General features: G+C 29.3%; 8 protein-coding genes and 1 pseudogene across 13 annotated transcripts; 3 read left to right on the top strand and 6 right to left on the bottom strand.

The window, feature by feature from the left end:
- Positions 1–8,149: 8,149 nt before the first annotated feature.
- Positions 8,150–9,238, bottom strand: LOC111297607 (uncharacterized; annotated as a pseudogene).
- Positions 9,239–11,348: 2,110 nt separating this feature from the next.
- Positions 11,349–13,060, bottom strand: LOC149515742 (uncharacterized). The gene is made up of 2 exons (XM_089741625.1): positions 13,011–13,060; positions 11,349–12,221 (listed from the first exon to the last, which is right to left on the bottom strand). Exon 2 carries the CDS (start codon positions 12,203–12,205, stop codon positions 11,441–11,443), a length of 765 nt encoding a protein of 254 aa, XP_089597751.1. The 5' UTR covers positions 12,206–12,221; positions 13,011–13,060; the 3' UTR covers positions 11,349–11,440.
- Positions 13,061–15,092: 2,032 nt separating this feature from the next.
- LOC111297603 (uncharacterized) lies at positions 15,093–16,245 on the bottom strand. Its single transcript, XM_089741624.1, has 2 exons — positions 16,096–16,245; positions 15,093–15,945 (listed from the first exon to the last, which is right to left on the bottom strand). Exon 2 carries the CDS (start codon positions 15,864–15,866, stop codon positions 15,168–15,170), a length of 699 nt encoding a protein of 232 aa, XP_089597750.1. The 5' UTR covers positions 15,867–15,945; positions 16,096–16,245; the 3' UTR covers positions 15,093–15,167.
- A 3,914-nt stretch (positions 16,246–20,159) lies between these two features.
- Positions 20,160–21,902, top strand: LOC111296339 (KIN17-like protein). Its single transcript, XM_089740657.1, has 2 exons — positions 20,160–20,390; positions 20,466–21,902. The coding sequence occupies exon 2, from the start codon at positions 20,486–20,488 to the stop codon at positions 21,653–21,655; it is 1,170 nt and encodes a 389-aa protein (XP_089596783.1). The 5' UTR covers positions 20,160–20,390; positions 20,466–20,485; the 3' UTR covers positions 21,656–21,902.
- LOC111296266 (very-long-chain enoyl-CoA reductase-like) lies at positions 21,739–27,028 on the top strand. 3 transcript variants are annotated; one of them, XM_089740659.1, is made up of 6 exons: positions 21,739–21,877; positions 23,972–24,076; positions 24,305–24,378; positions 24,510–24,549; positions 25,305–26,059; positions 26,664–27,028. In XM_089740659.1, exons 3-6 carry the CDS (start codon positions 24,310–24,312, stop codon positions 26,730–26,732), a joined length of 933 nt encoding a protein of 310 aa, XP_089596785.1. In that variant the 5' UTR covers positions 21,739–21,877; positions 23,972–24,076; positions 24,305–24,309; the 3' UTR covers positions 26,733–27,028. The 3 variants fall into 3 exon arrangements, with proteins under 3 accessions (XP_089596785.1, XP_089596784.1, XP_022746204.2); XM_089740658.1 differs by lacking the exon at positions 21,739–21,877 and adding an exon at positions 22,621–22,698; XM_022890469.2 differs by lacking the exons at positions 21,739–21,877; positions 23,972–24,076 and having other exon boundaries at positions 24,083–24,378.
- Positions 27,029–28,527: 1,499 nt separating this feature from the next.
- On the top strand, positions 28,528–31,164 carry LOC111296372 (actin-1-like). Its single transcript, XM_089740655.1, has 5 exons — positions 28,528–28,765; positions 29,282–29,351; positions 29,482–29,875; positions 30,199–30,812; positions 30,905–31,164. The coding sequence occupies exons 2-5, from the start codon at positions 29,292–29,294 to the stop codon at positions 30,968–30,970; spliced, it is 1,134 nt and encodes a 377-aa protein (XP_089596781.1). The 5' UTR covers positions 28,528–28,765; positions 29,282–29,291; the 3' UTR covers positions 30,971–31,164.
- On the bottom strand, positions 30,082–35,923 carry LOC111296373 (uncharacterized). Of its 3 annotated transcripts, none has more exons than XM_022890649.2 (11): positions 35,713–35,923; positions 35,570–35,618; positions 34,651–34,757; positions 33,947–33,992; positions 33,598–33,732; positions 33,366–33,455; positions 33,161–33,292; positions 32,978–33,061; positions 32,771–32,835; positions 32,060–32,156; positions 30,082–31,165 (listed from the first exon to the last, which is right to left on the bottom strand). In XM_022890649.2, exons 1-11 carry the CDS (start codon positions 35,823–35,825, stop codon positions 31,136–31,138), a joined length of 948 nt encoding a protein of 315 aa, XP_022746384.2. In that variant the 5' UTR covers positions 35,826–35,923; the 3' UTR covers positions 30,082–31,135. The 3 variants fall into 3 exon arrangements, with proteins under 3 accessions (XP_022746384.2, XP_022746383.2, XP_089596782.1); XM_089740656.1 differs by lacking the exon at positions 30,082–31,165 and adding an exon at positions 32,620–32,667 and having other exon boundaries at positions 32,032–32,156; XM_022890648.2 differs by lacking the exon at positions 30,082–31,165 and having other exon boundaries at positions 31,759–32,156.
- Positions 35,924–40,054: 4,131 nt separating this feature from the next.
- On the bottom strand, positions 40,055–41,168 carry LOC111297078 (uncharacterized). Its single transcript, XM_022891673.2, has one exon. It carries the CDS (start codon positions 40,983–40,985, stop codon positions 40,305–40,307), a length of 681 nt encoding a protein of 226 aa, XP_022747408.2. The 5' UTR covers positions 40,986–41,168; the 3' UTR covers positions 40,055–40,304.
- Positions 41,169–46,808: 5,640 nt separating this feature from the next.
- On the bottom strand, positions 46,809–49,599 carry LOC111296545 (uncharacterized). Of its 2 annotated transcripts, XR_016325933.1 has the most exons (4): positions 49,138–49,599; positions 48,343–48,559; positions 47,023–47,785; positions 46,809–46,876 (listed from the first exon to the last, which is right to left on the bottom strand). XR_016325933.1 is itself a non-coding variant. In XM_022890914.2 (3 exons), the coding sequence occupies exons 1-3, from the start codon at positions 49,354–49,356 to the stop codon at positions 47,298–47,300; spliced, it is 924 nt and encodes a 307-aa protein (XP_022746649.2). In that variant the 5' UTR covers positions 49,357–49,599; the 3' UTR covers positions 46,809–47,297. The 2 variants fall into 2 exon arrangements, 1 of the variants encoding a protein (XP_022746649.2); XM_022890914.2 differs by having other exon boundaries at positions 46,809–47,785.
- Between the last annotated feature and the right edge of the window lie 901 nt (positions 49,600–50,500).

The raw sequence follows: 50,500 nt of genomic DNA, 5'->3' as shown, positions 1-50,500 counted from the left end.
TTATTTTTGCCACTAATATTTTTTAAAATATATATATTTCAAAAAAAAATCTTTTTGAAAAAAAAAATCTTTGTAAATAATGTTTCCAAAAAATAAATAAATAAACAAAAAATTGAAAGGTTTTATTGCTCTAATAAAATTAATAAATTATTTAGTAAAGCAAAAAAAATGATGATGATCAAGACTTGGATAATTAGAAATCAAACTGGTACCATCTCTTATATTGGCGTTTTAGGGGTGTTACAACATTTTCTATGCGCAATCAACTTTCAAACCTAACCTCTATTTTGCAGATCAACTTCAATTAGGTGGCCAATCACACCTAACCAAAAAAGATTAGTGGTGACTCTCTTTCATCCATGTCTAGCGGTAGGTCTACGGATCGATACATTATGACAGTTTGACAACTCTACTGTGGACATTGAGATTCAAGCTAGTAAATAATTTCTTATTATTCAAGCCTTGCTTAATAAGTTTGAAATTATTTTATTCCCTTTTATTGCTTATATTTGCATTATTATTTATTTTCTTTTTCATTGTGCATACTTGTTTATTTTTCATTGCTTATATTTGCCTAATTATCTATTTATATATCTGTCATTCATCTGAATGTGCATAACATAAGTCCTCCACTCGGGCTCTACCTTTAGAAGGGAATGAATTACCTATGCTCTTGTGAGATTTCATGTCTCCGTATAGGCCTACAAAATACTCCCATTCAAATTGGACCCTTTTCGCTTATAGCCTATGATGGGTAAGGATTATGGTGCCTTACTAATCTGTGATGGACCATGATGTAAGGAGCAATTTGGGAACCTTTTATAATTGACCCAAACCACATATAGTTAACTCAAATATAGGGTCATGTTGTTATTTTGATTGCTTTATAGTGTTTATTTTTTTATTAAGGTGACTAACCAATTTTTTTATCTTCTTTTATTTCTTTTATTGTACATATTCATACACATACATGCAAGTTAAATATTATGCTTACTAACTCTTTTTCTTATTGTATATGCTTGCATTCATGCATCATTACATTCATTCTCATACATAATCTCATAGATCCATAAACATCATTCTAAATTTGCACCATAATTATGAAAAATTAAGGTTCAAGGATAGACCAACACCAGTATTGCACTCGAGCTAGAGCCAAAAGAATGGAGCAAGATAGTATAGATTGACTTGAAAGAATAAAAAAGCTAAGGAGATACTAAAAGAAAAATTGAGTAAAATCTTGAAGGTTTAAAAAAAAAGAAATAAAGGAAAGCTAACAGAAAAAGACATCTTACATAAAGATACTGAGCCACTATATCCTTCAGGTTTCAATCCACATCAAACTCAGACCACCCTAAGCTTTCAACCATAACAGGCTACATGTCTGAATTACAACTACCCAGGAATGACTTATAGACCTGGTCATGGGAATGTCTAGAGTTGTAATAATCACATTTTCACTGAAAAGGTAACCAAGCCTAGTCAACCCCCTATTTTGGATGAAACAAAAGAGAAAGAAAAGTTGTAGATAGTTATACCACTAAAATATTCAATGATTGATCAGGCCATGAGCATGATTGAAGAAAGGTTGCAAGGTATGAAAGGCATTGATTTCTATGGCTCCATGGATGTTGCCAACCTTTATCTAGTTCCTGATGTTGTAATTCCCTCAAAATTCAAAATGTCAAAATTTGAGAAGTATGATGGTACCAAGTGCCCCATTATGCATATCACAATGTACTATCATAAAATGGTAACATATACTAGCAATGAAAAGCTACTCATGCTTATGTTTCAAGATAGCTTGACCAGGTCTACTGCAAGGTTGTATGTTCAGTTGGATAGGACTCATATTAAGTCATGAAAGGATTTGACTTGATCCTTCATCAACCAATACCATCACATCATAAATATGACCCCTGATCGCCTTTCATTACAAGGCATGGAAAATAAAGTATCTGAGTCTTTCAAGAAATATGCTTAAAGATGACGGAATGTTGCTGCTCAGTACAACCACCCTTGACTAAAAAAGAAACAATGATTTTGTTTGGAAAAATTCTAAAGTCACCATATTATGAAAAGATGATAGGGAATGCAATCAAAAATTTTATTAATATGGTAATCTCAAGAAAAATTATTAAAAATACCATTAAAAGTGGTAAGCTTAAGAAAGAAAAAATCGACGATGCCAAAAAAGGTGGGATGCTTAAGAGAGAAGAGGATTAAGCCCAAGCAGTGAGTTTTAAAGGGCTACAATCCAGAAGTTATGCTTCATATCCATCATATGTCCATCTTGCTTACTATCCAGCAGCCAATAATGTTGCATGAGTTTCGTACCAGCTTTATATCCCAACCATGAATAATATCGCTCTAAGTTCTCCTCAACTAGCTTTTCAAGCACCTATATATGTGCCTCATCGTATTACAAAACCAATTTCAAGGCTTAATAATCAAGCAAGTGGTTTAAGAAGATCCAGGGGTAATCAAGAGAGGGCTCATATTGATCTTATCCTGATAACTTATAATGAGTTTTTTCAGAACTGATTACAAATGACCTAGCATCCTCGATCTTTTTAGAATCATTGAAGCCACTCTATCCTAAATGGTACAATGTTAATGCCACATATGACTATCATAATGGAAATGTGGGTCACTCCATAAAAATTTGCCCTACTTTCAAGCATAAGATGCAAAGTTTGATTCAAGTAGGCTCGATAAGCTTCAAGGAATCAGGAGAGCTGAATATCCACAAAGACTCTTTGCCCAATCATCTAGGGGTTTGACTTTGGAAAAGCTGATTGAAACTTATTATCATCTTAAGATTTCTTGAGAATATGGATATTTTTTATGAACTTGGATTTCAGTTTATTTTCATCATTTTAATAAATTGACAGATATGATGCATTCTTATGACATTGTTCTTTTGTGTGAGTCACCATTATTTACTTTTACCTTCTCATTTCTTTTTTCATATCCATTCTTTAATTCCAAATAAGGAATGTTCAGATGATCAGAATGATAATTTAAGATTTGATTTTAAAAATATCGTTCATAATTATTTGATTGATAGATGAAGATTGTTAATTCATTGAGATTATTAAATAAAAAAAAAAAGATAAATCTGGTGAAAAATTTTAGAAATGATGTGACACATGATCTTTGTGATTGTTCACTCACAAGCTTGCTCCTAGTCGATGAATGTTCTTCATTGAGAGTATTCATGTTCAAAATGGTGTCGTGTTGGGGAAGTATAAAAGCCACACCACTAAGCTTTTCTTTAGAATTATTTGAGTATGCCTCTCTTTTTAAAATGGTTATTTTTCTGTCTTCTCTCTAACTAATTTCCAAAAATTAACGAATAAATCCCAAATGCTGACAGAGAATTTTTGAAAACTCAACAAATTGTCTAAAAAGTAAAACCCAGAAATCCTTGGAATGCAAAATTCTACAGAAATTCAAACCCAAAAACACCAAATCTCAATCATAGAAAATCTAAACAAATCAAACCCAAGACCTAGAACTTCTTGGTTGCTAAACAAACTTTTTTTTTCTCTCCAAAGTTTCTACATAATCTCTTTTTTTTTTCTCAAGAGTTTTTTTTTGCCTTTTTTTTTCTCTTTTAAGAGTTTTTTTTTTTTTGTATAATCTTCTTTTTTTCTCTTGCTTTGATCACAGGTTTATATAGAGGTTCATGCTCAATCAATTCTCCTTAAATCCATGATTTTGTTTGATTTTCGTCTTAATGAGAATTAATTTTGAAATTAAATCCCAAAAATCTCTCCATATCATTTTAATGTGAATTGATTATGGAATTAAATCCCGACAATCTCTCCACATCAAATGTCAACTGATTCTGGAATTAAATCCCAAAAATCTATTTCTATCATTTTAATGTGAATTGATTATGGAATTAAATCTTGACAATCTCTCAACATCAAATGTCAATTGATTTTGAAATTGAATCTCAAAAATCTCTCAACTACAATTAAATTCCGAAAAAATGTTCTCGAACAAAATGGGGTGTCTTCATTATTTAACATACATTGTCATTATTTTATTTTTGGATATATATAAATCAATGATAATATCATAATGAATAATTTTTACCTTAGTAATTAATCATTGAAAACTTAAATGTAATTAATACAACTTAGTCGTAATCATTGATAATTTAGTAATAAATTAATAATAATTTAATAGTAAATGAATAATAATTTAGTAGTTAATACTTGATAACTTTTTAGTAAATCAATAATAATATAATAATAAATACATAATTAAATCAATTATAATATAATTATAAATGTATAACAATACTAAAGTAAGAATAACTTAACAAAAAATAAGTGACAAATTAATAGTTAATTCTTGATAATTTAGTAATAAATAAATGATAATTTAATAGTAAATTAGTGATAATTTAATAGTAAATCAGTTTCAGTTTAATAGTAATTAATTAATAGTAGTTATTAATTGAAAACTTAAAACTAAATCAGTATAACTTAGTAGTAAATTATCAATAACATAATAACTAATCAATGATAACTTAATAGTAAATTATACATATCTTGAGTTATAAACGAATACCAATACTTTAAAGTGGTTATTTCTTGTTTTGCACTCTACTCACTAATTTGATCATATTTTGAGTTATATAAATCTAAATTATAAACCGTTTGAAGATTTAGAAACTAGACTTAAAGGGCTTTCTATCTATATAAAATTCATCACCTAATTCATTAATTACAAATTATATTGAATTTTCAAAATTACACATTGTGTAGTTTTCTGACAACTACTGAGTGTCTAGTAAAAATTCAAAATCTTTTCTTAGAAAATTTGGATTTTGATTTTGTTTCATCCATTAGAAAGTAGACTCAAAGAGCTTTCCAACCATATAAATTTTAAATATTAAGACTTTGTGAATTAATACAGAAAAATAAAACAAATTCAATGTTGGAAAACTTTATTCTTGTAAAACAGCTTCCTTAAGTTAATTAATTTCTCAAAATCAATATTATTAAAATTGTATTAAGTCCAAAATGAATAAGTTCACTTTAAAAATAACAATTGGACTTTCATTTAAGCTCCAATAAATAATCTTTAAAGATAGATTTGGTTTGAGATATATGACACCAAGAAAGGTTTGTTTAAACTTTGAAAATCATATTATTTATTTAGTACCAAAATATAAAACTTAAGAACATGTGCTAAATAAATCTTTTTTCAAAATCTTGATCAACTTTATTTAGCTTTAATGTTTTGTCATTTCAAAATAATGATCAATTCAAGGCTAACATACAATATAGTTAATATATTAAAACAAAAAATTGAAAAGCAAAAAATAGAGAAAAAATGCTTAAATGACTTAATTATAATTATTTTTAATAAATTTATTTATCAACATAAATTATATATACAATTATTTTTACAACAACCAAAAAAACAAACTTCATATAATTGTTTTATTCCTATGCACATTAAGCTTTTATATAATTCTATTTGTATTTTCATTTAATGTAAAAAATCATTTTACTTATGAAAAAGAGTTTAATAATAAAAATAAAATCTTTTAAATTAAAATTTATGAAAAATTACTAATGGTATTGTCAAAATTAAAATTTTATTAAGAGTTTAGTTAATCACTTTTAATACTTTTTTAGTCTAATTATAAAAAAAAGTCTAATAATAAAAAATTCATTTAAATTAAAATTTATAAAAAAATTTACTAAAGATATTTTAGTCAATTACTCTTAACATTTAAAATTAAAATTTTAAGAAGTTTTATTTCTCATAAGCTTTATTTTTAATTACATTTGATTTAAATTAAAGTTAAATAAATTAATAAAAGTTATATATTTAAAGATGAATTTGTTAATTTAAAAATTTATAAAAATATTTAAGTCGATCATTATTAATGATTTTAAAGTTCACATTTTTATATATAGATATAAATAAATAGAGAGATAAATATAAATGATATATATATATATATATATATATATATATATATACATATCAGTTAATGATAGCAAAGTACATAGTTCAATCCTTGCTTAACAATCACATTGAAACACACAAAGACAAATAACAAAAATAAAGTATAAATTGCACCCAAACATTTAATTCAATGATTGATGTGTGATTTCTTATACCTTGAACAGGATTTTTATCCACTTTCCCGAAGTTAAAAAGAAGTACAAATTGATTGAAAAGAAACACAAACAAACAAATATATACTAGCGAGTTCTGATAAATTTGAAATAAGGTAGAAATTAAAGTCAATTGCTCTCCACATATAGCTGAAACGACCAATTTTAGATTTGATACCCTTAATTGCTTTGGAACTTTGTCCCCTCTCCTCGGATAGCTACTTCTTTCGGAACAAGATTTTGCAATGCAAGGCTTTTATTCTCATCATGAGCAGCAGTAACATCATGTTGAAAATAACCCTTTTTCCAATTCTCAAACAAGGCTTGTTTCAAACAGGCCACATGGTAACAGAACTTGCCATCCGAATTAAAAAACACAGGACTTTGCGTGGTGATCTTTTCCTGCTTTGGCATTTAAGGAAATTTTCAATTTAATCTCATTGCAAAGGTATATTTCCATGTTCGTGGAAGGTTTGTGCAACAGGGATGTAAATCATGGGGATATTCATGGGAACATTGTTACACGAAGCCTTGAAATTATTAAGAATTGAATCCGAGAACTAAGTGTCTAGTACGCCACAAACAAAGCCATCCTCAAAGTGAAAATAAAAAACAAGCTTTCATTTTGATCATTTCCTGGACCTTTCATACATGTTAGATTTAGCATAAACTTGGCTATAATCAACAATTAAAACTATTGTTACAAGATACATATAAATATATATAGGTAATATAAATGGAACCAATTAAAATCAGGATATAATTAACCTTCTATAAGCAGACCAACAAAGTTGGATATGATTTTATCCAAAGGAAAATCTTTTATACACAAGAGATATAATTAAAGCTAGAGTTTCAAACTCTTAGTTTTAATGGCCGAATTCAATTCTTGACAGCCTCAAACTCAAAATAAAAAATTGGAGTCTTATGCTGGAATGTAGATGAAAGAGCCCTTAATGAGAGTATTTATATACAAAGCTCTACATCAAGACCGGACTTCTCAAGCAATCCTAGCCTTTTTCATCTGTTATTTCTTTCCCCGTTCCACGTTAATTTTTTCTCATTAAGTCCACGTAACAAAGATTAACAACCATATCTAGAAATTTCCCTGTTACCTTGATTTAGTTTTCAATTAGAACATAATAAACGATTCTGCTAGGTCTGTTCCAGCTTAATTAATGGATCGAGGTTTCCTTTGCTTGTTTTTTATAATCCAAAAAGACATTAGATTAACAAGTTATGGGAAAGTGAAAGAGGGGATATATTGAGAAAAATCCGAGAACTTTTTGTCGCTTAAAAAACATTAAATTAATAAGCTAGTAGTATTAAAATTGATCAAGTCAACAATTTAATCATTTTAAAACTTAATTTCAATTTAAAATTTTCAAGTTGATCCGTTTTATCAAGGAATATGTAGGGTTCTTCCTTTTTTCCATGTACAGATTAGAAAAGACCGTAAACGACATGCTTTCAAGATTAAAAGAACAATATACATGGTTACCATTTCCTTCGTCGGTAAGAGAGAAATAAGAAGGAAGAAGGAAAATAAGTGAATTTGCGCTTTTTTTTTCTTTCAAAATTTAATTTTTCTAAATGTAAGAGCAAAACACTCGTTAAACTTAAATTAACAACAAAGAAAAAAATAATTTTCTTTCCTCTTTTCTTTCATCAAAATTTTTTTCCTTTTTATTTTCTTTCATTCCTATCAAACTATAAATGAAATAGAAATGCCAAAATACCTGGAAAGGAGCAAAGTGATGATCAAGCTTTTTTAAAAAAAAAAATTTTCCGGAAAGGCCAAAAAAAAGCAACATATTCATTTTAATTGTTGGTTCAAATTACAAAAAATATTTATTAATAATAATAAAGCTTTATTGTCACACTGACAACACACTAAGAAAAAAAAAAGAACAAGAACAAATTCTACTCAGCATTTGGCTTAATTATTGGTGCATGAGCAGGATTCTAATCCTTGCACTTAAATTTTTTTTAAAAAAAAGGTACCCAAATCGATAAGAGCCCACGCACAAACAAATATAAAATAACTAGTTCTGATAAATTTGTAACAAAGTAGAAAATAGAGTAAATGGCTCTCCAAATATAGCTGAAACGACCAGCTTGAGAAATATGATCAACCATTTGATACCCTTCATAGCATTCGAGCTTTGGCCCCCATCTCGGACGAGAGCTACTTCTTTTGGAGCAAGATTTTGTAATGCAAGGCTTTTATTCTTATCATCAGCAATAGCATCAGGTTGAAAATAACCCTTTTTCCAATTCTCAAGGCAGGCTTCTTTCAAGCAGGCTACATGGTAACAGAACTTACCATCCCGAGAAGCATAGGACAAACCCTGGACTTTGCCTGCTGATCTTTTCTTGCTTTGGCATTTTAAGCATTTCGATTTAATCTGTTTGCATAGGTAGATTTCCATGTCGGTATCCGGGAGGGAGAAGAACAGTGGAAGGTTTGCGCAACAGGGATGTAAATCATGGGGATTTTTAACGCGGGAGAATTGGTACAAGAAGCCTTGTATATCCAAGGCACAGGCGTCGTAGGATCTGTCTCCTCCTAGTGGATTTTCCTTGTGAAATTTGAAGTCGCATCCTTTGAAAAATTTCTGGCACGCTGGAGGCCGACGAATCCCACCTCACGAAAAATGAAATCACAATCCTTGTTGGGACATTGGTAGCAAACTCCAAACCCTAGCTCTTTGCAACCATCGCAAAAGAAAGGAACTTGGCTCCTTTTCAACACAAGCTGATGTGGGTGGTCATCTCCATCGTATAGTGTTAGCAGTGATGGCATCTTTTTTCCAATTGATTCTTGCTGGCGTTTCTGCAAAGACAAAGATTGAATTGGATATAATATCATGTATACTTTTATACGTTATATGAATATTTTTTATTTGATCAACTTGATACAAGGAAATAACTTTACACAAGGAAATATATGAAAGAGTGCTATGTTTTCTACAGTCCTAAAGTATTTTTTTTCGGTATTTAAAACGGTCGTGAATTGAGGCACCCGAAGAAGAGTCTAGTTCAATACTAACAGATCACGTAACTGGTGGCAATCTTAAACTCAAGCAAAACTCAAATTGAAAACAAACAACAAGCTGTCATTTTAATCATTCTTACACCTTTCATATATGTTAGATTTAGCATAAACTTGGCTTTAATCAATAACTAAAACCATTGTCACAAGATATAAATATATATATATGGAAAATCATTTATACACGAGATAGAATTAAAGCTAGAATCTTGCCATGGTGTGGTAAAGTGTTGAACTCTGGAATGCTTCAAATAAAAAGGAAGTTGGAGTCTTGATGTAGGAATGGTGATGAAAGAACCCTAAATGAGAGTATTTATACACAAATCTCTGCGTTACTGCCTGACTTCCCAAGCAATCCTAGCCTCTTTCATTTGTTAGATCTTCCCCAATTCCGCGTTAATTTTTCTCATTAAGTCTACGTAACAAAGATTAACAAACATAACTAGAAATTTCCCTGTTGAATAGTTTTCTAAGTAATGCTGTTAAGCCTTGATTTAGTTTTCGATTAGAATATAATAAACTAGTCCGCTAGGTTTGTTCCAGCTCAATTGGATCGCGGTTTCCTTTGGTTTGCCTTTTATAATCTAAAAAGACATTAAATTAATAAGTTATGGAAAAATAATTTTTTATGACTTCATTAAACCTATTTAGACTTTGATTGATCCAAATATAGACCAAACAATATGAAATATGATACAGTTATACGATACAAAAATGATATGAATAAAAAATAGGAGATAACACAACTTGAAATTTTAAAAAAATCATAAATAAGTTTAATAAAATCAAAAAATTATATTTTATATTTTCATATCGACATGAATTGTGACACGCGATTTTCATGTAAAACATAATAATAATAATATAGTATTTTACACGAAATGGTAACACGAATTAACAGATCTATCCGAGTAGAGAATATATTGAGCAAGTCTTTGTCGCTTAACAAAGAAGAAGACATTAAATTAATAAGCTAGTAGTATGAAAATTGATCAAGTCAACAATTTAATCATTTTAAAACTAAATTTCAATTTAAAAATTTCAAGTTCATGCGTTACATCAAGGAATGTGTAGGGTTCTTTCTTATTTCTATGTACAGTTTAGAAAAAACCGTAAATGACATGCTTTCAAAATTAAAAGAAGACTATGTCAAAAGGTGAGACCACATCGTTGACTCACTCCCACAAAAAAAAACATATATTTAGCGAGACCTGTTTACAATAAAAGTATTCTTTTTGTCAATATCATATTTGATGGAATTAGATTGATATACATAGTTACCATTTTTTTGGATATCAATTTTATCTAAATTCGACTGGAAATCCGATTTTCTATCTTAATGGGAATGGATATAAATATTAAATTTTGGAGATAAAGTTGGAGATAAGTATGGTTTGAACTATTTTATCAGATATAAGTATGGGGATGAGTAATATAGCATTTATCTCATGCTTGTACCATATATATTTAATAAAATAAATTTTATTTTTTATTAGGACTAATATATTTGTATTTAAAAATACATATTTAAAAAAATTTTATTTTAATGTGTAAGACAAAAATAAAAATTTTTTTTTTTTTTTTAAAAAAGCTATATATACAGATATTACTTATAGTCATTAAATACCATGGAAATAAGAGTGAGAATGAATTTAAAATACACATTGAGTGTAGATACAATGATAGACATAATAAAAAAAAAAAATTAAGGATGATTAAGAATGCTCTACCCACCCCATATTCTTCCTATTGACATTTCTAACTATTTTTTCATCCTTAAGAGAGAAATAAGGAGGAAGAAGTAAAATGAGTGAATTTCGTGTTTCTCTTCTCTTAAAATTCTTTTTTTTTTTTTTTCTCAAATGGAAGAGTAAAACACTCATTCAATTTAAATTAACAACAAAGAAAAAAATATTTTTCTTTCCTCTCCTTCCTCTTTTCTTTCATATTTTTTTTCTTTCTTTTAATTTTCCTCCTTCCTATCAAACATATATAATATAAATGAAATAGAAATACCCAAATACATGGAAAAAATTTAATTTTTTGGAACGTCCAAAAAAGCAACATATTCATTTTAATTCTTGAGTCAAATTACAAAACTATTTAATAAAGCACAAAGTTCAAGCGCAAAGCTTTATTGCCGATCCTTGTTCTTAAATTAAAAAAAAAAAAGTACCCAATTTAATAGGAAAGATAACAGGGAAGAGCCTACAAACAAACAAATATATGATTACTAGTTCTGATCATAAATTTGAAACAAAGTAGAAATTAAAGTCAATGGCTCTCCAAATATAGCTGAAACGACCAGCTTGAGAAATATGATCAACCATTTGATACCCTTCATTGCATTCGAGCTTTGGCCCCCATCTCGGACGACAGCTACTTCTTTTGGAGCAAGATTTTGCAATGCAAGGCTTTTGTTCTCATCATCAGCAATAACATCAGGTTGAAAATAACCCTTTTTCCAATTCTCCAGACAGGCTTCTTTCAAGCAGGCTACATGGTAACAGAACTTACCATCCCGAGAAGCATAGGACAAACCCTGGACTTTGCCTGCTGATCTTTTCTTGCTTTGGCATTTTAAGCATTTCGATTTAATCTCTTCGCATAGGTAGATTTCCATGTCGGTATCCGGAAGGGAGAAGAACAGTGGAAGGTTTGCGCAACAGGGATGTAAATCATGGGGATTTTTAACACGGGAGCATTGGTACAAGAAGCCTTGTATATCCAAGGCACAGGCGTCGCAGGATCTGTCTCCTTCTAGTGGATTTTCCCTGTGAAATTTGAAGTCGCATCCTTTGAAAAATTTCTGGCATGGCGGAGGTCGGCGAATCCCACATTCCTCATGAAGAATGAAATTGCAATCGCTGTTGGGACATTGGTAGCAAAGTCCAAATCCTAGCTCTTTGCAACCGTCGCAAAAGAAAGGAACTTCGCTTTTTTTCCACTCAAGCTGATGTGGGTGACCATCATCGTTCAGTTTTAGCAACGTTGGCATCTTCTTGTTGGCTTTTCTGCAAAGACAAATATTCACTTGAATAATTTATTAAAAAAATAAGTTTGAATTGATTATAATTTGTACGTTTATATGCTATACGAATACATTAATTTGATCAACTAGATGCGAAGATATATATGTAAATAATATTATTTGCATTCATGGTGTATAAAATTCAAATTTTAAATTTGTAATCAATAAAAAATGCTTCAAATTCATCTATTCTGTCATTTGTAATAATGATAATGGGTCAAGTCATGACAAGTTTTTAGTTGCCACAATTCTGACTTGATTTAAAAAATATATACTTTAATTCAATATTAAAATATTATTTTTTCATATTCAATTTAACGTAATCCGTATGTGTATAAAATAACTAACAATTCAAAATTAATAAAATATTTTTTTAATATAAAATATTATTTTTAATATAAATATAAATATATATAAATTTAAATTTAAATAATTAATAAAAATATTATATATACAAAGTCGAGCTAAATTGGGTTTGCTTACAATCCAACACTGACCCAATTTCAAATTTTTTTTTAATTCAAACTTAACCTAAAATCTAATTTTTAAAAAAAAATCAATTTTGTAGGGTCGAATCCAATCAAAACCCACGAACAACATAAATTCAAGTCAACAACATAAATTCGGATCAAAAAAGTATCGACCACATGGACACTCAAGTATCCGAATCCACTTATTTTTGCCACACATAACATTGAAGTGGATTTCATTTAGTTGAATTAAAGATCAATAATGAAAATAAAATATTACACAAAAATCATAAATATATTACCTTGATTAATTAGATACAAAGAAATATAAATGTTTATCTGATCGGTGAAGACTCAAAGACGCAAGAGATATAATGAAAGCTAGAGTGGAAGGAATATTTGAGGAATGGAGAAAAAAGAGGCCTAAGTATTTATAGCAAAAATTCTTTGCATAACCGCGTGATTGCTACCCATATAACTTGCAATTCTCTTCCATTTGTTTATTCTAATTCTACCATTCCGCGTCATTTTTTTCTCATTATTCTAGAAACAGGTTAAATCAACTAACACAATTAAAGGTTTATTATTGTTGTATGTGTGAAATCGTAATAAAATTATTCAATTTAAAATTAATTGATTGGTATATAACATTATAGTAAATCAAAGATTTAATCAGGTCAAGAATTTTTCTTTTAAGCCGTCCACATATAATATATATAAAAAATTATCAACTTAGTTACTATTTGTTAACGAAAAGGGTATCCATGAAAAAGTTTTGAGGTGTTAAAGGAAAATTTTTTCTTTTAAATTTATTTTTATTTTTCAATTTTTTAGATTGTCCATACTAAAGGTAAATCCGCTTCTAGAATTAATAAATCTGAAATAATATTATCTTAATAGACTCTATCACAAATAAACATAATATTATGTGACAAACTCAGAAATGGTACAAGGTACGAATTAGTAAACAAAAACCCGATTATTAAAGCATTCAATTTGATTAAAATCAATTGATTATAAATAAAATAACCCAATTTAAATATAAAATGATAAAAAATTGAAAATCTAATAGACGTGGGATAATATTAAGCTAACAACTAAATTAAGTTTTTAATTAGAATATGATAAATTATTCTTCTAGAATTATTCCATTTAATTATATGGAGGTTTCCTTGGCTCTATTTTTTCTAATAAAAAAGGAATTAAATAATTATATTCAGTTTACTATTAAAATTTAAGTCAACAATGTTATTTAAAACTTTCTGTTTAAATTTTCCAATTTGAGAAGTTACATGGTAAAGAATATATGTATGGTGTCTCTGTTTTTTTTTTTTTTTCTAAATTACAGCAAAAGAAAAACATTTAAAAATAAAAGTAATTAAATTAGTTGCTTTAATTTCAAAACCTTAGACGACTATGTCAAATTTTTTGGACCCAATTGTCCTAGCAAAAGTTGAAGAACATTCATATGTTTTGTTGACTTGGGAGACTCTAATACACGCAAATTTTCTTCAGTCAATGGCCAATGAAATAAATGCTCAAGCTATTGAATTTGTCAAATGCATTTTTTTTTTTTAAAGGGTCAACAAAATGTTGGTTGGAGTATTATCGATAATGTTGGCTCAACTGGTAAATTTGTTCGCTTCAACATCCACGTAAGTAACATTGAATTTGAATCCGATAATCAATTAAGAGATAATATTTAATAGATTCTTATATCCATTTTAGAATTTTTTATAGATAAAAAAAGTTATCCCCCTTCGTTAATTTTAAGCTTTACCCATTAATGATCAAGATAAAAAAAAAAAAGTAAATTAATAATAAGTAAACTTTGTTTAATAGTTTGATTGATTATCCATCTAAACTTAAAAGTTCGTCCAAGTTTTGATAGAATTTAAATAAAAAAATTAAAATCATTTAAACAAGCTTAGACACAATTTTTAAATTCGTTTAAATTTTAGACCTAATCTTAAACAAAAAATTTAAAGTTTGAACTTAACCCAACCTTATTCGGATTCATATATATACATATATATATATGAATTATATATAAATTAATTCTCATATATAAAAAATAAAAAATATATATTTTATTAAACTTGATTTTTATTTTTATATAATTTTTATTTTTTATTTATATATATAATTTTTATTTTTAATTATTTTATATATATGCAAATTGAACATAATTCTATTAAACTTAATTTAATCATATTTTTTTAAAAAAATTTTGTTATATAATTAAATTTAATGAGTGGGTGTTGATTTATTTTTCTAGTTGGGTTGGACTTGGGAATATTTTGAAACCCAAAATTTTAAATTAGGTCGGATCTAAACAAATATATAATAACAAGCATAAACCCATCCCGGCCGGCCATGAACACTTCTAATAACAATTAAAATCTTACAATTTAATAATTGACAAGGCTGTCCAGATTTACAAGCAATAAAAATCTTTGCTAGGAAAGACCCAACACACAACCAGCAGCCAACTGCAAAGCACTCCCCAAAATGGCATTGACTATTAGGTCTAGAGCACATCCCACACAACAGCCTCTTTTCTTCTTTCTCCCACTTTCTTGTTTGATGAATACTAAGCTAATATTCCCACCATTTTGTTGACTATTGAAACAACCCCAATTCTCAAAATTCATGTGATTTACACAACCAACATGGTAACAATGTTTGCCACAAGTTGAAACATAAGCCCAACCTTTTACTTTACCCGAGATTTTTTTGTGTCGACATATCCAACACTTGGACGAGGCCTTGTCTTTAAGATTAAGAATCAACCCTCCTTCACCATTCAATGTGTTTGGGAGCTTCAAACAGCAAGGGTGCAAATATGCTTTCTTTGATTTGTACATGAAACCTCGAATATCTTTCCCACATGCTTTACAACGCTTACCATGTTTTCTTTTCTTCCGAAACTCGAAGATGCAGTTGTTGAAGAACGGATGCGTGGCCAAAGGATCAGCCATAGCACATTTCTCATGAAGATGAAAGTCACACTTGGTTTTCTTGTTACATTGATAGCATGAACCAAATCCTTCTTGTTTGCATCCATCACAACGATAAGGCGTTTGGCTGTAACTCAGCTCTAGCTTGTGGCGATGACTAAAATGCTCTATCTCGGTAACTTTCATGTCTTCGCACATGGAATTTTTTAATTTCTTTTCGAAATCTCAAGCTTGTTTTCACGGCTTCTCTTTTATTATTTTTTCACAAATTCAATACCTGTTTCAAAGATGAAACAATTTTTGTTTTGGAAAATTAGAGCACTATATGATACAATCAGAGTTACATGATTTAACTAAAGCAGACAAGAAGAAAACTCATTAATGATCAAAACAAAAATTGTAAATCAATTAACAAGTAAAATCTTACATTTTAAAACTCGAAACCTAACTCAATTGGTTAATACAACCAATATCACCAGTGACGTCCGGCTGCAACCTCCGGCTGAGATTTTAAGTAATTAAAAAGTATAGTAAATGCTTTTGAGCTCGGCAATTCACCTGGTTTCATGGCAGATTTATAGCTCTATAAGCAGCCAACAGGCAAAAAAGGAAACCTGAGTTTAGTTAACTAACTGAAGTTTGATTTCCTTCATTGCCAGGAAAGTTCAAATTGTCAATTAAAGATTGTTGAATTGTGAGAATTTTCTCCATGGCCAATTTTTCCAACACAAGCTGGCTTGAGTGGTCATTTCCATCGTTTAGCGTTAACAGTGATGGGCGACTTTTCTAGTATGTTTCTTGTTGGCGGTTCAGCAAAAGACAATGATTAAATTGAATATGATATCTTATATGTATGTTATATGAATCTATTTAATTTGATCAACTTGATACAAAGAAATATATAATATCAATTCATGTTTTTTTTTACTAAAATAACAAAAAGTTCTTTAATTTTATTATTTTATTTAAATAAGTTTTTATATTTTTATTACATCCAAATAAACTTTTAAATTTTATTTAATTTGTATCCAAATAAACTCTAAACCTTTATTTTGTACCTAAACAAGCCCTTAATAAAAATTAATCTTTTATTTGAAATAAGAGTTTATTTGAATATAAATAAAAAATAAAAAATTATTTTGATACAATAAAAAAATATATATAGATATATAACTTATTTAGAAAAAGTAAAATAGTTTAGGAATTTTTTAGAATTTTAGCCTTTTCCATAAATCTAGTGTTTTTTTTTAATTTTATTTTCAATTATCAAAGTTATGATACAGTCCAATCATTTACAAATGGGTCGCATAACTATTGGTCGTCCTAAACTATTTCAGACCAAATCAAATTAAAAATGAACAACAAGCTTTCATTTTAATAATTTACGGGACCTTTCATATATATATATATATATATATATATTAGATTTAGCATAAATAAACAAGCTTTCATTTCAATAATTTACTGGATCTTTCATATATGTTAGATTTAGCATAAACTTGCTATAATCAACAATTAAAACTGTTGTTACAAGAACTATATATATATATATATATATATATAAATGGAAACCATTAAAATCAATATATAATTAACCTTCTATGAGCATACCAACAAAGTTGGACATGAGCTTGGCAATTCACCTGGTTTTATGGCAGATTTACAGCTCTATAAGTAAGCAACAGAAGAAAGGAAACATGAGCTTAGTTAATTAACTGAAGTTTGGTTTCCTTTATTGCCAAAAAATGTTTGTCATATTATGATCTTTGTGAGAATTTTCTCTATTGCCGTTTTACCAAGACATGTGTATCAATTTGATTCCAACTTTCATGTGGAGTGAGTAACCAATTAGCCACTCAATTACTTGCCCTTTTCCTATTTTGCTTTGATTTTTTTGGTCTTTTGAGAGCTTCCTTTTTCAACTTGTTCTAGATTGGATTGGCATAGCTTTCTATGATGTTGATTTACAAAGATGTGTGGATGGATTTAGGTCTGCTAGCACCATTTCTCAGAAATTTACAAGGATTAAGCTCTGGGTGTTTTCTGCATCAAAAGAAAACAATTGTGTTTGATTTAATTCGTAATTTGAGGATAAAAAAAAATTATAAATATTACAATTCAAATTATAAACTTGTTGAATATCATCTTGTATAGTTGAATGCGTGAGTCAATTGAATTAAGTTATTGGTTCATTAGTGACGTTAATTAAATTATTAATAAATTTCATTTTGAACTATACCTATCAAAATCATATATTATAATATGAATTTATTGATTACATTATATAAACACAATATTGGCTACCAATTAAAAAAATGCTAAATACCCAAATAAACTTTAGATTTTACTCCAAATGCAAACAAGCCCTTAGTCTTTTATTGCATTAAACTAAGACTATATATAAATTTTTATTTTTATTGTAATTATACATATTAATTCTTTAAATGGATAATAATATCCCATTGACATAAGTTTTAAAGTAACATTTGTTCCCTCAAATATTTGTTGTTCAACTCATTCAAATAAATTTAAATATGCATTTTTTACAAATTAAATCACCTAACTAAAAAAGTTTAAACAAAAGTGAATATTTTATACGTTAAGGATCTAACTACAATAAAATAAAAATTTCTATCATTAATTTCATGCAATAACAAATCAAGAACTTATTTCTAATTTTTAATAAAGTTTAAGAACTTATTTGAGTATTATCCCTTAAAAAAACTATTAAGCACCTTCATATATATTATGTTAGCAACGAGCATAAGAAGCAAGTACTAACAAAAATCCCAAACATATGAATTTCTTTATCAATTACTATACTTTTTTTAAAACAAAATTCAGAGATATTGAACCAATTCTTTTTTTCTATTTTCTCTTTTTTTTTTTTATAAAAGTTATAAATAAAATTATAGATTCCCTTGGTGCAATGAAATTTTTTATTTATTTTTTTATCGACACAAATTATAATATAATAATTTTTATATTTTACATATATTTAATTCAAAATAATCACCGTATGGATATATGAGTTACAAGGATCATTAAAGTATTGGAAATTCAAAATTACTAAATTGCCCTCAAAGAAAAAGTTTAAAAACTTGAACGTTAATAGAGCAAGCCATCAGGTTTTCAAGAAAAAGAGGCACCATGAACCAAAAATTTGGGGCAGCAAAACAGCCCACTGGGACTCCATCTCTGGCCTGGTCGTGCGTCGTCGTCATCGCTTCACTCCTTGCCGGCGCCTCCGTCGTCCACAACATTTACAAGCCTGATCTCGTAATCACTTCTCTATTTACTTTTCTTCCTTTCTTTTTAATGTATTTGTTTCTTGGATGATATTGAACACCCTTAAAATGTTCGACGAAATGTCCCAAACACCTTGTTGGCTACTGAAGTCTTGAAACTTGAAATGGCTAATAACCCAGTATCATCTAAATTGCAGTAGTCTTTTGTATATTTTTCTTATAAATAATTTTCAGTCTATTCTTTGTTAATGGCTTTTGTGACTTTGGTTATGCAGACACTACCAATGGTTGAAAATGTGGATGAGGTTAAGAAGAAACAACCTGACAATAAAGTATGAGCATATTTCTTTTCTAGCTATTGTTAGTGTTTCAAAGGACATTAATTTCCCCTAAATGCTTGCAACTGCTTCTAATTTTCTAGAATGTTTGGTTTGTATTATTGTATGAATTCTTCTTTTCTAGATATTGTCTGAAGCTAAATATTTTGTTTTATACTGTTCCATCGTGTTTTATATATATATATATATATATATATATATGTCCCTTTTGATTTTAATAGTGTTTGTGAAAATTTTGATTTTAGTGTAATTATGTGAAAATTTTTAAATTTTATTTATAAGATTGATGTTCCTTGATTTTTAATGCTGAAAAATATATTTGAAAATATAAAAAATGTAAAAGTTTTAAGTGTTTAAAAAATTGCAAGCAAAAGATCATAGAATTTTGAGATTCTAGTGCGTTAGGATGTTTAATTATGTTTTAATTTATTAGTACGTCGATTATTCAATTTATCATAGAATACTTTATTATAATTGTACTTTAAAAAAATCAATTTGAAACATTAAAAAAGACAAAAAAAATATGAAAATTAAGTTAAAAATAACTAAACCAAAATTTAAAATAATTTGAAAAGAAAATTACATCTAAATCTGATAATATATATATTCGAATCATATTCGTATTATGTCAAATATATATAAAATATAAAAATTTATTATGTCAAATATATATTAATATGTTAAATATAAAATATTTTTATTTTTATCAAATTTATATATAAATTTTATTAAAATTTTAAACTTTTTATTTTAAATTGTTTTGATTTTTTATATTATTTTTGTATATTATTACCGTTTCGTATTTAAAATTTTAAAATCTAATTACATCCAAATAAATTCGAAAAAATTTCTACCATCTTATGGAATGAAAAACTTATTAAAAGTTGGATTTTATTCGGTATTGGACTTTGTTTACATTGAAAAGTGGGCCTTGTATTGGGTTTTTATCTAAGGAAAAAAGAAATCCTAATGCCTATTAATAAAAGGAAAAAAAAAACTCGATTTATTTGCAAATTACATTCTCTCTCCTTCTTCTATCTTGCTTTTTACATCACCACCCTCTTTCGCCGCCGGTTCAACTCACGCCCCACCGCCGCCGATCCATCTCTCAAGTTTAATTGAGTCTTAATTTTCAGGTTTGCATCCTTTAAAGACAAAAATCCAATCTTTTCCCTTTTTCTTTTTTTTTAATCTTAATTTCTTTTTTCTAGGGTTTCCGATTTGCCACCCAATGGGAAAAAACGATTTCCTAACCCCCAAAGCAATCGCGAACCGAATCAAAGCCAAAGGTCTCCAGAAGCTTCGATGGTACTGTCAAATGTGCCAAAAGCAATGCCGAGACGAAAACGGATTCAAATGCCATTGCATGAGCGAATCTCACCAGCGCCAAATGCAAATCTTCGGGCAAAACCCGGACCGGATCTTATCCGGATACTCCGAAGAGTTCGAACAAAACTTCCTCGAACTCATGAAACGCAGCCACCGGTTCAGTCGCGTCGCCGCCACGGTCGTTTACAATGAGTTCATTCATGATCGACATCACGTTCATATGAATTCGACCCAGTGGGCTACTTTAACGGAGTTCGTCAAGTATTTGGGACGGACTGGGAAGTGTAAGGTCGAAGAAACACCCAAAGGTTGGTTTATTACTTATATTGATAGAGATTCAGAGACTATTTTTAAGGAAAAAATGAAGAATAAAAGGATTAAATTGGATATGGTAGAGGAAGAGAAACAAGAGAAGGAAATTCAAAAGCAAATTGAAAAAGCTGAGCAGCTGAAAATGCCTTTGGAATCTGAGGAGAATTCAAAACAGCCTGTCACCAAAGAGCTGAATTTGGAGAGTGGAGTGAAAATTGGGTTTACTTTAGGAGGGGGAAATGTCGCGAAAGGGGAGAGTTCGAATAATGCGAGGTTGGTTTTTGAAGAGGAAGAGAATGAAAACAAGAAGAAGAATGAGGAGAAAGAGAACAGTGGTAGAAAAAATGCGTTGGAAGAGTTGATGAGGGAAGAGGAGAAGATAAAGGAGAGAAGCAATAGGAAAGATTATTGGCTTGGTGAGGGTATCATTGTGAAGGTGATGAGTAAAGCATTGGCTCAAAGAGGGTACTATAAGCAGAAAGGAATTGTGAGGAAAGTGATCGATAGGTATGTAGGGGAGATTGAAATGCTTGACAGTAAGCATGTGTTGAGAGTTGATCAGGAAGAGCTTGAGACTGTGATTCCGCAAATTGGGGGAGTGGTAAGGATAGTAAATGGGGCATATCGTGGGTCAAACGCTAGGTTGTTGGGTGTGGATACAGAGAAGTTTTGTGCAAAGGTGCAGATAGAGAAGGGAGTGTATGATGGGAGAGTGCTTAAGGCTATCGAGTATGAGGATATATGCAAAGTTGCTCAGTGAGTTCTGCCTAGAATTTTGGCTTATAGTGATGAATTTGATATTTTTGCTCTTTATCAGTTGTTCCTCGAAAACAATCTATAGCTTTGCAATGCATGGTTCTTGTTTGGTAATGTATCATTTGCTTGATAAATGCTAAGAAACTGTGTATAAAACTTTCACTGTCCTGAAGTCTTCTGGAACATTTCAGCATTCTGAATTGGTAAAATTTTCAGGGATCTAATGGTGAGTAAAGTAGTTTATTTATCAATTTTTATGCTACTATGCAAATTTTATTGTTTCTTGTCCTTTTGTTTTCTCGTTAGCTTAAGTGAATGGAGCTTATGTACCTAGACATTCAATTGCAAATATATTGCCTTAAACTTGACCATATAAGAAACTAAGTACTCCTCTGATTCAAATCTTCCATGGAATGCCTTAATGTGCTGACAAATATTTTCTAAAGTGGGTTCTTGTGGCCCTAACTTACATTGGCGGGATAGCTAATACTACAAAATTAAGATTCTTTATTTTCTACTTCTACATTTGGTTACTTGTGGTGGCTTGTGGAATGGCTTTGTAGCTTGAGAATTATTAGATCGCTGAAATACTGGAAAACTTACTTTTTATTTTAGTTAGAGATCGAACCTTAATGCATTGGTTCATCACAAGGTTGATATTAGTTAGGTTACAAAGCCAACTGATGAGCTAGGCTTTAAATATATGGATGATGAAGAGTGCTGAAGGCTAGAGTTTGAGGCTATATGGATAGCTTCACAGTGAGATCCAGGTAGAATATCAGCTTAGTTTTATGGAATTTTATCTATTTGTATCAATGGTTCCTCATAGAATTCAGTAGCTTGTGCAATGCATGGTTCTTCCGGTTTATTCATGTATTATTTTTGTGATATGTTCAAAACCTCTGTTAATGATGAAAGAAAAATGTGTTTCGAAGTCTATAAAATTTTCTACTTATTTTATTTATTTAGGTAGCTGAAGTGTGCACTCAGAAGTGAAGGGAGCCATCTTACTTCAAAATTCAAATGCAAATATATTGCCTATATCATGTAAAAAGCTGGAAATTTTCTGCTGTTAAAGATCATTCAAATTGTTATGGAATGCCTTTATGCACTGATATGTTTTCGCTGGAGTTGGTTCAAGGGGAACTAATTTACATACACAAGATGGCTTTGCACTATAATGTTATGAATATCCACCATGTTTATATTCAGTGTTTTCGAGTCATAGAGCTTGTTAGAACATGAATATATCACACAGCATTCTTTCATTTTCTAACTCAAACTGATACGAGCATATCTCTTATGAGCTTTATGATAGCAGAGTCTTGTTTGATTCCAATGTTATCACTTGTCATGCTGTTATTGAGTGTGATGTAGTGTTTTGGCAGAAAATTAGTTGAAGAAAACAAAGGAAAAGACAATGGTGGATTTCCATTGCTATTGTTTTGGACATTAATCATGCAATCTGTTATAACATGTATTCTTTGTCTATTCTCCTGTTATGGAATGCCATGTCCACAGCATCATCGACTATGTTGATTCTAAACTGTTTATCATCTAAAACAACAATGATCAGCTTAACAGGGGCGGAGACAGCGGTGAGGGGTGGCTCCATGGTGGCGGCGGCTGGCGGCCACCTCTACTTAAGAAAAGGCTAAGGGTTGAGCCTACACTTATATTATCCGATAATCATAACGATATGAGAATGGTGGCCAGTGAGAGTACTAATCTACTACAATGAATTGATGGGTACATAAATTTCTTGGTTGGGGAAGTAGTGATCTGCTTTTGGCTCTTCTATTTAGTTATGGACCAACGATCAACCACTCACATGAATATATATTAAGTTGGTGATAAATTGAATAAATTATGTATGTCCAAAGCAAAAGGAGTGTGTGTGCCAATCCCTTCATTTTGCTCAAGTGGTGGGATGAAGCAAAATTTTAAGTACCTACTTGAAATTCAACCGTTAGAATTTAGTTAAATAAATATTAAATTGGTAATTTTAAATATGATACAAATAATATAATAAAAATTTTAACAAAAAAATTTTATGAATTTAAAAAAAAATAAAAAACTGTATTTGAATTTAACATATATCAGGAATTTGTAATAATAAATTTGATACAATAACTTTCATGTTTTAAATTTGTTTAATATTGTTTAACATGAATGTGATAAACATATAAAGAATAGGATAATGCATATTGGTAAAAAAATTGAGGTTATGTGATGAAAAATAATCTATGATATTGTAATTATTATAGATTAATTGTAATGCTATCCTTATAAATACTATGTTCTCTTTCTGGCAAGATAGATGACGTGTTCAGATCATCACCGTTCAAAGCAAGATCTCATAAGTGGATCACACAAATCAAGTCATATATGTTGAGCAATTAAAGATGGGGTGTCATCGGCCTAGGTAGTTTTCTCTCCCACGCCAACCATAGGCCTTTAATGTATACAATCTCAATGCCAGCGCTCCCATTTCCTAAACTATAAACCTGACAGACAGCTTCTCACTTTTTTTCACCAAAAAGCTATAAATTTTGAGATCTCCAAACTCGAAAAATCCAACTTTTCCAAGCTTGAAGCTTCAAAGGGTTTGTTCCTTTAGCCATAACAAAAATTGGGTATCTTTTGTTTTCAGAAAGGATGAAGGTCACTGTAGTTTCACGCAGTGGAAGAGAGTTTATCAAAGGAGGCCTTGAGCTTCATGACTTAGTAAGTCTTTTCTTTTTCTTTCTTGGGTTTTACTTCCTTTTGTGTTTTATAGTGTTAGGCTGATTGCTTGTCTGGAAAAATGAAGGGAAAGAAAGGAAATTTATTATGTTTCTTCTTTCTTTTTTTTGCAGGCTACTGTGGCTGATTTGCAGGAGGCAATTCACAAGAGAAGTAAGTGATTTGCTTTCTTGTTTGTTGATTAAGTGTTACTTAACAAAACAAGGAGGAAATAATAGTCTTGTAACTCTAGATTGGGCAAAATAATTGCATGTTTGTGGGAATTTCCTGTAATTCTTTTTATTTGCATATTGTATTGCATGGATGTTCTAATCTAGTTGACTCTTGAGTGATGAAGTAACTAGACACATTCGATAAAATTATATTTACTTATGGATACTTAACAGATATCACTAAGGTTGATTTTTTTTTGTTCCTTGAAATGTATTCTTCAGATGTCATGTACCAGCAGTAAATTCCTCATGCAAGTAGGGCACTTTTTTGTGCTATGTGTATTATCTTAGGGTTATTAGTTACTCCATTTCCAGTCAGTGAAACGTTTTTATTTTTCACTCAAATATTTGGTAGATTTTATGTTTCAATTCTTCCTCCTATTTGAGTTTCAGATGCTTTGGTAAAATAGATATGTTTATTTCATATTGATGGGAAAGAAATTCTTGCCAATTGCAGTGTGCATTACTGTGCTGCCCGCTTTCTTATGCCAAAAGGGGTTTTATGGGTTTGTTTTTAATTTGGCATCGGAGCACTTACGAATTCCAACATTTTGATAAACTTTTATGCCTTTTTATTGTCATCTTGAGTCTTTCCCCCCAATTTCTCAAGGGATGTGTCTCTGATTGCATGCGTGTGGGCAGCTTCATTGATCATTGGATTCTTATTAACTGAGTTCTCATGTGTGGTACTAGCAGCTAAAAAGTTCTATCCTTCAAGACAAAGACTCACGCTTCCAGTGCCATCAGGTTCAAAGGTGCGGCCTGTTGTTCTTAGCTACAAGAAGAGTCTCAAAGACTACTGTGATGAAAACCAAAACAACATAACTGTAGTGTTCAAGGACCTGGGTCCACAAGTATCTTATCGTACACTTTTCTTCTTTGAATACTTGGGTCCTTTGATCCTCTATCCCATCTTCTACTACTTCCCTGTGTACAAGTTCTTTGGCTATGAAGGGGAGCGTGTCATCCACCCTGTTCAAATATATGCTTTATATTACTGGTGTTTCCACTACTTCAAACGTATTATGGAAACATTCTTCGTCCACCGCTTCAGTCATGCAACATCTCCACTATCAAATGTCTTCAGAAACTGTGCTTATTACTGGACCTTTGGATCTTACATTGCTTACTATGTAAATCACCCACTTTACACACCTGTTAGTGATCTTCAGATGAAGATTGGTTTTGGGTTTGGGTTGGTTTGTCAACTTGCAAACTTCTATTGTCATATCATTCTGAAGAATCTACGCAGCCCTGATGGTAGTGGAGGGTATCAAATTCCTCGTGGGTTTCTGTTCAACATTGTGACATGCGCAAATTACACAACAGAGATTTACCAATGGCTGGGTTTCAATATTGCTACACAGAGTGTTGCAGGTTATGTATTTCTTGTGGTTGCTACTTCTATTATGACAAATTGGGCCCTTGCAAAGCACCGCCATTTGAAAAAGGTATTTACCTTAGCTTTTGTGGCTGAACGACTAAACCAAATAACCTTTGTGCATGCCATTAGAGTTGCCTTCATTTTCAACACCAAGTGAAATCTCTTACTTCTGCCGCCCTGCCTTTCCTTTCTGCCTAAAACTGAAAGTAAATTAGATCAAGATATGTTGGTTTTTTATTTAATTTGCAAAGTACATACAGGATTAGAATTTCTTTGAGTAACATTGAGTGATTTGCTTCATTATGCTAAATGCTAGTCAAATGTATCGCAAAAGCCTATGTAGAATTCTAGAAGTTCATGTATGATGCATGTCAGCACACTTGTTCATATCACTTATATTGAACTCGGATCAAATTTAAGACAAGGAATTCATATCCAAGTAAAAAAACTGTTTAGCACTCTGCTTACCATTTTGGATCAAGTTCTTTAAAAACCAAAATTGCCACCACAATTGCTCGAAAGACTGCCTCCTTATGGTTGCGTGTTTTGCTTTATATCATTTTGTCTTTGATTTGTTAATAGAAACATCTCCATTCTGTAAATCTTTAGTTTTTATTGTGTTTTACTTTTAATAAACTTTCCCCTTACCTTTGACTTCTTATTACTCGCAGCTATTTGACGGTAAGGAAGGAAGGCCGAAGTATCAGCACAGATGGGTAATTCTCCCTCCATTCCTGTAGAATTGATGGGTGAGCCTCCTATTCATTGGTCTTTTTGATATAAGTTTCTGTTCTAAAAGCATGGTTTCAAGTTCATGGAAGATCAATTCTTGCCATATATGAACTTAAGATCACTCCTCACAAAATTGTTTGGATTGATTTTAGGTTTCTGTTTAGACAATGTACTGCATCTGGAATGCATTAGAATGGTTTTTTTATCTCTCATATTTATTCCTCAAATCAGATCAACTTGCTCTTCTGTGTAAAAGAAAAACAATTTTTCTATTTATAGATAATCATTAGTGTTGTTGTTTGAATTGATTATCTCTATTCTATCAATATTCAATTGCACAAGTAGCTAAAGTAATGATAGTTAAATGGTGACGGCAAAATCAAACCCCAAAAGTAAGTCTTTGGAGTTACTTGACAGACGTGTTCTGATTTGAGTTCTTTAAGTATGATTTCAAGTTTCAAAATTTAATGCGGAAATTATGATCATGAAACTTGTCCAATCATCACATTACAACACAACAATATCCCAACTGACCAAGTATTTGCTTTTCATTTTTCAATGGCCGCAAAACGTAATATACTTTTGAAAAGGAATGGAAAATGGAAAAATACACCAAAGAATCTTATCATATTCATAATGTTTTAGAACTAATTCAGTTTGGTAACAACTTTTGACCCAAAATATATGATTTTTAGAGCTGAATTCAACATCATATAATATATTTTTTTAATTGAAAAAATGGTCCATTGGGCTTTTGGGTTGGAAGAGTTGCCCCCACAAAGCTTTGAAGTACATACATATTTGTTTGAAAGTAACCTAACAGAAAGAACTCCATTAAATGCCGTAGATCTTATCATTTATATATTCATACAACGTTAAATATTAATAATTTATGTATTTATATTATATTTTATATAAAAATTATATGTTATAATTTATATTGATATAAAAATAAAAAATATAATTTTTTATTTTATTAAATTTATATATAATTTTTGTTAAAATTTTAAGTCATTTAACATTCATATATTTTTTTATATAATTTTTGTATCATAGTTTAGATTATCAAATTTTTAAATCATTCAAAGTTGTCAATTTTTTTTATAAATCATTCAAATTGATATTGAAAACTATGAGATCAGAGCCGACATGAAGAAAAGATGAAAATCCCATCAAAATTGATGCAAAAAAGAATTATATTCTTAGAAAATTTAGTGGAAATAGCCTAAGTTTTTTCTTTTCTTTTTTTTTTCTTAATGCCAAGAAGAGGTTTTATAGTAATCCATTACTTTTGTGAATTCTTACCAAATCAACATGCAAAAATTTGAGGTAGTTTATTAAAGTTTGAATCAAATCTTTTTTTCTTATTGGTGATTAGAGGAAGAAGAAAAAAACAGTGTGCACATAGTGGAGGACAATTTTTTTGGAGAAAAAAAATAGAAAAATGCATAAAAAAAAAAACTAATACTTAAATGAAGATTTTTTCTTGGCATGAATTTTATTTTTTATTAAAAATTATATAAACAATAAAAAAATTCTAAAAAATTTCGAAAAAATTCGATTTCAAGCTAGATTAGGATTTAAAATAAATACACTATTAATTACGTAAATTAGTAAACTCCATAATTTTTGTATTTTGAACAACATAATGTATTTTTATTTTTAAAAAATTAAAATATAATTGTTATAAACTCTTAAATTTGATTTATTATTTGTATAACCCAACTAATTTTTTTATTAGTAAAAAAAAAAGCGCAAAATCAAAGGTTGGGAAAAGGTTGGGAAATTAGCGGTAACCAGTCCAAGCCAAATGGCAAAAGACAGTGAAAACAATGAATGGAAAAGCGTTGAGAATGAGAGCCCAATGTCGCGTTCTCTACAAATAAGCAAGCACATAAATTCAACGGCCCATATTCACTCTCTTCCCCTTCTTACACTTCGCTTTCATTTGATTTTCTTCTTCAAAGCATTTCCTCACTCTCTCGTTTCTCTCTTTGATCCTCGCATTCTCACCCATCAGACACACCCTCGTATTCTCAAGGTCGTTATATTCTCCTCATTTCCCCTTAGATTAGATCTGTTGGTCTTTGTTTTCTTTTCTTTTCTTTTCTTTTCAACCCTTTTTGCTGTTTTCTTTTCTGGTTTGTTCTTTTTTTCTTTTTTTTTGTTTTTTGGGTTTGTTTTGATTTGTTTTATGAATTGGGTTTTCTTTGTTTTGAACCAAAAGACAGGAAAAAAATCCCATTTCTGGAAATGGGTTGATTTTATTTTTGTGTTTGCTTAGATCTGTTTCCTTTTTTTTTTTCTGCTGTTTCTTATTTGATTTATTTGTTTCTTTGGCTGATTTGCTTTGATGGTCTTTTAGATTTCAGATTGTTAATGGGATCTGAGGATGCTTGAATTTTGATCTTGTAAACCCAAGATTGGATATTTAGAATTCATGGGAAATTAAATTGGTGGAATTCAAGTGAAAATTTTTTTGAAAAAATTATTTATTATGCTTTTAAGTGGTATATTTGTTCCAAAATATTACATTTTTGTTTTGTTATTATGGCAGGTTGTAGAAGATGGCAGAAGCTGAGGATGTTCAGCCACTTGTTTGTGACAATGGAACAGGAATGGTGAAGGTAAATCATTGAAAGCTTTTGTCTTATGAGCGAAACATTGTGTTTTTTGCCTTGATGTTATGTAATGTTAAGGTTAATGTTTCTGCCCTTTTTATCTGATATAAGTTCAATGTAAAATGTATTGTCTTAGGCTGGATTTGCTGGAGATGACGCTCCCCGAGCTGTCTTCCCTAGCATTGTTGGTCGGCCACGTCACACTGGTGTGATGGTTGGCATGGGCCAGAAAGATGCATATGTTGGTGATGAAGCTCAATCTAAGAGAGGTATTTTGACCTTGAAATACCCTATTGAGCATGGTATTGTGAGCAACTGGGATGATATGGAAAAGATCTGGCATCATACCTTTTACAATGAGCTTCGTGTTGCCCCTGAAGAGCACCCGATTCTCCTTACCGAGGCTCCTCTCAATCCTAAAGCTAATCGTGAGAAGATGACCCAAATTATGTTTGAGACCTTCAACGCTCCGGCTATGTATGTCGCCATTCAGGCTGTGCTTTCTCTTTATGCCAGTGGTCGAACAACCGGTAAGCATCATTTAATAAATAAATGATTGACCTGTTGAGTTTTAAGTTTGTTGGAACTGCACCTAACTGAAACTGAGATGTTAAGTTCCTAAATATCATGAGCTGTGTCTGCTGAGTACCATTGGTATAAATGGCATGAGTTTGGTTCTCATTATCACATGTTATGAGCACTTGTCAAAACTTTTCCAATTTGATTCTGCTTGAATGGCTGGTGAAATCTCTGAATTGTTTCGGTTATAGTTGAATTGAATTTAATATGTTGAACATGTTTTTGCTATACAAGAGACAAGCGATGTAACAATGTTGTGTCTTTTTCTATGTAGGTATTGTGTTGGACTCTGGAGATGGTGTAAGCCACACGGTCCCCATTTACGAGGGTTATGCTCTCCCACATGCCATTCTTCGTCTTGACTTGGCTGGCCGTGACCTCACCGATTACTTGATGAAAATTCTGACCGAGCGTGGATATTCCTTCACCACCACAGCCGAGCGGGAAATTGTGAGGGACATGAAGGAAAAGCTGGCATACATTGCTCTTGACTACGAACAGGAGCTAGAGACCTCCAAAACAAGCACAGCCGTAGAGAAGAGCTACGAGTTACCTGATGGTCAGGTTATTACCATTGGTGCTGAGCGATTCAGATGCCCTGAAGTGCTTTTCCAACCATCCTTGATTGGTATGGAAGCTGCAGGCATCCACGAAACCACATACAACTCCATAATGAAGTGCGATGTGGATATCAGGAAAGACTTGTACGGTAACATTGTCCTCAGCGGTGGTTCAACGATGTTCTCTGGTATCGCTGACAGAATGAGCAAGGAGATCTCTGCACTAGCTCCTAGCAGCATGAAGATCAAGGTTGTTGCGCCACCTGAGAGGAAGTACAGTGTCTGGATTGGAGGCTCAATCTTGGCTTCCCTCAGCACCTTCCAACAAGTAAGTTGATTTACCATTGATTTGCATTTACAGTGGTCTGGTTGCTTGTTCAATGTCTTACATTAGCGGATTCGCATGCTATTTGGTTGCAGATGTGGATCGCAAAGGCAGAGTACGATGAGTCAGGTCCATCAATCGTCCACAGGAAATGCTTCTAAATGTTTTGATACGAGAATAGGGTCAAAGAAGGTACTGCTACACCAATTCTTGGTGCAGCTTGAAACGTTGCTTTGTTCTAGCTTTGTTATTCATCAATGTTTATTCTCATGTTGGAGTGAACGATGAACTTTCAGAGAGGGGGGTTTCATTGTGGTCCAATTCTTTTAATTCCTATTTAATGTTGAGAAGCAAATCTGGCAATATGAAACAAAACACAAAACACGATACGATGAAAGACGATATGAAAATGAAACGACATAAACAAAATATGAAAATTAAATGGTTAAAAATTTTAATAATAATTATATATCAATTTATCAAAATAAAAAAATTATATTTTATATTTTTATATTCAAATAAATTATAATATATAATTTTTTATATAGAAACACATCATAAATATATAAATTTTAATTTTTTACACAATACATAGGTATATTGAGAAGCTTTTCACTATTTTTATCTCATTTCTGTTACACTCAATCTGTTAGCCACTACTATTAGTCTATTATTTATGTTTTGAGCTTTTGAAGATTGCATGAAATATCTAATTTAAATCGATAATTTTAAACATGACATGAAATGATACTATTATTAGTCTATTATTTATGTTTTGGGTTTTATAACTTTTGAAGATTACATGAAATATTCAATTAAAACCAATAATTTTAATCATAATATGAAATGATATGATATGAAAATAATATAAAAAATATAAAAGTTTTTTATTTAAAATTTTAATTTTTAATGGTATGAAAGATTTCAATGGCTAGAATAAAAGAAGATAAAAGAACAAAAAGCGTTACCTCAACTTAATATTACTACTGAAAAAACTGCATGTTCTGTATGTGGCATTGCATAAACAAAAGTCTTGGATAAACTGATTTCATCTAACTAAAGTTTTCCTAAAGAAGGTATCAAACCTAAGGTTATCAAATCAGGTTGCATCGTTTCTCTTTGTTTTTTCATCGCTCACCGGATTCGAGAAAATCAAAACATCACTAGTTAATTTTCCACATTCGAGTTCTGTATCCGACGGACATTAGGGCAAGTTCCCAAAGCATGTTTGGTATGCTCAATGGATTTACCTTGGATCCAGGAATTTCAGACCAGTTTACAGATATCTCGAGCATTGGAATACCGAACCATTTGCAAAGGAAAACTAGTTCGACATCGAAACACCATCTGCACAATATAGTCCATCATGCTAAGTCAATCACAGAAAATTTCAAAAGGATTCATCAAAGCAGTGAACAATAGATTGGAAATCTTCTCTTACTACAACCTAATTGCTAGACCTTGGAGAAGTTCATCTAAAACAAAGTCAGAAGTGTGTTCAAATTAAGAATTCTTCTGGTTTTGGTAGAAAGAGAAAGTCCAAAGAATTATAAATGATAATGACAATTTCTATCCTAAATTACTTGGCAAATCTTATCAAAACCGTGGATGTTTGGAATGATGAACCTAACATGAATAAGAATATCTATTACAAAAAAAATTACTTGATTCCTGTCCTTATTATTTCTTTCCATTCTCAACAATTGAAAGAAACAGAATATCACATAAGACTTCACCTCCATCCACTATTTTGTATTATTTCTCCTTTTCAGACACTTGTATCCGTAAATGGGAAGCAGTAGAAAAGTACCATTAGAGTATTCAATGAGCAAACGAGCATGTGTCTGATGACGCAAATCTAGACATATAATATAGATTTGTTTTGGTTTTCAACGACAGGATATGCAAGTAATAACACCAAAGGATGGGGTGATCAAGAGTGTCACTGAGAACAGAATCACCTTTTCAAACGGATGTTTGTGAAAAGCTTCCTTGCTGCAGACCTAGTAAACATCTTAAAACCACACTGCATTGCATGAAGAAATCCAAATCACGAAAATGCTTGTAGAAAATTCACTATGTAATTCAATTATGTTAGCAATATAAAACCTATATACTGGTTCATAGACTTTAGACACAAAAATTAGAAATCTATGCAATGAACACACCTGCGTATCACGAATTCCAGGACCAGCGGTCAGGACAACCACAAGATGGAAACCCTTCATCAAAAAATTGCGATACCACTTCCTCTGAAACATAGATTGAGCAAATTCAACAAGAAGAAATGTGCAACTTAGACAAGAAATTCAAACTATGGCTAACATGTAAGCACCATTACAAGACTTAACTGTAGCAAGAGCTTTCTCCTCAAGATGAGCACGAGAACCAAATGCAACTATTGGGATATCAGATATTCTAAAACTTGTGTCACCGGTCTCTGAATCCCCACAATGATAACCTTTCCTGGCAACCGCATGGATCTAAAGCACAAAACATCAGATACACTGTACCACAAAGAATATCCCCAACAAAGGTAGTCAATCTTTTACAAACCTGATTTTCAAGTTTTTCTAGGTCAGTAACCTTGGTGGCCCCATCAGCATCTAGCATTAGAAGTAATTCACCACGTGAATGTAGGATACCCTGTTTTACAATGCTTTCGCAGAACAAAGTGCTTCAATCAATTATTGTCATGCAGGATGGCAAGAGCAGGAAGGCATAATATTCACACTAGCATTAGAATATGTTTGTGAATATCCAAATGAATAGTTTAGGTTAGACTCACTTTTCTTATAGCTTCTCCTTTTCCGTGGTTTCTACCAAGAAGGATAGCCCTGACATTGTCTACACCATACTTCTTTACAAAGCCAAAAGCTACTCTCTTTGTTCCATCCCTACTTCCATCATCAACAATTAACACCTGCTCATAACTCATTCACATAAGAGACATGCAGACATGCAAAACATGTTTAAATGGTACATTTAAAAAAAAAAATGGCCATTCTACCCTAAGGCTATGAGGCATAAACATACTTTACCTATCTAAATCAAAATTTCATGATAGACTGCTGAATAAAGTAGGCATCACAAAACCAATTTAGATGATCAAGTTAATAGAAGGAACAAAATGGTACCTCATAAGAAAATGACTTATCCTTTGCTGCCCGTTGTTGAAGATAACTGCAAAGTAACAACATCACATCATTACTATTTAATATCATAGTCTTTTAAGTGACAGCCATGGTTAAGTTTTAAATTACTTCAACAAAACATATCTAGGGGAACATATTTTCAATCCTAAAAATAACAAGACAAGGATTAATCAAGCTACAAATGGAGAATGGAAAGTTAAACCATCACTTGTGAAACACAACTGCATCATGCAGTAAAAGCTCCATCTATTACTTAAGAAATAATGTTCTGATGTTCTAACCAGTATAAGCTCAAATATTAACAAAATAGCAAAAACATTTAGTGGGCTATTACATGATAAACGGTAATGATGGCCCACTGTACCAACATTTTTTTTGGAAAGTGAATTTCATGAACTTCATTGTTATCATGTGAGAAATTACAATCTCTCAATGAAATAACCTTGCTTCTTGGTGTCTACTTTTCTTGTTTCTTTTTTTATTTTGGTCAGGAACTCAGATTGACATGTTAGCATTTCGAGATATTAGTGACTATTAAAAATATACATCCTGCATTATGATGAAGCATCAAAACTAGGACCTAGCATAATTCTTTTTTTTGGTCTTTCACACAGCCGACCCCAAAGTTATGAAATATAAGGTTTAATTTGTTGTTGTTGTTGTATTATGATGAAGCACTAACTTACTTCATGGTTTCATCAAGTGCACCAGGAAGCCTATGTTCTTCATTGAAAGCCGGAATTATCAAGGACAAATATTTCTCGGCTGGATCAAAAATATAAGGACAAGGAACCTGGAAAAAAATTTGAATCCAGCAAATTCTTAGCATCCATACCCACTTCATAAATATCATTATCTCATAAATAAATTAATTAAAATAGATAAATCATTTTAAACAAAAAGAATACAAATATGGTGTTAGAAAATTCCAATTCTTATCATTAGTTCTTGCATATATTTATAACAAAGTAGACTTCTTTACGTAAAAAGAAACTATCAATTAAAAGTTGTCTTTTTTGTTCACTTATTTGTTTCAAATGAAAGAAATTAGGTATAATACCTAAATTATCTCTAAAACTTTCCTCTAAAATGCAAATAAGCCCTCAATCTTTTATTGCATGAAATTAAGGTTATGAACTTTTATTTTATTGTAATTAGAACCTTGACGGTATAAATTATACAATTTTTTGTTTAAATTTTTTAATTGGATGATTTAATTTATAGAAAATGCTTACATAGATTCATTTGGATGAGTTAAATGATAAATATTTAAGAGAATACTATTTTAAAAATTCTATCAATTGGACATTATTCATCCAATTTTAAGATTTAATGAGTATAATTACAATAAAATAAAAGTTTATAGTCTTAATTTCAAGCAATAAAAGATCGAGGGCTTGTTTGAATTTTGAAGTAAAGTTCGAGGGTTTATTTGAGTATTAAGCCAAGAAATTATAAAACAAGTTGCAATTTAATAACTTAATTTCCTAACCAAAATCAAAGGAAAACCAAAAAAGAAAAAGAAAAACGAAATTTGACTCATTTTCTCTGCAGCCAAACAAACGATAACATGTTTAATCCAAAAAAAGAAAGAAATGTGATTACCTGTTTCAATGATTTCGGATCCTCAAAGATCGCCGGCGCTTCAACATGACTAATTTCAAAAAAATAAATTAAAATTAATAAAAATCAAATAATTATACAAAATAAAAACGGAAAAAGAGGAAATTAGGGTTAGCGAAATCTACGCGTTATTGTGACGTCTTCTATAAGCTTTGAAAACGGTTACAGAAACTAAACCAAATAGAACGATCAAAACCAAAGCAGCCAAAAACTCCACCATCATCAACAAAAACCCCATTTTTCCTTTGACTTCCAACCTTTAGCCGTTGCTGCCGAGAGCTGAGATTTAACAGTGTTTTTTTCTTCAACGAGGATTGGATTTCATTTCAGTTTCACGTTATTAAAATTCTTTAATTTTATTTTTAAAAAAATCCTTGGTCCATCCAAGCCCGTCTAGCTCAGTTTGGGCCCAATGGGATTATTTAAAAAATTGGTCTCCGTTTCAGCCCACTTTTCCAATGTCCAAGGTAGGGATGAGAAGAAAAAATTGAAAAAAGTTAAAAACTGATTGGAAATCGTGATATTTGATTAGATAATTCGATTTTTTTTTATTTAGTTCGAATTAAGTTTAAATGTTAAATATATATATATGTATTAGATTTAGGTTGAAAAAGTGAAAGATAAAAAAAATTAAATTGAATTATATATTTTTATTATTTATTATATATTTTTTAAATTTTTATAAAATAAAATAATTATTTTATATTTAAATTTATTTAAATAAATTAAATTTTATATTAAAATAATATAAAAAATTTTTAAATTTAAAAATCAATTAATAAAATTAAACTAATAAAATTTAATTTAAATCAAATCATATAAAAAAATTAATTTAGATTCAAATCAAATTTTAAAAATTTATAAATTTATGTATTATTTAAAAAAAATTAAAATAAATCCGATTCGAATTATGTCACCCCTAATCCAAAAAACATTAACATTTTTCAATGAAGCCCAATGGCCCAATTTTTCCATTTCAATTCAAAATTCCCTGTTGGGCTTTTTTTTTTTTTTGGAGACTATCCATTTTTCAAACCCAAAATCTTATCATTTTCAAGAAATGAATTCTGTAGATTTGAAGGGTAAAATTATCACGAAATTTTAACATAATTGTATTAAAATTTTTGTTGTGAACATATTGTTATACATTATAGCTAATAATTTATAGTGCTAATTTTATGGACTTGAATTTATGACTTTTTTTAACTGTATTTTCCTTTTTCATTGATTCAAATTAGTTGATTTTGATTTTAATGTTTTCCATGTTGCATTTGATTGACAAAGTCGAGTACATAAAATTAAAGTCAATCCTTTAATTGAATTAAGAACATGTTGAAAAATTCAATCATAAAAATAATATTCACGAAGTGATTGAAATAATATCTCCAAATTCAACTCCCTTTGTACCGAACCTCTGATAACTCTCACCCTCAAATTTGCTTTGGAAATAATAACAGTGTTTCTTACAATTCTAAATCTCTTTTAATTTTTTAATAATTTGAGTAATTTTGAATTAAACTCTTTAAACAAAAAAGAAACAACATCAATCATTAATTCAAATGCTTTATGCAACTTCTTTTTGAATTCGAAACTTTTATGTCATTGAATCTTACGTGAAAACAATGATTTTAATACTTTTTGGATTGCGAAGGACATAAATACAAGTTTTTTTTTAATAAAAAAATTTGTAATTTTGGAATAAGAAAAAGAGTTACCATAATTTGAACAGTTAATGTTCTCGACAGGGACAGAATTGAACAGTTAAAAAAATTATCTTTTTTATTTTACAATAATCAAACTCATCTAATTACTATTTTGATTTTCTTTTTCTTTTAAAATTATTGTTTGACGTTTCTTTAATCAATATTTGTTTTTGCTTTTGGTTCTGGATACAACTTCTTAAAAACGACTGCAAAAATTAATTCAGCAAATCTTCGGATTCAAGTTTTTGTTTTTTTAACGTATTGGAAGATGATAAATTCTAAATACTAAAGCCAACAGATTGTCGGCAATGCAACCAATTTTTCCTAAGCAGAACTTTCTTTAAATAACAATCAGAAAAAGAGGATTGGTGGGTTCTACCTTTTATAGATAACATGTAACACCCCCATGAATATTGTGATATATCACCCAATACAACACTATTAATTCTGAGTTGAGCAAAATTTCAGCAATGCACATTTTCACTTTCCATTATTCAAACAAACAAATTTGATAATTTATATATTCGTGTTATATAAAATATTAAAAATTTATAAATTTATGATATATGTTACATAAAAATTATATATCATAATTTATATTGATGTAAAAATAAAAAATATATTTTTTATTTTGTTAAATTTATTTATATTTTTTGTTAAAATTTTAAATTATATTATTTTTATACATTTATTCATATCATTTTTATATTATATTACTATATTATTATATTTAAAATTATCAAACCTACCGACAAAAACTTTCATATATTCTTTGAAAGAGATTTTGCAGTTTTAGCTTCAGCAATAAGGAGAGGTTTGTACATTATTTATGTGAAAAAAAGGCAGTTGGGATTTCGCAATGTGGACAAATGGGTCCTTCTCTTCGAATGATTAAACCCACTAGAGCGAATTACGAGTAAGAAAAGATTTCCTTTTGCTTTTCTTTTATTTTTTTTGTTAACCGTTACGGAATTTTTTAATTTTATCTAATATTTTTTAGGTCAATTTAAATAGATTTATTTATATCAAATTTAATAAATTTATAAAATATTAAACTTAATAAATTAAAATATAATATAATAATATGATACAAATATAATATAAAAATAAGATATAAAAATAATATGATTTAAAATTTTAATAATAACTATATATAAATTTAATAAAATATATATTTTATATTGTTGTATCGATACAAATTATGACACGTAATTTTTATATAAAATATAATACAAATATTTAATTTTTAATATCTTATATGATACAAATATATAAATTATTAAATTTATAAAACATTACCTTCTTATAACCTATCAAAAAATTTAAAATTTAAATCTAATAACAAAAAAAAAAATTTTACCACTTAAACCAATTGTTTTTTATTTTTTTTCCTTACACTTTTTTTCACCATAAAGCCTTGGCTTGGGTGGAGAGAATGGTCCTTCATCCTACCCCATTTTTGCTTTTCATCATTTCATTACAAAATAGCTCTAAATTTTCCTCTTTTTTTTTAAATAAAATTTTTTTATCATTATGCTAAAGCAATTTGCAAACCAATTTGCAGAACCTTTTTTTTTTTCTCAAAAATCGCGCATCAGAATTGGATTTTGCAAACCAATTTGCAGGCTGAGGGATTGGGGGCAGGAGGCCAGCAGCTTGGTTCACGAGTTAGAGAGCACAACTTACAAAAAAACACCATCGTAAATGAGAGAAAATTTGGACGGATTGAGTCATGAAATTGGGAGGCTTTCAGAAATCAGTTTTCAATCAAAGGAGGAACTTCAAAAAAGTTTGGGATGAACAATTGTTTTTTAATTAAAAATTAATTTAAAATTATAGTATTTGATTTAGTTTAGATTAATTTTTTTATTTCATTCAAATTAAATTTAAATATTAAATAAATATTTTAGGTTCGGATTGAAAAATAAAAAATAAAATTAAAAAATTTGAGTTGAATCAAATTACATATTTTTATTAATGTTTATATATATTTTAAATTTTTATCAAATAAAAATAATATTTTTATATCAAAATCTATTTAAATATATAAATATTTTATATTAAATTAATATATGAAAAACAAAATATTAAATTTAAAAAACCAATAAATTCAATCAAATTGAATTAATAAAATCCGATTCAATCTAAATAAAATCATATAAAAATTCGATTTAAATTCATATTATATTTTAAAATTTTATAATATTATATAATATTTAAAAAAATCGAATCTAATCTAAACCGCTATTATCTCATAAAAAACATTGAGAAACCAAAACAATAATTCTTTTTTTCTGTTTATCGAGTGTATCCTATCTCGTTCTTCCTTTATATTATCAGACAAGTCAAAGAGTCGAATTGAAATTTTCTATACCCTAAACAAAAATTTTTTAAAAAAATTATCAGACTGAAATTAACAGGATTGAATCGTATTGATGTAAACTGTGTAAATAACAATATTTGTATATTGCTTGAGGCTTAAGGGATTTTTTTTTTTGTATGATCTTTTGTTGCCAAATTATATTGAATAAAACGATTTTGACCTACCAGTATTTTAATTTCTTAGTTATGGCAGAAATTAATTATAATTAATGTTTAGCAACAACCTAATCATTAAATTATGGTTGCTTAAATCATGCTTTAAGTGGTAGAGTAAAATTGAAGGAATAAGAAATAAACTGTTATATTATATTTTTTTTAAATCTAGTTTTGATGATAAGAAAATAATTTTTACAGAGACTTCTGATCATTAAACTGTGAAGAGAAAAAAAAAAAAGACTCCAAATTTATTCATACTACAAATCTGTTCGAGGAAAAATGGAAAAAGATTAAGGAATTTTATAACATGAACAAGATCTTCCAACAAATAAACCAATCCCCTCATGAAGAAAAATATTTCAAAATTGAAGAAAAAATAAGAAGAATATGAAACTTTTTTTTTTTTACAATGGAGATTGCTCAATATATGACTGCATCGGCCAACTGAGGTAAGTTTCTGTTCGAAGAACATGAAATTAGTGAGCCATGGCAACTGGAGGGCAGTAGCTGATGCTTCTCTGGTTAGGCATGGCAAGCATAGCAGTGTGATCCAAGAAATCCTTGAGTGCTACAACAGATTGTAAAATTGATCTGAGATCATCAGCACAAGAAAATCCCATGTTTCCAATACCCCTCACTGCATAAACATAGAAAGTGATGCACCCTTTTCTGAACTTGAACCTGGCCATTTCACAGCCTGTTAGACCCCTTATCAGCTTCTTGTTCACTTCTCCAAGAGGAATCTCTGGTGGCCAAATCCTATCCACTGCCAGCTTCATGGTTTCTGACTCAAAAACAAATAAAACAACTTTGGATTTCTTTGTTCCAAGCCCCAGGGTAAGTGTATGCCAGGCATGGTGAGCCAAAATTGTGAAGTTTGTAGGCAAGAAAGCTGTGGCTGAAGGGAAAGGGAGTTTGCTGTTGTTGGGTTTGTTTAACAATGGTGGGAAATCAAGTAGTTTCAGCAGCTCAAGAGGCCTTGCTCTTCTGATTGTGAATGATTTTACAATGAACTGTCCACCAAATCTTAGACCCTTTACTTCAGTGCTTGGCTTGAATGAAAAATCTGATGCAGCTGCTGGTTTGCTGGTCTGATCATTGGGGTGTTGATGTTTTTGCTTCTTGTTCTTGTTCTTCTTCTTTTCCTTCTCTTCCATTTGTATTGTAAGCTTTTTTGGAGGGTATAGGTTTTGTTTTGTGATAACAAATCCAATCTAAAGCTTTTGGTGGTGTGAAGTTGTTTGTTGGCTTCTTTGTCACTAGCCTTTTCCTTTTTCTTTAAGAGATTTGGAGTAAAAAAGATTGGTATTCCCATGCCACTTTGCTTAACTATGAAAATTCTTATATTTATATTATATAAAATATTAAAATTAATATATTTATATTATATTTTATATAAAAATTATATATTATAATTTATATCAACACGAAAATATAAAATATATATTTTTAAAATTTATTAAACTCATAATGTAATAATTGTTAAAATTTTAAATTATATTATTTTTGTATTCTATATTAATATCATATTTATATCATATCATTTTATCGTATTTTAAATTATCATATCATATCTATGATCATCTTCAATTTATTTTATATATTATCATTTTTTCAAAAAAGCTTTCATTTAATAATAAAAAAATTACATTGATATTAAAATTAAAATTTTTAATTTATTAAATATTATTTTTTAAAAAATATTTATATTAATCGATTAAGTTAAATTTGATATTCATATATTATCACTTTCGATCGATGTTCGTTATGTATGGCATAAATTTAATTAATATTTTAATTTTGTTTTGTCATTTTTATAATCTGTTAACTCATCATGTCAATCTATTATTAAAAGTGGGATTTTGAGATGGAGTAGGTGGGAGTTATCGAGTGCTTCCATGTACTAACTCATGATGCGGCCATTTCTTTTTCTTCTTATAATGATGCCCTTTATCAATTCACATGATACTCTTTGCTTAGTTATGACATATAATCAATTCATTAATAGAATATTTATGATTATTTATTAATGAGATTAAAGCTAAAATTATCATTATATTATACATCGGTAATATTGAATTTTGTCGTTATATTTTAATTTTATTAATTTTTGAAAAAATAATAAATTTAACGTAAATTTATCACTTGCATTAATAAAATATTTTTTTAAAATATATTTATTTTAATTTTATTATTTTTAATCTAAAAATCAATAAAATTAAAAATATATTAATTAAATTCAATGAAATTGAAATGCAAGAATCATATAACATGTTGCTTCTTGGAAATAGGCCTATCAATTCATAAGCTCACAAATTGAGGATTAGGACCACATTAAGGTTATTAGTTGTGATTACCAAAATAACCCATGGCATGGAGAAGTTGATTTGCTAGTTTGCATGAATAATAATAGTAATAAATAAATAAATAAATAATATTCATTTGTTTATTACTTCCAATGAATTATTGCTAATTAAAAATATATATGTGTATATATATATATATATATGTATTTCATGTGATAATTCAATGCTCAAGCAAGCAAGATGATGGTTTCATTTATATTATTATTATATATTTTTTAAGAACATTAATATTTTTTCTATTTCATTTTTAATGTTCACTTTTCTTTTTTTTCTTGGATATTTCAAAATGAAATTCTTATTTATTTTTTTAAACACCTATAATCTTACTTTTTCTACTTAAATTTTTTTTCAATTTTTTAACTTTTTAATAATAAAAATATGATACATCAATATTATAAAAAATTAAAATGAGGAAAAAAAAAAGACACTTGAAACGAGATGAATTTTTTTTTTAATTATGAAACAAAATAAAAACAAGTGGTTAAATTTGAATCTCAATTGCAGAGATAAGGCTGGCTCACCTCATTTGACGAGCAATAAATCATCCCTTTAAAGTTGTTTCCTTCCAAAGGCACCATTGCCTTTAATCATTCAAAGGAAAGAAATGTCAGTGGTCTTGAGAATGACCCAGTGAAAGCAAAACTCTTGCAGTAATGACTAAGGAGGGGCCACCACCAATCGAGCCTTAATTAAAGTATCCTTCCAGCCAGGTTTCTTGTCTTCTCCAATTTATTTATTTTTGTATAAAACAAATATTGCTGCTCAAATTTAAAATTTATTTTAATTAGATTTGATAATTTGTATAATATAAAATATTATATTTATGTCATATTATATATAAATATCATATGTAACAGTTTGTGTTAATATAAAAATATAAAATATAATTTTTTAATTTTATTAAATTTATTTATAATTTTTTAAAGATTTTAAATGATATTATCTATACATTTTTTATTCATTTTATTTTTATATCATATTATTATATTATATTTTAAATTATCAAATTTAATTTTAATTTATGAATCTTCTCAAACTATTCCAAGTATGTGTAGTTTTTACTTTTTTTGAATAAATTTTAATTTATAAATTTAAATTTAACTAATTTATGTAATTAATTTCAAAAAATAATATTCAATATATTTGATATTCAAATCTCGGATATAAGAAATTACTTTTGATTATGTCTACATCTGCTTAATAGACAAGGAGTCTACCAAATAATTATCAGTGATTAATCATGTCTTTAGACTAAGCATTGAAAGGGACATACCCAGATTTTGCATTAAAACCACCGACACTATTCCATGGGAAGGCATTAAAATCAACAATATATATTTTAAGACCTTTCAGATTTTGTTTTATAGAAATTAAGGAATTTTGGACTTATTTGTGACCTTTAATTTTAAAATTTTAAATAGAGATATAAGTGAGAATTTTTGATGAATTATTCATAAATATATTTGATTTTTGATCGTTTGTTAAATTTAATAAAAAATTATTTATTTATTAAATAAATCGAATACAAATAATTATTTATTTATTCATTTATATTTATAAATAAACTTGTTTACAATTCATTTAAAACCTATTCGTTTACTGTTTATTTATAATAATATTAATAAAATTATATTTTTATCATTTACTCTAATCATATTTTAAGATTCGTTTATATTTGTTTGAGGTCGTTTATATTCGTTTAAGGTTTGTTTATTTAAATTTATTTAGTTATGATTTATTTATTATTTATAAAATATTCATTTATATATGTTCGTAAACATATTTATTTAATATTTACGAATGAACTTGTTTAATTTAATTGAACAAACAATAATAAAAAACGAATAACATATTATTTAAACTAATGAATATGGACGAATAAAATAAATTTCTTAATAAACACGAATCAAATAGGAATACCTTTAAAAACAAACGAACAAGCATAAACATACATTCATTTATTTATGTTCAATTTATTTACAGTCATAATTTTAAGTTATTTAAAAAAATAAATAGTCTTGATTTCTTTTTTTCTTTTCAAAACAAAAAGAAATTATAATTAAAAAATAAAAAAAATTATAAAATATTAAAATTTGATTTCAACCTACTGAAGGTATTTTCAATCTTCTATTAACTCCCCGACTCCATGTGTCCTAAGATTTAAACTTGCGACCTAGAGAGATGAAGTTTTAAGTTTTAACCATTGAGATATCTCCATGATGCTACAAATATTTGATTATAAACAAATATCATATTAAATTTTAAGTGAAAAATATTTTTAGATTAGTTAATATATTCGTCCTAAAAATCAGATAAGAAAAGATTTATATAAACTGAGAGAAAACTTTGATCTCTCGTCTCATTAATTTCATCTAGTCTATTTTAAGATGACATCTTAAATTTTAATAATTGAATATTCATTTTGAGATGGTGTTGTAATTATTTATTTACGCACAAATATTTTCAAATTGGCTAATTACGTTGGACCTAGAAAATTATATATATATATATATAATGAGTTAAAATAAGAGTAAATTTTGTAATTCATATAATTGCATTGTGTAAAATATTATATTCATATCGTATTTTATATAAAAATCATATATTATAGTTCGTGTGAATATAAAAATATAAAATATATTTTTTAAATTTTGTTAAACTTATTTATAATTTTTTAAAAAATTTTAAATTGTGTTATTTTTATATTTTTTATTTGTATTATTTTTATATTTTATCATTATATCATATTTTAAATTTTTATATCTAAATAAGAGAAATTAATGATAAAATATAGAAAAAGGTCATGTCATTATTAAAGGTATCCACAAAAGACACATTGACCACCAAACCAAATTAAAGGAAATTTGAAAAAGGAAGCAAGAGGTTGGCTCTGGTTGTCCAAATATATGTATGTTAGGCTTTGCATGATTATCATTTGCCCATCTTTGCTTCAAAACTTTTCTTGCATTTTAATTCTTCAAAACTAAAATTTACAGCTGTTTGTGGTATTGATTTGATGCAGCTGTTTGATGATTCCAATTTATGCAATCAATTTATTTTAATATTTTTCTAAATAAATTTGACGATTTATGTATTCATATTATATAAAATGTTAAAATTTATGTATTTATATTTTGTTTTACACGAAAAATACATATCACAATTTATATAGACATAAAAATATAAAATATATTTTTTAATTTTATTAAATTTATATATAATTATTACTAAAATTTTAAGTTATGTGATTTTCATATCTTATTTTTATATCGTATTCATATCATGTCATTGTATTATATTTTAAGTTTTTAGATTTACTTAAAAACATCTTTCATGATAAATTTAATAATTTGGAGGAAAGTTAAGTGAAAAGAAAAGAATTTATTAATTTAGTTAAATGAAAATAAATTGATTTACATTTTTTTCCATCCAAATTTAATCATTTGTAATAAAGAGGAAAACATTTTTTTACTTAATTAATCTCTTTCTTTCCTTCTATTTTCTTCTTTCCTACACAACATAAAGAAGAAACAAAAACAACCTTTCTTCTTATCATTCATTTTTTCTTTCTTTTCAACCAAACAGTGTTAGGTTTTGGATTTCCAATTTCCATTATATATACAACTAAAATTATTCTACATTTAACAGTCAAATTACTTAAATTAGAATGATGAAACTATAAGTAATTACATTTATATATTTTATTCGTATTATATAAAACATTAATAATTCATGTCTTATATAAGGTTTTACCTGCAAATAGTATGTCAATTCACTCTAAGAGTCGAACACAATATATATATATATATATATATATATATATTATTTTTGGGGCATTTGAAAATCCTAAGGGCAAACCGATCTTTTTACTATAAAGAGTCAATAAGGTTAAAGAGACTTTTTCGACATTTGATCCGAGTTAAGGTGATACGCCAATCTTATTTCTCGGAGCTAACATCCCACCTATCAAAGTGCGTGATCATGCTGACATGTTCTAGAAGCAGTGAGAGAATGCCAGCCACATCAGCATGGGTCGTTCCACGTCAGACCAACCATCGGTCCACCCAACTAGGTTCTTTCAACCCGAACGCTTCCTCCTACAGGTATAAATACCTCTTTCTCTTCCAGGAAGGAGACCGAATTCTAAGAAATTCTCACCTAGCATTCCTTGTTTTCCTATCTTATCTCTCTCTTTCTCTTCCTCTTCTGAGCACTAACTCGAGCATTGGAGCAGAATGCCAAAGGTCCCTTCGACCTTTGCTTCTAACCAACCTCCATCCTTCTGATTTCAGATTACCACCCCTCATATCAAGCTCAGCACAAACATCATATATCGTTTTTACTAAAATTTTAATTCATATCATATCATCGTATCGTATTTTAAATTGTGAAATCTAACATTAGCATTAGAAACCACAATTCCTTATTCTATTGAGCTAGAACATGTCTAGGTGTCAAACCAAAAGCATGGTGTAGATAGAAACACATAGTAGGCATTTACTGCATGCTTTAAGAATTGAAATGTTTCTTTGGATTCACATCAAAGAAACATGGACTAGGGTTTCTGCTTTTTCTATGGAGACAACAACAAAACAGTAACATAGACTGGAAAAGTAACAAAAGCAACTAATTACTATTCATTTTGTTTGTATATTTGTAATCCAAGCATATGTTCTTGACTGCTGCAAAAGATAAGCAACCACATTTTCAACAACGAAATCAGATATCGAAGCCTAATTTTAAGAAAAATTTTCTAAACCCCAAAAGAAGAGAAAACGGAAAACAAATAAGAATCTATAATATGATGCACAAAGTGTAGTAGACTTACAAACTGTTTCGAACCAAACAATATGCAGCAGTTTTCGGAACCCAATACTGCCATTCACCTCGTGCATAAAAAATCGAAGAGAAATGAAGATGCCTGATCGACAAAATATGGTGTGTCGTAGTCTTTGTTGTCATCAGCTATGCAAACCTGCCCTTCATCCTTAAGTCCGGCGCTTATTCAATATCAAGGAAAATAAATTACTAAAAGAAAAGCCGCAATACAATTCATCTCTCACAAGAAAGAACTTGCATCTTCCATATCAAAATCTATACATGTCAAATAGCCCTGAATGAAGGGTGCCTCCGCCTCTCAAGCTTCAATCTTTGGTTACTGTCAATGTTTATGGGTTTCAACAGTCGCTCTGCTTCTAATTCAGATTGAAGCAAAGACTGCAGCCTCTTTAAATGCCCGTTGCACTGTTTATGGTCAGAAGAACCATTGCCACTAATATTGTGTTCATCGGGAATAAATTGTCGCTGGTAGGGTGAGTGCCACTTTGCTCGCAAGTAAGCAAGCGATCTCCATGGAGGAAAAGGCATCGAGTTTTGCTTGAGAGACGACCTAGCAGCTTCAACCATAAGCTGAAGCAATTGTTTCAAACTAGTCAAGGAGCCCACATAAACAACGGGAAGTGAATTCAATATTCTATCATAAGAATCAACTGCTCTAGCTATCTCAAAGTGGCTTCGGAAGTCAATATCAATAATCAAACGTTCAGAACTCCCATTGTCATAATTGATCACATCAATATACTCATGATCACCTGAATATATGCCACAAATGGTGTTGTCAAAATTACAGTAGTTTTACTAATATAGGTGTAAAATTAAAAGAGATGGGGGAGGGGGAGCAAACCTAAAAACCGACATGCAAAATTTTGCCATAGTTTTACTGCCCTGATACTTTTAGAGCAATGAATTTATCATGAATACATATTTTTAGCTAATCGAACAGAATCAAAGGGGGGAAGTTGATTTTCATCATGAATGGTAGGGATGAACTCTCTGTTACATGCAACATACATAAAAGATGCGGCAGAACATAGATTCTCCACAACACAATCACATGCAGGCACAGAAACATACGCAGAGAAACAGAGAAAGGGAGAAAGTGAGAGTGAGAGATGAAAGAAACATTTAGGCAGTTCAAAACATCAAATTAATACTTCAGCACATCTAGAAAGAATAAGCTCAAAAAAGATCCCTTTTTTTACCATCAACGCAACAGCAATCTCTACTATAAAAGAGATCCAGGAACAGGAAAAAATTCAAGAAGCTAAAGGAGCTTGCAAAAATTAGAATTCAGAGACTCTTGGCATACCTCCAGGAACTTTGCCAGTACCCTGCCACCTTGACGCACAAACAGCAGCATCATAGCCAGAAAGTCTCAACAGCTTTACCAGAGAATACCTTATGCAGCTGGCATTACATGGACCCGACTTTACAAAGTGTAGGTCCATCTCACTGATCGATAATATTCGTGAATGAACGACTGACAACAAGTCAATCTCATACTGACCCACCAAGTGCTTATGGTACTGCAACATGACAGCAAAATGAAAGAGAATTAGGTTGAAATTAAGTAAATGCTTTCGGTAGGAAAACAAGAGGGTAAAAGTACAAATAATCACCAAAAGTAGCATGCTTATAGATTCAAAACCAAATAGAATTGAACTTGATCAAAGAAACAAATAATTTTTTCACTTATTTTTATTTTAATTCATAATCAATATCTTATAAAATTGTTAAATATATATATATTAGAAAAAGGGTATGGCCGCAATTTTCTGTTAGATCATATTTAAAGACGGGATTTACCGTTATTTGTGCGAATGACAATTCAGACCTCCGTTACAATAACAGTGGCCCCGCCACCGCTACTCGGACAAAAAAAATCAAACAGTCTCAAATTAAATGAGCAGTCATATAAATTAAAACCCAACAAAAACAACCCAAAGAAAAAAAAAAACAATAAAACCCCAAAGAGGATAAATTTAAAATTAAAAAATACTCAATTAAAGAAAACCAAGAAAACCCTCAAAATTCTTCAACTAATCAAATTAAACAGAATTAAAAAGACTGAATTTTTTTTTAAAGGGAAAGAGTTAATACTAACAGAGATTTTATCAACGAGGTGGATAAGATCGGAGAACCCAGACTCGCTATCGCTACTGCACCAAGAATCGCCACCGGCGCTTCCACCGTTACTTTCCAAAAAATCGCTTACCATTAAAGCCAAATCATGCTCGCTTTCATGGCTAAAACCCCACAAATTTTTATTGTTATTGCTATTATTTTGATGATCCTCTGCGGCCACCCATACGCTGCACTCCATCAACGTCACAACACACTGCCGTCCGATCACAATTTCCCCCGTCCCTCCTTACAATTCACACCAACCAATAACCATAAAAAAGGGGCGTTCCCGTAATTTAATTGAAGCTGAGGGTGCTTTTTTTGTGGCGGGCAAGAGGGATAGAGAGGGAAGGGGAAAAAGCTGGGAAGGAAATGAAGGAAAAAATAAGAGGTAAGGAGCAAGACGAAAGCAGATGGGAGGAGAAGAGACAAAGAGGAAGACTTCTTATTATTAAAAAAAAAAAATCTGCTAAATTCACCCGGTCTTTTTTCTTCGTATCTAACTTTTTTTTATTATTTTTTAAGCGAAATTATTTAATTTTTTTCATAAATTTTTAAAAATAAAGTTTTTGAAAATTATAAAATTTTTCAAAATTTTAATTATATAAATTTCAATAAATAAATTTTCAAAAAATTATAAATTTTTCTAAAAATAAATTTATGAAAATCTTTCAAAAATATATTTACAGAAAATTTTATAATTTTTAGAAAATAAAATTTTAAAATTTTAAAGCATTATAAAAAATAATTAAATAATTTTACTTATAAATTTTTTTTTTAATTATACGATGAAAAAAAATAAGAATGCACTTCGCAGCCTTCGTTAAAAAAATTGAAAATTTTGGAGAAATTATTAAATGACGAAAATGGGGGCTTTTCTTTTACAACTTACGACACCTTTTTTTTTTTTTTTATAGGGATGTAAATGAGTTCAGATTCACTTGACATTTTTTGGATGAATTTTAACAAAAAGAATGACATCGTTGTATGTTGTAACTAGACGCAAATAAGGAGTGGATGGTTTTTTTTTTTTTTTTAATATAGAGAAAAAAATTTAATTTTCTTATGTTTTTAAAATAATTTTTTTTTTTAATTTTCTTTTATAAATCATGTTAGATAAACAATTATCGGATCTTTGCAAAGAGAAAAAACAGAAATAAAATATACAAGAGCCTTTACGCCTAACTTTAAGCAGCCGTAAGTCAAGCGGACATAATTACGAAAATTTGATATTTTAAATATAATAAAAATTAATAAAAATAACAAATAATATAATTTAGAATTTTAATAAATATCATAAATGAATTTAATAAAATTCAAATATATGTTGTATATATAATTTA

Source organism: Durio zibethinus, chromosome 12 (assembly GCF_047325235.1).
Source record: "Durio zibethinus cultivar Kanyao isolate XHJ-2024 chromosome 12, ASM4732523v1, whole genome shotgun sequence".
In the NCBI taxonomy this organism is placed as follows: Eukaryota; Viridiplantae; Streptophyta; class Magnoliopsida; order Malvales; family Malvaceae; genus Durio; species Durio zibethinus.
This window is presented reverse-complemented; position numbering and strand designations above follow the sequence as displayed.

What these genes read in the sequence shown, in the direction of transcription:
- LOC149515742 (XM_089741625.1), bottom strand. Translation starts at nt 12,205, where the DNA reads ATGCCAACGTTGCTAAAACTGAACGATGATGGTCACCCACATCAGCTT.
- LOC111297603 (XM_089741624.1), bottom strand. Translation starts at nt 15,866, where the DNA reads ATGTGCGAAGACATGAAAGTTACCGAGATAGAGCATTTTAGTCATCGC.
- LOC111296339 (XM_089740657.1), top strand. Translation starts at nt 20,486, where the DNA reads ATGGGAAAAAACGATTTCCTAACCCCCAAAGCAATCGCGAACCGAATC.
- LOC111296266 (XM_089740659.1), top strand. Translation starts at nt 24,310, where the DNA reads ATGAAGGTCACTGTAGTTTCACGCAGTGGAAGAGAGTTTATCAAAGGA. An exon ending in GCCTTGAGCTTCATGACTTA is followed by an intron (nt 24,379 to 24,509) that starts GTAAGTCTTTTC and finishes TTTTTTTTGCAG; the next exon opens with GCTACTGTGGCTGATTTGCA. An exon ending in AGCACCGCCATTTGAAAAAG is followed by an intron (nt 26,060 to 26,663) that starts GTATTTACCTTA and finishes TATTACTCGCAG; the next exon opens with CTATTTGACGGTAAGGAAGG.
- LOC111296372 (XM_089740655.1), top strand. Translation starts at nt 29,292, where the DNA reads ATGGCAGAAGCTGAGGATGTTCAGCCACTTGTTTGTGACAATGGAACA. An exon ending in ATGGAACAGGAATGGTGAAG is followed by an intron (nt 29,352 to 29,481) that starts GTAAATCATTGA and finishes GTATTGTCTTAG; the next exon opens with GCTGGATTTGCTGGAGATGA. An exon ending in CCCTCAGCACCTTCCAACAA is followed by an intron (nt 30,813 to 30,904) that starts GTAAGTTGATTT and finishes ATTTGGTTGCAG; the next exon opens with ATGTGGATCGCAAAGGCAGA.
- LOC111296373 (XM_022890648.2), bottom strand. Translation starts at nt 35,825, where the DNA reads ATGGGGTTTTTGTTGATGATGGTGGAGTTTTTGGCTGCTTTGGTTTTG. An exon ending in ATCCGAAATCATTGAAACAG is followed by an intron (nt 34,758 to 35,569) that starts GTAATCACATTT and finishes ATTTTTTTCCAG; the next exon opens with GTTCCTTGTCCTTATATTTT. An exon ending in AGGAGAAAGCTCTTGCTACA is followed by an intron (nt 33,062 to 33,160) that starts GTTAAGTCTTGT and finishes TCTATGTTTCAG; the next exon opens with AGGAAGTGGTATCGCAATTT.
- LOC111297078 (XM_022891673.2), bottom strand. Translation starts at nt 40,985, where the DNA reads ATGGAAGAGAAGGAAAAGAAGAAGAACAAGAACAAGAAGCAAAAACAT.
- LOC111296545 (XM_022890914.2), bottom strand. Translation starts at nt 49,356, where the DNA reads ATGGAGTGCAGCGTATGGGTGGCCGCAGAGGATCATCAAAATAATAGC. An exon ending in ACCTCGTTGATAAAATCTCT is followed by an intron (nt 48,560 to 49,137) that starts GTTAGTATTAAC and finishes GTCATGTTGCAG; the next exon opens with TACCATAAGCACTTGGTGGG. An exon ending in TACTGGCAAAGTTCCTGGAG is followed by an intron (nt 47,786 to 48,342) that starts GTATGCCAAGAG and finishes GCATATATTCAG; the next exon opens with GTGATCATGAGTATATTGAT.